At 44.7% G+C, this 71,218-nt stretch overlaps 2 protein-coding genes across 3 annotated transcripts; both read left to right on the top strand.

Annotated features, from left to right (window-relative positions):
- The first annotated feature begins 19,668 nt into the window (after positions 1-19,668).
- LOC110312473 (cytochrome P450 4F4-like) lies at positions 19,669-37,318 on the top strand. The gene is made up of 13 exons (XM_029471054.2): positions 19,669-19,778; positions 20,162-20,360; positions 22,763-22,907; positions 27,976-28,029; positions 28,115-28,242; positions 30,021-30,142; positions 30,917-31,187; positions 34,019-34,085; positions 34,639-34,768; positions 35,947-36,080; positions 36,163-36,227; positions 36,355-36,437; positions 36,754-37,318. Exons 2-13 carry the CDS (start codon positions 20,163-20,165, stop codon positions 36,929-36,931), a joined length of 1,575 nt encoding a protein of 524 aa, XP_029326914.1. The 5' UTR covers positions 19,669-19,778; position 20,162; the 3' UTR covers positions 36,932-37,318.
- Positions 37,319-46,189: 8,871 nt separating this feature from the next.
- LOC110312471 (cytochrome P450 4F4) lies at positions 46,190-68,071 on the top strand. Of its 2 annotated transcripts, XM_021186084.3 has the most exons (13): positions 46,190-46,379; positions 46,666-46,864; positions 49,159-49,303; positions 57,495-57,548; positions 57,638-57,765; positions 60,260-60,381; positions 62,526-62,796; positions 64,671-64,737; positions 64,945-65,074; positions 66,612-66,745; positions 66,834-66,898; positions 67,039-67,121; positions 67,508-68,071. In XM_021186084.3, exons 1-13 carry the CDS (start codon positions 46,366-46,368, stop codon positions 67,677-67,679), a joined length of 1,584 nt encoding a protein of 527 aa, XP_021041743.1. In that variant the 5' UTR covers positions 46,190-46,365; the 3' UTR covers positions 67,680-68,071. The 2 variants fall into 2 exon arrangements, with proteins under 2 accessions (XP_021041743.1, XP_021041744.1); XM_021186085.3 differs by lacking the exons at positions 57,495-57,548; positions 57,638-57,765; positions 60,260-60,381 and adding an exon at positions 62,128-62,221.
- Positions 68,072-71,218: the final 3,147 nt, after the last annotated feature.

Here is a 71,218-nt window from a genome sequence, read left to right as displayed (position 1 = left end):
GGGCTGCCCTTGCTGTGGAGCCTAACTTCTGGAGTTTCATCCTCGGGACAGTTGTGTGGAATTCTGCTCAGAATTGCAACACCTCTTCTGGTGAGGTAAACAGATGACCGCCTGTAGGCTTAAAGGGGAGAACAGGAATTTGGAAGGTTCTGCTATCCAGCAGGGTTTTTTTGTTTTGTTTTGTTTTGTTTTTGATTTTTTAAAAACATGTGGTAGAAAATTTTAATCTGAATCCAGGGTTTCTACCACACCTTTGACCATTTAGTTACCAGATAAAAGACACATACATCCTTTATATTTTCAATAAGCCTTAAGCAGGATGAGAACTGGGCAGATATATACCCTGTATGTTATCAGAATCTACGTTCCTATCGACAATCCTGAGGTATTTCGTACTATGTTTCATTTGGGATGCTTTTAACTCCAATTGGCCAGACCTTGGGGCATGTTTTCTTGACTCCTAACCCATGGTGCTCTCTCTCCTCCTTCACCTTTTCTCCCCCTCCATGGTTTTCTCTTGACCCCACAGGCCTGGGAACCCTAAAATCCACCTATGTCTCTTCTACCCAGCTATTAGCTGTCAGCATCTTTTTTTACCAATCAGAAATAATTTACCAAGGTCACATAGCCACTTGGGTCTACATGCAGAGTCTCTTGTCTTTGGGTAACCAGGTCTTGGGGACCACAGTTAGCATTATAATACACAGCAAAAGGCCAAACATAATAATAATAATAATAATGCAAATCATTGCTGGAGGCAGAGACTCTGACCAATAAAACTGCAGAAATAAAGATTTTTGGGCTGTAGCTGCATACAGTTGTATAGAGAGACCCAGGATTGTAATTTTTGGGAGCTGTCAGCTACATTGAAGAGAGCTTTCTGATGATGCCGCTGCATTTGAGCCATCCCTGTTCCTTCATTCATACTCTTGTTCAACCCCCAGTTACAAAAACTCATTGGTTCACCACATTGGACATTGGTGAGGAGAAATTGCATGGTCCTGGCTATGGGTAATAAAACATAACTGAAGGTGAATAGCTTGAGGGTGGAATATCTATGGGGGTGGGGAGTGTCATAGGCTACCTTTCCTTATGTGGTATGAAACAATGTGCCTTCTTGCTATGTCAGTGGTTACCTGGCTTCTAAAATGGGTACAGAGACATGCAACCAAGGCTGAGTACTCTCTACTCTACTCTACTCTACTCTACTCTACTCTACTCTACTCTACTCTACTCTACTCTACTTCTATGTTACTGCTAGTGTGGCCCCTACAGGGGTGCTGAGAGATGCAATGAAGGCTGAATCATCTATAAAGAGGAAGAGTTTGGGTCTGGAGACTGTGGGGGGAATCATGTGAGGCACTCTTCCTCTATGTAGTATGAGGATGCATGACTACATGATGGGTGGGGGCCTGTGTGTGAGTGTGTAGATGTCCTAAGGATATTTTTTAAAATTCTGTTGTATGTCGGAGTAACAGGTAAAGAGTGAGAGTGTCAACAGGGTACCAGGGAGGTTGTGTGGCCACTGCTCTAGATAGCAAAACAGGCTTTATGCTAAGATGGCTGCTCAGTGGGAAATGGCTTTTATAAGAGAGGATGCAATAGAGATCTTGGTGTCTTGCTGTTCCTTACAGTTGGCAGGATACAAGAAAAAATTCACAAGTTAGATCTATGCTGAAGAGCCCCTTCCAGGAATTCAAACCTTGGAACCCAAAGAAAGAGTCAGATACATAAAAACATGACATCTCAGCTCTTGGGGGTTTCCAGGAGTATCAAAGACAATAAGCACCATTTGGTAAACAAGATATAAACAGGTTGAAAGGATTGAGCTTGACAGAGGAGTAGGTAGCTATCTTCCTAACTAAATTATACACGTTTACCTCCTGGGTGCATTTCAATTGTTCACCCAATAAAGGAGGTGGGTGCAGGCATAGCCTAGGAGGTGGGTGAACGTTTCTCCATTAAGTCCCAGGCTAAACCAAACAGCTCCATTGTTTGTTCATTGGAGGTGAGGGAAATGCATGGAGACTTTATGAAATGCCACAGAATGAGACAGACAGATAATACAAGTGAGCAAAATCATTTTATGTTGTATTTGTCCTTATCAACAGTTCACCTTAGTATTGTCTTAGTTGTGAACTTGTCACCTGACACTTGCTCAGAACACAAGGCTCTCAGAGTGCTTCATTAGGTTGTCTCCATAACCACTATTCATTATGGGATGGTGGTTTGGGGCTTTGAATTGTTGTTTTGCCCATCTGTAGAAAAAAGTTTCATTTTATATAGATTGCACAATGCTAACTTTTGTCTTGCCAGTTTAGAGACCCCTTTGAGAAACTCCCAAGCAAGGATGAGAAATCCATTGACAAGGAGTAAGTTGGGTGTCTTACGGTTTTATTGCTGTGAACAGACACCATGACCAAGGTAACTGTTATAAAAATAACATTTAGTTGGGGCTGGCTTACAGGTTCAGAGATTCAGTCCAGTATCCTCAAGGCAGAAGCATGGCAGCATCTAGGCAGGCATGGTGCCCAGCCTGCTTGAACAAGAGCTCAGGAGATGATCAGGGACCAGGTTGGCCAGATTCTCATCTCCTAGCTTTCAGATTCCCAACTCACCCTTTTACTTAGAATACCATGTCCTTGGATGGAACAGGGGTGCTGGAAACACATTACTTGGAGTGACCTAAGTTCCACTGGAAAGGATCCAAACTCAAGCACATGCTGGGTAAGCCTTCCCTGTTTCCTCTCTGTGCCAGGCTAGCTCTGCCTCAATCTTGGCCACTTTCCTAGTCATGGAAAGAGCATCAAGAGCTTGGCATGAATTGAGTCAGCCAAATCCAGCCTTTTACAGACAGCGTCCTTCAAGTCAGGAATCAGTGATAAAAGAATTCCAGAGGAAGAGGGGGAAAGTTATACTGGATTGTTACTCTTGAGAGAAAGTGCCAGCCTAGAGGTGGTAGGACTGGCCCATCCTAGTCTAGACATGTGAGGAAGCCAGCTGACCAGGCATGGCAGCAGCAGGGAACCAGGCAACCACTGGGACAAATGTTTTTGAATAACTGAACTCCTAGTAACTTCTATGTAATTTAGGGAGGTCTTGATTCTGACCAGTCATTCCTTCCTCTTCCCTCCTCTCCCCCATTTAGTGTTTATCTCATCTTAGTGCTCCTCCTCCTCCTCTTCCTCCTCCTGCTGCCTCTTCACCTGAGTTTCATTATGTCTCCTTCTTACTCCTTGGTCTGCTTCCAGGCTTCACAAGCTTCACTGTTTAGAGTCTCTGGAGGTCCTTATCTACTTCTTTGGCTTAGGATCTCATGCTCTGTGTATCTTCCCAGCAAGATGCCACAGCAGAGCTGGAACTGGGGCCTAAGGTGGCATACCAGCACAGTTTCTGATGCTGGTTGGGGCTCACATTCTGATCCAGGTCTATGCTGCCTATGGGAATTATCCTCACATCCCCAAATGGAACTGGCTTATGGGCCATGTGGGCATGGTAAGTATGGTGTCCAAATGGGTGAGAGTGTCAAGGTGGATGGTTTTTTAAGGGGCAGAAATGAAGCTCAGAATGATGGAGTGGGTTAGTTGATGATCTTGGGGGTGCCTTTTGTTTTCACCTCCCTCTGCTCCCCACCCCTAGTTTGTGATGGCATTTACAACTATCTTCTTGACACTGGAAGACACCGAGATGTTCTCAGGGTAGGATATACATAGTGAAGACCCCTGGCAGTTCCTCAGTATCTGCTGACTTCAGGCTTCCTGACAGGAAGTCCAGGACCTTTTTTATTTTTTATTTTATCTTCTATTATTCTAATGTAAGCCGGTCTCTGATCTTCTACTATTTTGATTCTTCTACTAGTATTGATCTTTGATCTCTGCACATAGACGGGGCTCAGCTGGGTTACAGCAGAGCTGCAGGCTGACTTCCCACTGCCCCTTTCTCCTTGTCATGCTTTCCTTCCCTAAGATAGATGGTGAATCCTGCCTTGCTACCTGGATAAAAGCTGTCCACTCACCCTCCCATGACCCCACCCTTTGGACTTTGATTTACATTTGCCTTCCCACTTAGATGGCTTAGCCATTTGCAAATGGATCTGTGTGGGCTGTGTCCAGAGGTTCAGGATGCTCTGTCTGAGGGTGGTGGGCAGCCAGTGCTAGTGGGTGGGAGCTGCCACCCTAATAGAGATGTAGAGGTCACTTCTACTCCCCTGGAACCTGCCAAGGCTGAAAGATCCCTGGTGTGTGGTCCTTTGCCCAAGGGAAGAACTGGAGGTTCCTGGTATGAACCTGGCAGAGTGTTGTAGGAAGTCAGAATAACTTATCTACTGGGCCTGGATAAACATGCAGAACTCATACAAGAATAAGGGGAGGCTGTGATTCCTTTCACCCTTGCAAAATCCAGACACAGGTTCACTTCAGAGGCTGTGTCATTTCTAGAGCCTGCAGGACAGATCTTCTGGTGCCCCCTAAGACACTATCTTAGGGTTTTCCAGAGGAAAGAACCAATGATTTACACACACACACACACACACACACACACACACACACACACACACACGCTCTTGCGTGCACTACCACTTTGTCTCAATTGCATATGCATACACATATACACATGCTCTCTCACATACACACATGCACATACCTGAGCACACATGCACACTTACACACACTCACATGGAGCCATACATCAAATAGTGATAAGGACACATTCTGAGAAATTTATCTAGAGGTAATCTTATCATTGTGCTGACATCAGAGTCTACTGACACACAAACCTACATGGCAAAGCTTAATGCAGACTTAAGATGTGTCTTACCTAACTGTTGTTCCCACTACATCATGGTATGTTCTCATACATTTATGTACATTTAGAAGAGCATAGTAAATATAATAGAAAACAGGAATTCTCTGGCTCCATAGCAACCTGGTGATCAAGGTCATTTGTACAGTCTGCTTTTGATGAAAACATCAACATAAAATGATTGTGTACATAGAGTCATGTACACATACTCATACATATCTATGCACATAATATAGAATGGAGAAGAGGAGAGGCAGAATGGTACATTATATTGTATCATGGGAGCTGGCTTATGTACTTATGTAGACTGAGGGGTCCCTAGGTGTACAATCTGTGAGGAATCTTGGATGTGATCAATTCCGTCTCGGAAGGAGTGAGAATCCAGGGATGCATGAAGGATCACATTTAAGTGTTGGATTCCAGTGCCTCAAGGACCTGAAGTTATGGTGTTTGATGGCAGGAGAAGATAGATGTCTCAGCTCAGGAAGTCAGAGCAAAATTTCCCTCCCTCTATCTATTATTCTATGGGGATTCTCAGTGGGTTGGATGGTGCCACCCACACCGTGAAGGGTGGGACATCTTGACTCTGTCTACTGATGCAAATGCTTCGGGAGCACAGATACCCAAAAACCATGTTGTCTTAGCTTCCTGAGCATCTCTTTGCTCACCCAAGTTGATTCATTAAGTGAACCTGGAGGTAACTGGTTTTTCTTCCAAGTTCCTCAGAGGAGGGCACGAAGGATGTCACTAAGCTGGTAGGGAAACTATCCCTGGGGCTTTATGCTATGAATGATCCCATTGGTTTCTATTCTCAAACCATGCCACCCTGGCATTGCCAAATCTGTAGCTACCCATACAAGCTGATGGTGTGACTGTGGCATGGGAATCCCACCCCCGTGTTTCTGTGAGCCCCCCCCATAGTAGTCCAGTCCTTTTCCTCCTCTGTCTCTCTGTCTCTCTGTCTCTCTGTCTCTGTCTCTCTGTCTCTCTGTCTCTCTGTCTCTCTGTCTCTGTCTCTGTCTCTGTCTCTGTCTCTGTCTCTCTCTCTCTCTCTCTCTCTCTCTCTCTCTCTCTCTCGGCTTCCTCTCCTTCTCTCCATGATGTTACCAGCTCCCATGTTACTCTCTTCCTCTACTGTCATGCTGTTCCCACCTGGATCTTCAGTTCTTTTGGACCCTGGTGGTTCTTAGCCCTTTCCTTGGCCTCGGAAGCTCACACACAGCACATTTTCCTTCACAGCTGAGCTGAGAAGTACATTCTCTGCTAGGATGTGTTTAGTGGGTTCTTGTAGGAAGAGGTGCTTGAGCCATGTGCAGGAATGTTGAAGGCAGGGGAAGATAGCTCATGGACATCAGAAGCAGCTGAGACCCAGGCCTGACATCAGCAGAGCCATCCTCAGGACCACAGGAATGAGAAGGCTTGTGGCTAGTAAAAGATCTGGACTGCTATTTCAATGCCACCCAATTCTGCTGGGTTGATTTTTCTGTTCTTCTATAATTTGGTAATCTTATGTTCATTGCTGTCCTGCTCAGGAATCTCTTCCAAGACATCACAGTGTGGCAGGCTCCCTTTCTCCTGCTGTTTCATTTTCTGTCTTGGGAAGGGATAGTGTCCTCAAAAGACCATGGCTCTGACACCTGCAAAGGCAGGTCCCCAGCCCTCTTTGGATGCCAAATTCTTTTTCAGTTGTAAATGGTAGAAACTCAACTTCATGTGGTCTAGAGACAAAAGGGGAATCTCTTGACTGTAGAAAGTGTGGAGATCCATCTACAGGCACAACTGGATCCATCTCTCAAACCATATTGCCAGGATCAATTTTCTTTCACTTTTACCTTCCTCTGCATCACTGTTCATTCAAGGTGTGTCTTTCTTTGTACTGAAATGAGTCCCAGAAGTTGAACTCTATGGGAGAACTCCCCACCCCCTTCCCCAAGTTTCTGTGATTCCGTTGATTGTTCTGGCCTGATTCACAAGACAAATTCCTCGTTTAGTTTCTGTGACTTCGACTGCCCAGTCTTCTCAAGAGCAATCTTCTTAGTGCTATTCCTCGGGGATACAAAACAGTTGGAAGGAGAACTCAGGCCATGGATTTCCTAGTCCCCTGCATGCCTTATGGGAAATGATGGGCAAACGTCTGCATCCTCCAGACTCCAATTCCTTTTTGGGAAGATAAGATAGAGGAGAACCCAGGTTAATATGTTGTTTTAGATTCAAGTTGGGATGACTTTTTGTTGTGGTAACTGAGACTACACTGTTGTATCGCAGGGATGCTAGGTGGGAGCTCTGGCAGGGGTCAGTATGGAACGTGAAGCGGTGCTGGATAGAATTACTAAAATTTTCTGTGGATGGGTAGGGGTTTCTGTGACATGGGTTCATTTCAGTCTTGCACACTATCTTCTCTAAACACTGCTCCAGTTCGATGCTGCACCAGCCCCTGCTTATCCACCTCTGAAGTTTTTGTGCTTCTATCTGCTCATGTGCCCCAAGAGCAGGACAGACTGGCCATGCTGGTTATGCCCCTGAATCTGTTATACCTGAACATTACCCATTTACCTCTGGTCTTGTAGCTTGTCGGGAGCATAATTCTGATGATGTCTTCTGTGTGACCACACCTGCTGAAAGGTCACATTTACTTGTATCTGTGGGTCCCTTATATACCTGGTATATGTTGTACTGGGGATGATATGGAAAAGGTCATGCCTTGGCTAAGCTGGCAGCCTTGACATCTGAGCATGTCAGGTGCTATTTGAGCAGGTGTTTGGATTGTCTTTCTTGTTTGTTATATCTGACTTCTCTTTGGGCTTGCATTATAGTGTGAGACCCAGGGTCCCTCTGAGAAGTGACAGACCTTTTCTGAGTATTGTTTAGAGAAGGATTTTAAGTAAATCCAGGTGATATCAGGGTCCAGTATGGTAATACTTGGGCTACATATAGCATATTGGTAGACATTTTTTTAAAGACAGGGCCTTGCTACTTAACCTAGGGGGAACTTAAACTCCCAATTCTCCTGTTGCAACTTCTTGATTACATATTATAGATGTGCACACTGACAATAAACTAATGAGATACTTTTCATGTCTTATCATAAGTCTGTCTCTGGGGTACACTGAGATCCCTCTGGCCATATCTGGACCATGTCATGGAATGTGGTGTCATGGCTGGGCAAGTCATGTGTGTTGAGGCTGGGTCATATCATGTGTTCACGACCTGTTTTCCACATCTATATTAGGAGATGTAAGTGATTTTTAGTGTAGTCAGAGGGGCAATAGGTCCTTGTAAAAGCCTATAGAGTGTTGTTTTTGGTTCAAGTACAGTAGACATGTTGGTCTATGTAGAAGCCATGTGAAGGCATGTTAGAGCATGATGTACCAGGTCAGGGTGTACCTTTGCCCTACTGTTGTTACCTTGTCTGGCCCCTCCCATTTAGCTCCCCCTTACTACTTCCTCAGTTCTTCGTTCCCTTCCAGCCATTTTGAGTTTGGAGGGGAAATGCAGACTCATGGCTGATGGACTTCATCCACTCTCACAGTTTGTCCCCAGACTCTCTATGTCCCACAGTGGTCTTTGTTCATGTCAGCTGCTGTGGTGCTGAAAGATGTGATCTTCTACAGTTTTCTGACTAGGTGAGTATGCCTAGGTATCCTACAGTATCCATAAGCAATGGACACCAATGGGGGTTAGGGGAAGACACTGTCCTCACACGTTTCTTTAGCTGCCTCATCAGAAGATGGTGAGTGCTGGTGACAAGTGGAGCCATCACTGTCACATGCTGATACCTGCCTTCCATTTCAACATCCTGAAGCTCTATGTGAAGATTTTCAATGACAGCACCAACACCATGCACATAAGTCCCCTACAATGTCTGTTCTCATGCAAAATAACCATTCAGGTGGTTGCCAACAGAGAATGGATGAAGAAGTTGGTTCTGTGGGGGTCCAGGTGTTTAAGAGAGAGTAGGGAATTGAGGACTAAGACCAAACATTGGCCACGCCCCTCTCTTTGGCCAGGCGAATGACCGGTCAAATGTTTGATCTCTTGAGGGTAAACCCACCTGAATATATCTGAGCATGTCATCCTCACGACCCTGGGCAACTTTCAGAAATGTATCTTCAGCTTTGACAGCAGCTGTCAAGACTTGGGCTTGGGAACCTGGGCCATGGAAGCAAAGGAGGAAGGACTGGACAGAGTGGTTAGAGAGCCTTCCTGAAGGAGGTGGATCAGAACTGTCAGTGAATCACCTAGGAGGAGGGAGGGAGGGAGGGAGGGAGGAGGGAGGGAAGGAAAGGATGGAGGGAGAGATATCTTTCTTTGAGATAGAGTTGTTTACGTACAGATACAGTATGTAGATCAGCAGAGCCTGTGGGACAGGCAGTGGGGAGCAAGCAAAGGAGCGGAGGAAGATGGACCAGCAGTGATTTGATCACAAGGACAGTGAGAGGTGGGCAAAATGGTGACTCCTGAGGTTCCTGAGGTGAAGGTGCCCGAGCTCCTGTTAGGCCTGTCTCCACAGTGTGTGTGACAACATACTTGAGATGAGAAAAGGCTTAGTGTGGCTACTGACTTTAGAGACTGCAGCCAGTGGTAGGCTGCTGTTCTGGTTTCCTTCTGTCACTGTGATGAATGCTATGACCAAAGCCAACCTTGGAGAGCTCATCATATCTTACACTTCTAGGTCACAGTTCATAATTGACAGAAGTAAGAGAAGGAACTCAGGCAGAATCACAGGGCTGTGCCTAGCTGACTTTCGTATACAGTACAGGGCCAACTGTCTAGAGATGGCTGCCCAATGGGTTAGGCCCTCCTGCATCAATTACAAATCAAGACAATCCCCTTCAGTCATGATTTAGGCAATTCTTCAATCAAGGCTGTCCTGTCAGATGACTGTAGGCTGTGTCAAGTTGACTACTAAGGCAAATAGGACAGCTGGATCCTTTGCTATTGGGCCCGTGGAAAGGCAGTATATCTTAGCTAGGTGTTGGGCCCCATTTTGGCTCTGGTTTGGGCCTTGAGGACAAACCTGAGCCTGGCTCGAGTTTTGAGACCTGTCTCAGTCACTTCCAAATTGGGGTAACTCAGCAAGACCTGTTTGGCCCTTCCTTTACCTTGCCATTGCTGATGTAGAACTTTGCCTTTGGCCCTGTCAGTCACTCTGTCACCCTTCCCTGCCTTCTGCCATCTTATCCTACCAAAAATCTCCCTCCCGATGTTCTGAACTTATATAAGTGAGTGGTTGATGCCATAAAGTTGAGTTCCTGCTTTGACAGACTCCCAGCCTGGATGTGTTTCTTTTGGACCTTCGACACTCACCATCCTATCCTGCTCAGCCCCAGAGAGTTCCCAGCGAGACCTGTACCTCTCTCCTCTTGCCTGGACCTGTTGGCAAGGAGCCAGAAGCCAGGAGCAAGTGAGAGAGGAGGCTAAGAATCTCATGGTACCTGATTGTCCTACAGATCAGTTGACACTCAATTCAGGGACATCTTGGAGGGAGCTGAGTGTTAACTTGCAGAAAGAGAATGATGTCCAACTGGGTGGGAGTTTCAGGGAAGTCTGTATCATGGGTAGTAGAGGAAGGACAGGAGTCTGCTGTCCACACTGATCTGGGTTTGCAGAAGTGGAATCAGCTCAAAGATGCAATGAAGAGGACACTATGGAGAGAGGTCTTATTCCCCATTCCATACTGCATCTATGTGACCATCTAGCTCATCTGTGTCTGAGGCATTGAGTTGCTGGCTGCCAGCTAGAGGTGGTCCTTGGGATTTACATATGTTAAATCCTTTCCTCCTCTCTAACTAAATCCTGCTGGAAGCCATCATGGAGCTTAGCATGCTAATATCTAGAAGAAACAAAGAGCCCCTGCTACACATGGACCTGCTGGGCCATCTCACCCCAGATGGGATGTGCTGCTGTAAAGCCTGCAGCATGATGCATGACCTCAATGATGCTGTCATCCCAGGAGAGGGGTCACATCCTTCCCAGGCAGGGTTTGGATGGCTTCTTTAAAGATAAGGCCAAGTCCAAGCCTTTGAATTTCATTGCTGTGCTGCTGTTGACCAAGATGGGTTTCTCAAGGGGTGGAATGAATATTGACACCAAATGTCAGGTCTAATAACTTGGTGTTGTGGAGCATGCATGTCCATGTGTTTGGACATACTAGACGCATTAGGCATAGAGAGACTTAGGCACAGAAGACAGCCAAATCTGAAACTTTGAGGAACCTGAAGGTTTTCCAAGTATATATTATTGTGCGGCAGTTATATCTATCCATGCCTATGCTGACCACTTCACTAAATCTATACTCAGAGCAATCCCCTTAGTCATGGCAGTAGGCATAGCTAAAATGAGACTATAGTGATGATTTCCCTATTGTCTACACATAATTTCCAGATAATAAAGTACTGCCTGTACATGCAGCAGAGTCTATATAGCAGGGAAAAGACCAGAATCTTTGCTTGTGGCTCATACAGAGTAACAGGTATGCCCTTATTTAGTTCCCCTCAACGAAGTAAAGAGAGACCAAAGAGGGAGGGAAGGAGCAAAGGATACAGAGATAAGAGAGGAAGAGAGTAATGGAGGGAGAGAGAGAAGACTTTGTTCTAGAGTTAAACAAGTTCTTTTCATGATAAAGGAGAAGTCTTGCAATCTTAATGACTCCAAAAACATAAGACTCCCTGGATCTAGCACATTAGAATGGGAGCAGATGTCTTTGTAACTCTTTACCTCTAACTTCTGAGGCAAATTGTCATGAATTCATCTTGCATGTCAGATCGATAACCACTTTCTTAAAAAAACAAACAAACAAACAAAAAAAAACACTACAATCAAACCAACCAAACAACCAAACAACAACAACAAAACCAAAAACTTTCTCACACAGAAACATGGAAATATTTATTCAGGAACAAATCAATAGACCAAGTAGCTACCATGAATTATGTGGAATGGGGACCTTGCTTATGGTGTCAGGGAGACGTGTAAGAGGGGCCGTTAACCACCAGCCCACAAGGATGAAAGGAACAGAGCTGATGAACAGGGTTTTCAGATGGCCTGGGAATATGGGGAGACAGGTCAATTGTATTTGGTGTAAATTAAGGCTTATATAGTTTTGGGGAAGTGGGTAGGGATAGCCAGGATAGGCAAAAGTCATTGGTTGAAGGGTAAGGTACTGAAACAAAGATCACTGGCTGAAGGCTAAGGGGCTACAGGGGCCTTGTTACTATGGGAATGTATTCTAGGAATCTCAGGTACTGGCAGAACAGGTTTCTTTTTGGCAGAAAGGAACCTGAAGCTGTAATTTCATCAAGGCTATGTATGGTGATTTAAATATGCGTGTCCCTATTAGGAGGTGTGGCCTTGTTGGATGAAGTGTGTCACTGTGGGGCTGGGGTTTCAAACCTTCCTCCTAGCTGCCTTCAGAACAAGATGCAGAACTCTCAGCTCCTTCTCCAGCACTATGTCTGCCTGGATGCTGCCATGCTTCCTGCCATGTTGTTAATGGACTGAAACTCTGAACCTGTAAGCCAGCCCCAATTAAATGTCCTTTATAAGAGTTGTCTTGGTCATGATATTTTCATAGCAATGGAAACCCTAACTAAGACACCAGGTGACATTCTGTAGGTTTGGAGGTTTTGGGCTCTCAGACAAAGTCAGAGAAGGAGAAGCCCTGCTGGTAAAAGAAGTCCACCATTTTGCTCTGAGCTCAGGGCTTCCCGGTAATGTCATACTTTGACGTTAATGAGAGTTCGGTGAACTTTGGAGTCTGGAGCCCTTGGAACTGGGGCCCTTTGGGTAGTCCTTGTGGTCTGTTCTATGGCCTTTCTCCTTGGCTCTGCTCCCCAGATGGGGAAGAGAAGTTCTTTTTGATAATTCTTCCATTATTGTTCAGTGAGCATAGGATCTGAGTTCAGAGGGAGATGCTCAGCCTGACCTGCAAGGGAAAGGCTATGAGAGAAAGATCTGTGCTGCTGAGAGAACTGCAACCATGTCTGCACTTGCTCGGAGAGTGCACTCTTCCTACCCTTTTCCTGGCAGCACGTTTTCCTTTCCTGAGTGCTTGCTCTTCTCATGCATCTTAGTTCTTACTCTACCACCAGTTCTAGGGATTCGCAGGGACACATGGGTGGTGATCTTTGTGCTGTCCGTTCCCCTGGGTCATCCATTCACCATCCATCCATCCATCCATCCATCCATCCATCCATCCATCCATCCATCCATCCATTCAAACCTTGTCAACTGTCTTCCTTCCTCAGTTTTGTGTCAGAGCCCCATCTGGGCTCCAGAGATCTGAGATGGGCTCAGGCCAGGACTGCCTTCCAGAAACTCTCAAACAGGTGGGAGACACTCATTCAGGACACTTTTACAATCCTTCACTTTTCTAGATTCATGTATTTTATATGTAATAGTGTTTACCTGCATATATGTATATCATGTGCATGTCTTGTATTTAGAGAGATCAGAAGACAATGTCAAATACCCTGGAACTGTAGCTATTGATAGTTTTGAGCCATTGTGTGGGTTCTGGTAGTCAAACCTGGGTCTGCTTTAAGAGCAGCAGGTGCTCTTAACTGTTGAGCCATCCTGAAGCCCCCCACCCTTCTCTGCTTTTCTAATTCTTACATTGTTGATACTTCTGACCCCTGAGTTTGCTGATCTACATGGGCTGGCAGCCTCTGTTTTGCTCCTGGACAATTGTGTGGTGTGTTCCTTAAGGATGACATGAGCCAGCTGCCCTTCCTGACCATGTGCTTCAATCAGAGTTTGTGGTTGCATCCCCCAGACTTATTAATCTCCCACTACTGCATTTAGGATGTTGTGCTGCCAGATGGCTGGATCATCCCCAAAGGTGCCCATAGGACAGGAAATGACTTGGGAGGAAACCGGTTGGTGCCAAGGACACCTTACAGTTTTTGGCTGGCCACAAGTCTCCAGGAGGGTGGTGACTTCTCCTCCATCCAAGCTGTACTTATTCTCTGGGCTATAAGAAACCAGAGGGAGGTGTCTTAGCAGGATAGGGGCTGGGATGAAGGACAAGGTTGAGGCTCTGATTCTTGGAGGCAAATCCTTAGCTGCACTGTGTTTCTACCTTTGACCTTTCATTTTAATTTCATAAAATTCTTCTCTCATCTTGATGAGGATGGATGTGGAGTTATTGGGCCCTTTGTACATTCTTGGTAGGAATAAAGAATGGTGTAGTTGTGTGGAAGGCAGTTTACCAGTTCCTATGAGAAGCAGACCCACATTTTTGCATGATCTTACAGGCTCATGGGGTATGTGTTCACCACCATGAAAATGGATGCCTGAGCATAGATGTACAAAGGAATGTTCACTGGAGCTCTGTATCGATTTGGTTTCACATGGTTGCTACCAAACACCTGACAAGTGTTTGAAGGACTCCCTTGACATGATTGCAGTCTATCATTGTGGAGAAGGCATGAAATGGGAACAAGAGGTATATAATTAATATAGTCTGCATGGAAGTTGAGACCTGCTCTGGAAGCGAAATCAAGCATAGTCTCTGAAGGCTGGTGATTTGTTACCTACGGTTACCAACCAGATCCCATGTACTAACAGATCCATTGTCTTCAATACAGTACCAAAAGCTGAACACCAAGTGTTCAAATCATGAGCCTATTGGGCATTTCAGATTCAAAATATAACACTGGTGCTATGAGTCCCGGTGTGACTGCAGGCTCTTTATTGCAGTACATAGGACTTTGTACCAGTTCGGAGTCAGTCAAAGATCTATGCTACACTTTCCCTGTCTAACCCCAGGCTACTGTCACACCTTGAAACGTTGTGTCATGCATACCCATGAGAGCTACTTGCTTTGGCTACTCAATCATAAAATCAGCACTAATTGTCTCTAGGACTAAATCTGGTGCAGCACCTAAATCAGCCCAGTCTAATGTGAGGGAGCACCAAACATGGGGCCAAGTGTTCACTTGATGCAAAAGTACCAGAATCTTACCTCAAAAGGTAAGAACATACTAAACAGCTGGTACACTGAGAACTAAGAGAAAGAAAAAGCAGACACAAAGCATGTACACAAACATGTCTGTGTACGTGCTAGTTGGTTAGCACCCCAGTGTAGACATGCCTGACCAAATCTCCTGCAACCCCTTCCTTCCCCTCTATCTTCTTTTTCTAGTCTTGACACAGCTGGTAGCTTGACACAGCTAATCAGAACGTATGTAGCCATATATGTAGCTATATATAGGAGTAAAAAATGAAAATATATAAATATATAAAGTATATATACATATATAAACATATCCACCCTACTACATTTGAGACTCTAGCTGTCTGTCAGAAGCCTGCTGACCTAATAAACTTCTTCCTGGTAAAAGAAGCTTAGGGGTCCTTTTTCTTGGATTGGAAATCCTGCTATACAATGATTCCCAGGGTATGATCCAGAACCACAGCATGATCTAGAGCAGGAGCCAGAATGAGAGTCAGATCCAGATGGAGACTTGGAGCAAGAGTCAGCCCCAGACACTAGTTCAGAATATCCTCAGGAGCAGAGAAAGCATGCTCACTGGACAGCAACTCTAAACCTTATAGAAGCTGGGGAAAGATCTTGAAAGATACCAAGGGGAACCTAGCTATCTGGGAGCCTGCTATTTCAGTGAGTGGTTCCTGTTCATTGGTTGTCTGGGGATAAAGATTTGCACCCTTATACAACAGCCTCAAAGGACCACAGCTATTAATCTGACTAATATACCTAGCAAAAATATCTGCCATGACTAAGAGAAATAGAAAAACCCTCTGAGCTAAAGTCAGGGTGACAGATTTATTTAATTTTTTTTTAAAGCTGGGAGTGGTGGCACAATTCTAAAGCCCTGCACTTGAAATGTAGAGGCCCATTAGACATGTAGGTGGTATAGATGGAGCAAGTTGGAAGGAATAGGTGGAGGGGGTTGGAAGAGGTAGACATGATCATGTTTTATTAGACACATATATGAATGTCTCCAGAATAAAGGAAAACTTAAATAAGAAATAAATTACATGTAAAATGTTTGTTGTTTGTTTTTTAAGATGAGGAGTTGGAGCAAACTTTTTTTGGGTAATCAAAAAGAAAACATGAATCTTGAGAGGGAAATCTATGTAAATGCACCGTAATGGCTCACCACCTCCTAGCACAAGGCACGTCTAACCTTTGAGCTCTCTGGCCCACATCCACATCAGTAGTGCTCTATTTCTGAATAAATTATCTGTATTTTCTGCCTTACCATCCATCTGTCCCAGGTCCAATTCTTTGTTCTGGGAAATAAGAACCCAGAAATCTGAGCAGGTGGTTTTTAGTCTCTAATCTGAACGTGTAATACTTCAGTCCTCTGGGGGTTACTAGGTGAGGTCCTTGGCAAAGCTTCCAATCCACAATTTCTACAGGTAAGTTTTGTACACTGTTAGTAAACAGTTGCCTATGGACTAGAATGTCTACCAATCACACACACACACACACACACACACACACAAAGAACCCTTCCTTGGCCTCTCTTAAAAACAAAGCATGTTCTCTTTATTGTTTGAGAATTTAATATGTACATACATATGTATTTTCAAAAAGCCACCCACATTCTCTTCCCTCCAATGTCTCCCCTATACCTCCCCCAGTTTCTCCTCTCATATAGTTTTCTTTAAACCCACTGAGCCTGCTTAATTTTGGTTGTAAATGCAGAGGTGTAGAGCCATCTACTATGGTACATGGGTAGACTTTTAGGACCACATTCATGAAGAAAATTGACTTTCTCTTTCATAGTGGTCTTCAACTGCCAATAGCTTCTTGGCTAAGGGATGGGAGTCTGTAGGTCCCTCCCCCATCTGTTAAGATTATTGATCTTGTGCACGAGGTCATGGTTGCTGTGAAGTCATATGTACAACAGTAGTTCTGTAAACAAAGTTGGTTGCCCTGTTAATCCCACCAGGCGAGAATAAGAAACTACCACAATTTTGAGCCAAATTTAAAGCAAGTTTGGTTTTATTGGGGTGCACCCAAGAGCAAGATACTTTGTAGAGTAATGGATTTTTGAGGGTTCTGAATGTTCCTTTTCCTGTCCTGAGCAGATTTCGAAATTGGGATGATGCTTAGAATTGGGGTGATGAATGTACAGAGAGTAGAGAAATATGGACCGGTGGGTCCCTGAAGCTGTGATACAGCTGCCTGAGTAATTTTTCAAACAAGCCCAGGTCTGCTTGTCACTATCTGCTGTGGGACATGTTGGTCTGTGGGTGGAAAGGAGGTTCCATTTTTCTGGAGAGGATTGGGAATAACAATAATACTAATATAAGGAAATAACACAGTGCCTTAATTATATTAATAATATATAAGAAAATAGTATTTCCTTAAGAACTCTTATTAGGGGCTGGTGAGATGGCTCAGTGGGTAGGAGCACCCGACTGCTCTTCCGAAGGTCCAGAGTTCAAATCCCAGCAACCACATGGTGGCTCACAACCATCCATAACGAGGTCTGGCGCCCTCTTCTGGAGTGTCTGAAGACAGCTACAGTGTACTTACATATAATAAATAAATCTTTAAAAAAAAAAGAACTCTTATTAGTAGTTCAATGTGAAAGACTATATGTGTTTGTATGTATGAGTATATGTTGAGTGTGTGTATTTGTGTGGATATGTGTGTTATATGTGCATGAGGGGAGGTAATTGTGTATAGCTTTGGGGAGATTTTATGTGTGTTGTGTGTGTGTGCTATGTATGTGTGTGCGTGTGTGGACTAGAATTGTCCACACAGGGCTGTGTGTATCACTGGAGCTGCTGTTGGAGCCCTCTGGCCTTGTTCCCAGTCCAGGTTTCTGCAGTGCAAGCTCCACATTCCACATGAACACTATCTTTGGAGTAGTTCATGTTAGTGGCTTTTTAAAAAGTGTGTTACCATTTTCCGCTTACCCAGCTAGCTCCCAAAGAACTGAGACTGGACTATTGCAATTATTTATTAAACTTTAAGGGCAGAACAACTGAGCAGTATCACTCTATTTAAATCCTCTAAGCTACTCTGGCTACTTCCTAGCCCACATCCCTGAGATGCTCGCATCTTATGGCTTTCTCTGCTCCAGCTGTTTTCTCATGGTCTCTCCTGGATTCTTTCCCTGTGACTAATTCTCATTTTTCTCTCTCCTGCCCCATTTCCTGGAAGGAAGGGAAGGAAGTCCTGCCCTATTCTCTCCCCTGACCAGTTATTGATCAGCTTTTATTGACAAATCAGGGAATAATTCAGGAGCAATGTTTATACAACATTGAGACAGGAGATACTTAGAATACAGACTGCAACCAGATACGGGGGCATAGAAATCAAGATTGAATTACACAGCGCACAGTAACATGCCTACACATACCAAATTCTAAGGGGTAGGTGTGGGCAGATAAACGTCCATGTTCCTTTGGTCTGGGTGGGATGCCTAAGAAGCATGCTCAGTACTGTGTCTCCAAGAGCCCCATCTTCCATCAAGCTGAGCCCCAACGATTATGGTGCACACCTCCTTCAGCAAGCAGCTTTTGACTCTTGTCTCCTCTTCCCATTCCATTTCTTCACAGTGCTGCTGTTGTTTCTTGGGATTGACTTCCAAAGAGATGCATGGCAGTTGAGACTATGTCTTAGGGTCACCTTCAAAAGAAGAGTTTGACCTCTGAGGAACACAAAATAAAACACATGTCAGCAAACTCCAGCATCCTCATCTCGTCATGGCCACATTGTTGAGGAGTGTGAAGCCCAGATGGTCAGCTCAGTTGCTCAAGGTCATAGAACTGGTGAGTGGCAGAGCCTCACTTTGTCTGGGGCTCTCTGATGCCAAGCCTGAGCTTTCATTAAAGGCTGGTGAGGGTTAGGGAATGCACAAGGAATGGTTGAAGTTAGCATATTCCCTGATGTGTAGCAAAGGAACTAAGACTCTTACCCATGTCTGGTTATGTCTTCATTCTTTCATGAAAATAATGGAAAGCACAGTCTAAGTGCTGGCCACAGCTGGTCAAATATGAAAGGCATGGTCTGCATGCGCATCTTCATACTAAAGTACATTGATGTCTCACAAGCAGACATGTGGACTTTTACTAGGCACCAAGGTTGGTGATATACAGCTTTTAAAAAAATATATAATAACCAATGTACAGAATAGTAAACATTATTTCAAATGCTGTCCATTTTTCACAGAAGAACAAGAAGGGCCCTGACCTGTTCTGCCTGGATCCCATCTGCTGCTAGCCCATCTTAGCCTTGCTCTCACACACCTTCCCTCCTCACTCCATATCCTAGCCCAACCCAGCACAGCCCAGCCCAGCACAGCCCAGCACAGCCCAGCACAGCCCAGCCCAGCCCAGCCCAGCTCAGCCCAGCTCAGCCCTAGCTGTGTTCTTCTAGCTGGGCTATTGATCCCTGGAATCTGACCTGGGAAATCACTTGTTGAACAGCTTCTTAAAGAAACATGTCTACTAAGACCCAGTGTTGCATGGAGGTAGGGTTTGACTGCTGCCTGACTGCAGCTAGACAGAAATTCAAGAGTCTCCCAGTTCTGCACCAAGAAATCCTACAGGCCTTCCTCCCATACAAACTTGCATAGAAGCTCTGGAGAAATTCAGGGATGTGCCTGGCCTTGGTCTCCTGGAACCTGAAGTCCCAAGTTAATGATTTTTAAAAACACAATATATCTTGTCTTTGGAAGGGCAGGAGGGGCAATAAAGATGGGGTTTAATGTCGCCTTTGGCCATACCAGTCTTATCTCTTCCATCCTGTGGGAGGAGTTAAGTCCTCTTTTCAATGCTCAGTGTGACCCTGACTTGGTTTCACTGTGCAGCTGGCTGACTAAACCTCCTTTCTTGGACTCATGCCCAGGCCGGGAAGAAACTGTCAGGTCTGGGAAGGATTGGCTGGCACACATGAGCCCAGCCTTCCATTGCTTCCTTTAGGCCCTTGTCCAAAGAGGCCCCGGAAGAAAGAGATTGGGGAGCTGCAGAAGAGTCGCCACTCCTGAGAGAAGGTGCCAGGCTAGGGAAAGTGGAGCTCCAGGGTACTATCCTGGTTTGAGAGAGCCCTGATCATGTCTGGTGTGGTGTTGGGGAGCCAGATGATTAAAGCAGGATGATCACAGTGATCAAGCTTGTCCCAGAGATACTGTGGTTTCTGGGTAACAACTCCAGGAAAGCTTGGTCTCATGCATGCAATTTGGGGCACTCTTCAGACTCTTATTTCTGTCATCTACCTCTTGTTCTGCTCTTTATACCTCATCTCCCTGCCCCTCTCCTACATTGGGTTTCCACTACCACCTGATTTGACATCGGGATCCAAGCTGTCCATTGTTACAGGGTGCCCTTGTCAATTCCCTGAGGTTCAGGAACTCACATTCTACCATCTATCTCATAGGATGCAATATCTGGACCTATCCTGGCTAGGACTGGGGCCCATGTCAGCCTCACCGTGGCTACTCTTTTTCTTGGTTGGGATTTCCTGGTTCTTGGCCCGGTTCCTCATGCAGCTATACACTTTGTATGCAAAGTGTCAACGTCTCTGTGGTTTCCCTCAGCCACCCAAGAAGAATTGGTTTTGGGGTCACCTGGGCATGGTGAGTATGTTAACAGGATGGGTCTGGATTATGAGGGTGCAGGGACCTCCCAGTGGTCAAGGAGTTTGTTAGAAGGATGTCCTGGGATGTGGGTATGAGGTATATGGACAGAAAGTCAGGGATTAGGTGGGCTAGGGGCTGGGGTGTGAGGGTGCAGAGATCCTCATGGATATGGGAATTGAGGATAGAATGGGTTAGGATCTTTGGGTGCTACATTTCAAACTCTTTTCAGATTCCTGTTTTTCTATTCCCAGTCTACTCTAGATTGATTTCTAGCCTATTTTCCTGTTTCTGGTACACACTGAAGGGCTCCCAGAATGGGATCCAAGACCCCTCACATTCATTCTGCTGCTTAGGCCTCCTAAAGGGTTCTGGTTTAGAGTCAGCTTCCTGTCTGGTCCATTTCTTTCTGCTAGTCTATCTTTGGGTTTTTGCTTTATTGCAGAAGGGATTTTTATGCCCCTCTCATACACCTCCAGCACACCTGTGCCACTGGCGAGTTCTTTTCTGACTCCTTGCTTCACTTTCCTGAATCATATATCTTCCTTAGACTGCTCTTTTCTACTAAGATTAATCACTGAGGTCTGCTGCACAACCTGGATTAGACTAGAAGCCTCATCCTTTGGTGATCTTCCTTGATCCTAACAATTACACAGCATTTGGACTGTAACATAGGACTGTTCTCTCCTTTGGTTAACTTGGTCTTCATTGCTTCATTCACAGTTCTCAGATCTCACAGCATGCACACAAGTCCTTGAAACCACGCACAGGATCCTTTACCTGTGGGTAGTGGTTGCTTGTTGGGGAGCAGCCACTTTTATGGAGCCTTAGGGTTCCCCTTTGCTGTCTTGTGTTTGAACCCTTCTGCCTAGTTGGAATTGGAGACTTTTGGTGTATGCAGTCAGAAGAGCATGTGCGAGAAATCTTAGGGACAAACCTTGAGCCTGCAGTGCAGTCCACACATTTCCCTGTCAGGACCTTGCCTTGAGGCTTTTTCTGGGGCTGAAATTGAGTCCACCTGAGAAATTAATTTTCTTAAGACAAAGGGGCCTTCTCTGAGGTGGACAGTGTGACAATATAGCTTGTCTATTGACCATGAGTTACAGGCTTGATACCAGGACATGACTGATAAAGACAAAGCAAGAAGAAGCAGGGATTTGCTCCTATGTCTTGCAACATCCAGACACATGTTCACTACAAAGGCTTCAGGAGAAACCTATCACAGGCGCTGAGGAAGTATATTAGTGATCTCCGGAGCACAAGAATCAAAGCATGAACACACATGTGCACACAAACAGTAAAATAAACATACCCCAACACAACTGCACACACACACATGCATATACACATTTACATATGCACACAGATACATCATTTTGCACTAGTTAGTGATAGGGACAAATTTTTAAAATTCATTGCTGGATGATTTCATCATTTGGCTATCGCTATAGAGTACATTGAATCAAACCATCTTGGCAGAGCCTACTGCATATCTAGGTTATGAGAGACCACTTATTGGTCCCAGCATACAAACCTGTACCTCATGGTACTATTGAGAAGATTTCAGAGAGTTTTTAGATAAAGGTATTTATTTAGCCAAATGTACACTAAACGTAAGAATAATAGTAAAAATTGAAAGACATAGATAATCTTCAGGTGTGTTATAGTTTTATGTGACCAAAGTTGTATATGCAGACAATCAAAGAAGTGGATGGAGGATGGGGAAAGAATTGTGGGAGAGGGTTACCAGGAAGGGGCTAGTGAGCAGGTTGTAAAATGAATAAGTAAAAAAATTAAATTTAATTTAAAAATCATTATGTATCACAATTCTATACATAGTTATGCAGATATGCAAATGAACACAATATACATATAACATATACAGGTATGCAAATGAGAAAGAGAAGAAGGTAGGAATCGATAGGTAGGTAGATAGATATGTAGATAAAGTTTGGACTTAAGTAATAAAGGAGGTTGAGAAATCCCACAATGCCACACACAAATTTGGAGGACCAGGAAGCTGGTGGTGTAGCAAGTTAGTGTTAGAACAAAGGCCCAGTGTAAAGTAGAGTCAAACATGAATGCTGGAGTCCAAAGACCAAGTACCAGGATTTTGCTATTTGAGGGCTTGAGAAGCTGAGTGTCCCAGCTTGGGCAGGAAGAGTGGAGTTCCCCTTCCTCTGTCTCTTGTTTCATTTGGATCCTCACTGGGTTGGATGGTACCACCCACGCTGTGAAGGGAGGGACATCCTGACTCAGTCTACTGCTGTGAATACTGTGTTCTGAGAATATCTCAGATGCAACAAGAAGTCATATTGCATCAGCTTATGTGGGCATCCAGCCGATTTGATCCCTGAAAAGAGCCATGTCAAGAGGGATTGCACTTATCTTTATTTCCCCAGTCCCCTCCTACGGAAGAAGGCATGAAGCAGATGACTGAGCTGGTGACCACCTACCCCCAGGGCTTCATGACCTGGTTAGGCCCTATAGTTCCTCTCATCACTCTGTGCCACCCTGATGTCATCCGATCTGTCCTCAGCGCCTCAGGTACCCATGGGGCTGTTGGTGGTATGTCTGTGGGAACCTGTGAACTTCTAGTCCTGACTTCCATTCTTCTGTGTGTGCCCCTGAAGCAACCCAATCTTCCATTCCCTTATCTCTCTCAGGCTTTCTGCTTTTTCATGTACTTACCATCCCATATCAGTGTCTTCTTCCTCTACTGCAGTCATTGCCTCCCTTCCCACCCTAGCATTCTTGGTACTCCTGAGATGACAGGAGATCATGAGCAAGGCTCTGTCCTAGTGGAACCCAATCTGGAAGAGATGTATCTTGACAAAGACACTCCAAGCCCCTGTGATCAGGAATGACTCTAAGGAAGGTAGATGATGACTGAATGGAGAAGTGAGATCTCTGCTAGTACACATAGGGAGACATCCTAGAGGAAGAATCATAACCAGAGCAGGCATGACCAAACGCTAGATCAGTGAAGGTCTAAGAGAGACAAAGCTAGGTATCTGGAATGAAGACAAATCTACCCGGATAATAGGAATGTTTAAAGTAGGGGCAGGCTGTGCAGGGCCTATGTAGGGCTGTAGCCCATCCCATCTCCAGGCACAGAAGTAAGCCAGTGTATATTAATGTGGTATCTAGCTGCTATTTCTATATTTTTTTCTCTTTCTTTGGTTTCCATCATATGTTTATTGCTTACTGAGTAGGCCCAGAATCATTCTTAGGAAGTTCCACTCCAGTCTGGCCCACTTACCCTGCCCTCTGACATTACCATACTTGCCTGGGCCATGGTTGAGAGAAAGTGGAGGTGGGGGTTAGAGGGAGTGTTCCCTAGTGACCATGGTGTGCGGCCGTGGGTGTGGGGGAAAGAGGGGAGAGAACCTGCATCCCACCAGAGTTCCCATGCTCTGGGCGGGCAGACTCAGGAGGACTGGGGCACACTTTCCACGCAGCCCCGGGTGGGTGTCTGGCTGTGGGAAGCCACGGAATTCCAGCTGGGCAGGGGGTGGACAAGGGGTAGCCAGGTTCTCGGCCTTGGGCATCCCACGCTGGATACTACAGAAGAGTTGAGAACAAAATGGGGCCCCGGGGGCGGGTCAGTCAGCCATGGGGCTGAAGGGAGAAAAGGGTAGGGGGAGAGGGCACTTGATGGTTCCCAAGCAGGCGAGAGTCCTTGGTCCGGTCCATGGCTGCAGTGCAGGAGGTTAGACGAGGCTCATTAGGAGAAAGCCTATCCCATCATTCAAGCACGGTGGGCCTTAGTGAGCAGAGACAGTCTATGGTTTTAGAGCTTTATTGTAGAAAGGCAGGGGGAAAGAGAGAAGGTAAAAAAGAGGAAAAGAGAGGCCAGCCATGGCCATGTGGAGAGAGGGGGAAAGGGAACGAGAGAAGGAGGGCTAGAGAGGAGAGTAAGAAAGGTGGGAGCTTAAAGAGTGAGGATGGGCCAAACAGCCCCTCCTATAGTGGGATGGGCTATCGGGTAACTGTGGGGAGGAGCATACCTGGCTATTGTCAGGTAACTGTGGGGGTGGAGTCTAGCCAGAAAGCCAGAAGCTTGGGACATTGTGTGACTGATAGTCACAGAATTATGGAGTTGGGGGCTCTTTGGTGTCAGGCACCTGGCTCTGTGGCTCACTTTTCTGTCCCTTGTAGAGTTCTCTACTGGGTCACTGGAACAAGCCCCATTCAACCAAAATAACATGTTCCCAGAGCCAGGTGCCTGACTATAGCCAGGTATGCGCCTCTCTTCCGCCCCAGGGCCCCTATTCTGTTCTCAGCTCTTCTGTGGTATCCAGTGTGGGATGCTCAAGGCTGAGAACCTGGTACCTAGGGTTTCCCCTTGTCCACCCCCTGCCGAGCTGGAATTCTGTGGCTTCCCACAGCCAGACACACACCCAGGGCCCGTATGGAAAGCGTCCATCAGTCTTTCCTCATCTGCCCACCCAGAGCACCAGAACTCTGGCAGGAGGCAGGTTTACTCCCACTCTTCCCCACCCCCCCCACGGCCCCACACCATGGCTCTGACATCTGCCAGGAAGGCTGTCTGCTCTCTGTGCATGGCTAGGTCTTTGTTGGGTGTGAGTGCTATCCACCTGGTTTAGTTCAAAGAAATAAAGGGAATCTGTAGACTGTAAAGGCCTGCCCGGGAGAATTGTCTTCAGGTCTGTTTTACCTTCCCAGTCTTCACTTTTCCTTTCAGACAAGCATTTTCAACAAGGTCTAAGTGATGAGTCTCAGACCACGAGACAGCCTGTCTCACTCATGGAGTTCCCAGAAGTTCTGGGCTTGTAACAAATTTTAATTTGCTGCCCTGAACCACAAGACAGAGAGTCCTTATTAAGTCACTGTCTTTACATGATCTTGGGAAGACCTGGGAAACACAAAGCAGATAGATGCACTGGTAAGAATCCAGGGTATTGATGTAAAGTCTCAGGATCCGGCCTCAGATACTTCACTTACTATGTGGGAGACTGAGCTCAATGGACTTGAATGCCTGGGTTTCAGTCTGGAGAATGGTAGGGAAGAGAACCCAGGTGTTTGAGATCGTAAGAGTGAATGTGTCTTTCTGTCCCTCTAACTGAGGGTTGAGGATTGCTATGTATAGAAGATGTCTGGAGGAACCTCAGGCAGGGATGGAGAAAGGGTTGGATAGAATTCCCAAGGCTCCATCTACCTCCTGCACAACTAATCCATCTCTCTGGCAGCCTAGAGAAGCAATCTCCAGGCTCTCTTTCTTTCCTCTAATTCAGAAGTAGAAAGAAGGTATATTGTACAACCATCCTGGTGTGTGCTGTGGGGAAGCAGACTGATGATGGTAGGGGCCCTGGCTGGTGGCCATCTGTATAGTTTTCCTACTTTTGTGAAGCCCCTCTTTTCTGCTCCAGGTGGGCACTGCACCAGCCCCAGCTTGCCCACTGCTGAGGTATCTGTGTGTACCCATGTCTGATGTTAAATTGCATCTGCTACACATCTGAGATTCTAATGTAACTATTCTTTTTAATCTATGTACAAGTATATGTATGTTTGGGGGGATTGCACTTGCATTTGTGTGCCTAGTGTAAGAGTGGAGGTAAGAGGCCAACATGGGATGCCACTCCTCATGAACCATACACCTTGTTTTGGGGAACAGAGTCTCACTGTGACTTAGGGATCACTGACCAGGCTATGATAGATACCCAGAATCTACTTGGATTCTGCCTCCTCAGAACTGCGATTAAAAGTGCATGTCACCACCGTCAACTCTTTATGTGGATGCTGTGGACAGGACTCAGCTCTCTCTGCTTGCATGGCAAGCATTTTCCCAGATGAATAGTCTCCCTCCACCCTACAGTGACAATTTTAAGATAACTTCTAGTACACACTGAGAATCACCATACCTTTTCTAATATGTGTTTGAATAAAAATGGCCCACATAAGCCCATAGAAAGTGGCACTATTAAGAGATGTAGCAAAGCCAGGCGTGGTGGCACACGCCTTTGATCCCAGCACTTGGGAGGCAGAGGCAGGCAGATTTCTGAGTTCGAGGCCAGACTGGTCTACAGAGTGAGTTCCAGGACAGCCAGGGCTACACAGAGAAACCCTGTCTTGAAGAAAAGAGAGAGAGAGAGAGAGAGAGAGAGAGAGAGAGAGAGAGAGAGAGAGAGAGAGAGCGCGAGCAGATATGGCCTTGTTGGAGAAAGTATGTCACTAGGAGGTGGGCTTTGAAGTCTCAGATGCTCAAGTCATACCCAGTGTGGTAGTCTTTTCCTGTTGCTTGTGGATCAAGATGTAGAACTCCAGCATCATGTCTGCCTACATGCTGTCATGCTTCCTGCAATAACAATAATGGACTGAATCTCTGAACTGTAAGCCAACCCCAATTAAATATTTTCCTTTATAAGAGTTGCTGTGGTCATGGTGTCAGTTCACAGCACTATGCTGCATTAGGTAGAGCCATGTCAAGGAAGACCACATGTGTTTAGCTACGTTAGCACATGTTATGTGTTAGGATGCTATATTGGCTGGCTTTGTGCATGAACTTGACACAAGATAGAGTCATTAGAGAGAAAGGAGACTTAGTTGAGAAAATGCCTCCATGACATCCAGCTATAAGTCTTTTTCTTAACTAGTGATCAATCGGGGAGGGCCCAGTCCATTGTGGGTGGTGCCATCCCTGGGCAGGTGGTCCTGAGTTCTATAAGAAAGCAGGTTGAAAAGGCTATGAGCAAGCAAGCCAATAAGTAGCATTCTCCCATAGCTTCTGCTTCAGTTCCTGCCTCTGGGTTTCAGCCCTTCTTAAGATCCTATCCTGACTTCCTTCAATAATTAACAGCTGTATGGAAGTGTAAGCCAAACAAGCCCTTTCCTCCGCAACTTGCTTTTTTGGTCATTGACAGCAACAGAAACAAAACAGCAAAAGAGAGTACACACGTAGTGTGCATCTGTGTCACCTGTATATGTCAGGGGGTGGCAAAAAGTGCTGGATGAATAGCTATGCTAGGTCTATGTAAAGGTCTCAGAGTATTGTCCTGTGTTGACATGTTAGGCCACGTAGGAGCCATGTGAACACACACTTGGGTGTTGTCTTAGTTAGGGTTTTACTGCTGTGAATGGACACCGTGACCAAGGCAACTCTTATAAAGAGCAATATTTCATTCAGTCTGGCTCATAGGTTCAGAGGTTTAGTCCATTATCATCAAGGCAGGATCATGGCAGCATTTGGGCAGGCATGGTGCAGAAGGAGCTGAGAGTTCTACATCTTCATTTGAAGGTTACTAGCAGAATACTGACTTCCAGGTAGGGTAAGGATGTTAAGCACACACCCACAGTGACACACCCACTCCAACAAGGACACACCACTTAATACTACCACTCCCTGGGCCAAGCATATACAAACCATCACAGGTATGTTATGCAATGTCAGGCCACACGTTTGTCCTGCTCCCTCCTATGCCTTAGTCTGGCTCCTGCTCACCTCTGCCCTACTCCCTGCCGCCTCTGTCCTTCTCCACAATCTTGCCATTCTGGCTTGAGGGAGACATGCACACCTCTGATGAGGGCACCAAATTCTTCCCAAGTTCATCCTCTGCATTTTCCATTGGTCCCTGATGATTCTTTTTCATGTCAGCTGCGGTTGCCCCAAAGGACGACATCTTCTACAGCTTCTTGAAACCCTGGCTCGGTGAGTCCTTGCCAGGTGAGATGGTTGGGAACAACCCTGGGGGAAAGGTGTCACATTTGCCCACTGCCAATGGTCATCCTCATAGGGGATGGGCTCTTGGTGAGTGCTGGTGACAAGTGGAGCCGCCACCGTCGCATGCTGACACCTGCCTTCCATTTCAACATCCTGAAACCCTATGTGAAGATTTTCAATGACAGCACCAACATCATGCATGTGAGTCCCCAGAACCCATGTGCCCAGCTAGAGTCTGGGGAGGGGTGGGTAAGGGACTTCAGACAGATCTAGTCCACAGTACTGGCTCTGAAGGATCATGGTGGCCCATTGCAGTTTTCCCCCAGACTTGATTCCCCATATGTGATTTAGTATTAAAACATTACTCTGTGTTCATGATGATACCATGGAGTCGTGGCCCCTTACTTGGAGGGTGCTCAGGTGTTCCTTTTTGATGGCCTAAAAAATGAACACAGACATGACTTGGCAGTTCCAAACACTGGTTGTTTCTTCTGGACAAAGTCTAGGTCATTGATATTTTATGATCAGTGTGGATCAGGTGTGGGCAGCTTGGCTGATTCTGGCTCAGTTCTCTCATGTTTGAAGCTTGCAAACATCAAGATAATTTAGACTGGATTTGGCAGGAACACTCAGCAAGCGTTCTCATGGTTCTTTTCCCTTCTGAGGCACCCAAGGCTTGTGGCACAGAGTTCCACTAGAAAGAAAGAAGCAGGATACGACGTAAAGCTTAGATTTAATTGAGATGGTATCTTCATCATCTCATCAGGTTTTGTAAGTTAAATCATATGCCAAACACAAAATTAAAAGTGGGTCAAAATCTAACTGACATTGCTGGAAAATCACACTGTACTAGATGTACCTGAATAAGAACTGGGATGAGGGTCCCAGTATGACTCCTTACTTGTAAACTGATATGTTAGCTTGTTTATTGGTTATGGATTCTTCTAGAACATACCAGATCCTTGAGTCAGATGGAAAAGCCAGACATTTACTCAATGGGCAGCAAGCAGCATGTCCATCACTCCAGCTGTTATCCTTTCTTCAAGGTACCCACAGTCTGTGAGAGCAGTATGAGTGGGCTGGAGTAGGGGCACCTCATGGCCTAATCATAATGTAATAATATGACTGAGTCGTAGGGAATCTGCTTCTATAACAAGCAGAATTTAGTCTTATTTTCACTCATGGAGTCATCACGGTATCCATAGTTTTCTGCCATAATATCTGAGATAAGCCCAAGTTAAGACCATCATGATAGTTCATTGTTGGCATGTCTAACAAAGTTTCTCAAGGAACAATGCAAGTCTAACATCCTCAGCAAAAGGAGGGTCTTGAAATCAATTTACAGAAGTGATAATGAGAAGGACACTGTGTGTTCAGTGCTTGTCATAGGCTAGACCTGATGTGAAGTCCTGGTTCAATAATCTATGCTGACCAATTTCCTTATGCCCGTGAGGTACAGTGATTACCTTTTCCTCATTAGTGATAAATCTGAGGGTCAAATATATCAGAGACCTTGTTCACATTATCCTGCAGGAAGTGAGCTAAAAATGGTGCACATGGGGTTCCTCTGAGTTTGGCAGACTAAGATCAGACCAACTTCCTAAAGGTATGACAGGCAAGAACTAGAAGAAGGCAAATAACTGACTGAGGGAACACAGAACATGGAAATCAGGACGTCTGACCCAGTCTCAGGTCTTCATCTGCTATGGAAGCTGCTTCCAGTTTGGGTAATCCCTGAGGTCAGTTATCTAGGGCTGAGATCCAGAAGGCTGGTTTGAGGTTGTCCATTTGAGTGGTTGGGATTGGGCAGAGCCTCAGGGAGTCAAGATTCAAAACCTCTCTCTCTCTCTCTCTCTCCCTCTCCCTCTCCCTCTCCCTCTCCCTCTCCCTCTCCCTCTCCCTCTCCCTCTCCCTCTCCCTCTCCCTCTCCCTCTCCCTCTCCCTCTCCCTCTCCCTCTCCCTCTCTCTCTCTCTCAAAGACCAAGTGGCTGCGCCTGGCCTCAGGGGGTAGCACCCGTCTGGACATGTTTGAGAACATTAGCCTCATGACCTTGGACACTTTGCAGAAATGCGTCTTCAGCTTCAACAGCAACTGTCAGGAGTAAGTTTCACCCTCAGGTCTTGGATGAGTTCTGGTCCACAGACTCAAGGCAAGAGGTAGAAGAGGGAAGGCTGGCCAGATCAAGCAGAAGAGACTCATGGAAGAAGTGGGTCAGAACTGACACTGAACCAACCCCATGGGGGACAGAGTAGCCCCTTCTATAAGGTGGAATTATTCAGAAGAAGGCACAGAGATTCAGGTGGTCATGAGCACCTGGCAGGAAGCCTTTGGAAGGAGGTTGGGAGAACAGACAGTAACTAAAGCATGCAGACATTAAAGTCAAGAAAAGTGTGGAGCTTCATTCTGTGAATTAAGGTCATAGTTTCTAGGAAACTATGAGAGATCTTCATTATCTATCACTATAACAAAATATCTAAGATTATAAAATAGAGGAAATATTTATTTCAGCTTATGGTTTCAGTGTAATTTGGGTCTGTGCCCAAATTTGTATTATGGTGGAGACCATGTGTTTGAGGAAACACAGGCAGCCAAGAAGGAGAGAGAGAGAGAGAGAGAGAGAGAGAGAGAGAGAGAGAGAGAGAGAGAGAGAGAGAGAGAGAGAATGCCAAGGTTTTTGGCTTGAGATAGCTTTTTGGAGACGTGTCTTACCATGTCACCATCAAGGCCCATGCCTATCACATGTGACCGTTGTTTCTAGATGAGTTAGGCTACTTGATATCCTGTTAGAAAATAGTTCCCTCCTTCTGCTGAGAGATGCCCCTCAGGTTTTAGGTCTGTAGCATTCCTGCTTCTCTTCGTGTTCTCATTGTGCAGGAAGCCTAGTCAGTATATTGCTGCCATCTTGGAGCTCAGTACCCTAGTTGTGAAGAGAAATGAGCAACTGCTTCAGCATGTGGACCTGCTCTACCGCCTCACACCCGATGGAATGCGCTTCTATAAGGCCTGCCGCCTGGTACATGACTTCACTGATGCCGTCATCCAGGAGCGACGTCGCACTCTGCTGAAGCATGGTGGTGATGATGTCATCAAGGCCAAAGCCAAGTCCAAGACTTTGGACTTCATTGATGTACTGCTGCTAACCAAGGTCGGCTTCTTAAGAGGTGCAATGGAGCTTTTTAAAATGAATTAGATGAAGTTTTTGTTTTATTTCCTTCTTTTAGACAGAGTCTCACTGTAGACCAGGCTGGCCTCAACCTCATGATCCTCCTACCTCAGCTTTCTCAGTGCTAGGATTACATATTCATGTCAACCCTTTGGGGTTTGGTAGCTGTCTTGTGATGTGTCTTACTATGTTGCCAGGCTCATCTTCAGGGCTGGGTACATATCTCACTGCCCCAATTTCTGGCACTACATGTTTATACCACTCCTCATGACTTTAAAAACTAATTCATTTATTTTTGTTTTGTGTGTATGAGTGTTTGCATGCAAGTTTGTATGTGCATCACACGCATGCTTGGTGACTGCAGAGGCCAAAAGAAAGAACAGAATTTCCTAGAACTAAAGTTATAGGTGAGGCACCATATGATCATTGAGCTATCTCTCCAGCTCCAACTCTTTATGATTTTATAAAAATTAGAGTGAATGCTTGTACTGAATGTGAGATGATATGATTTTTTTTTATATTTCAGTAATGACTTGGGCTTGATGTAGAGAACACCTAGAATCCATAGAATGCATTTGAGGTAAAGAGAGACAAGTCAGAGAAAAACACATTGTAGAGAGCAGACTGGGGCCAATACAGCCTTTCTAGGTGGACCTGAAGGGCCTTACTTGGTAAGTTAGTGGATCACAGTATCTGTATTTGGGAGACGCTGCACATAACTTCATAGTCAGTGTGGATCACACATTATAGCAGTCATGCTATGAAGGTAGCAGTCACTCCCCATCCCTAGATCTTTCCTTCCCAGGTGATTTTATTATTTTACCTGACAAATATGTGTACAAAAATGTCACTGTGAAATGCATTATTTTATAGTTAAAAACCAATCTTAGACTTGATGTGCCAGGGTTGGGAGATACTCAATGGGACTCCCGCTTGCTCAGAGGAGAAAGGGAAGGAGATGGGGGAAGGATTGTTGGAGAGGGTGACTGATGACAGGTATCTTAGTTACTGTTCTACTGCTCTGAAGAGACAAATGACTAAAGCAACTCTTGTAAAAGAAAGCATGTAACTGGGGGCTTGTTTACAGTTTCAGAGGATTAATCCATGATCATCATAGTGGGAAGCAGACAGGCTGGAGCTGGAGTGATAGCTGAGAACTTTACATCCTGATTCATAGGCAGCAAGCAGAGAAGGAGAGAGAGAGAGAGAGAGAGAGAGAGAGAGAGAGAGAGAGAGAGAGAGAGAGAGAGAGAGAGACCTGGCCTGGAATGGGTTTTTGAAACTTCAAAGCCCAATGGTGGGGCTGGTGAGATGGCTCAGTGGGTAAGAGCACCCGACTGCTCTTCCGAAGGTCAGGAGTTCAAATCCCAGCAACCACATGGTGGCTCACAACCATCCGCAACGAGATCTGGCGCCCTCTTCTGGAATGTCTGAAGACAGCTACAGTGTACTTACATATAATAAATAAATAAATCTTTAAAAAAAGAAATAAAATCACATGGAACTATCAAAAAAAAAAAAAAGCCCAATGGTGGTACACTTCCTCCAACAAGGTCACACCTCCTAACCCAAGCCGTTCATCAACTGAGGACTAAGCATGCAAATGTGTGGGTCCAGGGGACAATTCTCATTCAAACAGGATTCACACAACAGGAGAAAGACCCATATATTATGAGTCGTGGAGGCTTATAGGACAGCACATCTATGTCTTCTTGGTTTCAGAGAAAGCAATGGGATAAACAGAGGAAGGGGGAAGAGAACAGGAGAGGTAAAGTAAACGAAGGGTAAACAGATAATAGAGGAAACAGGAGAACAGGCAAGGAATAGAAGATCAATTTTTAACTATAAAATAATGCATCTCACAGTGACATTTTCGTGCACATAAATCACCCTGCATTTCTCTCAAATTTTCTCAAGCAAAGAGGGGACTTTATTTTTGAATATAAACAACTTTAACCAAGTGCCAAGGTAAGTTTTATAGGTTTGTAAACCTGATAGCTTCTAAAGGAAATAAGATAAATTCTCTATATTTAGACCCATTCGTGGGACAGGAGAGTAGGGAAGGAATCAGAGAGTAAGATGAGAGAAGCCAGAGAGGGGACACATTTGAAAACTAGCAAGTGAGAAAGAGAGGAGAAGGGGAAGCCAGCCCACTTACCAACCACACACACTATGACATCATCTGAACTCACAAAGTTACGTACTGCTCCTATTTCTCCCATCAGTCTAAATCTTCCCACCCTGCAGACACAACCTTTGTGACAAATCAAGTAGCAAAAAAGGAAGAATGGTACAAAGGAAGCCCACTCTTCCCACCTAGTGAGCAAAGTTAAAGATTTAGAGCAGTGGTTCTCAACCTTCCTAATGCTGTGAGCCTGTAATACAGTTCCCTATGTTGTGCTGACCCTGAACTATAAAATGATTTTTGTTGCTGCTTCATACCTATAATTTTGCTACAGGTATGAATTGTAATGTAAATATTTTTGGACATAGTGGTTTGCTATGTATTGAGGAACACTGACTTAGAGCAATGTTTAGTCTCTAATTTTCAAGACAAGTTGTCCTACAATGATTCTATTTGAAGGTGGCTAGTCACTCATCATACAGGAGTAGAAAATATCCACAAGTCTTTGATTCCCTCAACTAGGAAAACACAGGAAGCCAAGAAAATGCCTGTGTGTTGGTGACCAAGAGAAATGCAGGAATATGAAGGTCTTGTGTGCATGGTCAGAAAAGGATCTTTAGATGTTATTTTATGTTAGACATGGGAGCCATCAGAAGTTGTGTGATCTAAGAACTCGCCTTGTGTCCAGGATGAAGATGGAAAGGAGCTGTCAGATGAGGACATCCGAGCTGAAGCTGACACCTTCATGTTTAGGGGTGAGGGCATCAGCGTGAGACCAGAGAAGGGGTAGGACTCTCTCCTCCTCAGGAATCTGGGTCTCTCCATTCCTTATGTTCTATCTTTTCCCAATCCCTTCTTAAAACTTCATGCCGGGGCCTAGCAAACACAGAAGTGGATGCTCACAGTCAACTATTGGAAGGATCACAGGGCTCCCAATGGAGGAGCTAGAGAAAGTACCCAAGGAGCTAAAGGGATCTGCAACCCTATAGGTGGAACAACATTATGAACTAACCAGTACCCCGGAGCTCTTGACTCTAGCTGCATATGTATCACTGGAAAGAGAGGCCCATTGGACATGCAAACTTTATATGCCCCAGTACAGGGGAACTCCAGGGCCAAAAAGTGGGAGTGGATGGGTAGGGGAGTCGGGGGGAGGGTATAGGGGACTTTTGGCATAGCATTGGAAATGTAAATGAGGAAAATACCTAATAAAAATATTTAAAAACAAAAAACAAAAAAACTTCACTGCTGTCCACACAGTGGTGCTGAAACAGCCCAGATTCCCAAGTCTATCTGTCTGTCCCTCAGGCCATGACACCACAGCCAGTGGGCTCTCCTGGATCCTGTACAACCTGGCGAGGCACCCTGAGCACCAGGAACGCTGCCGGCAAGAGGTGCAGGAGCTGCTGAGGGATCGTGAACTTAAGGAAATTGAATGGTGAGCATAAGTCATGGTAGACTGTCCCTGAGTCCCTCTCCCACTTTTGTCCCCCAGGTGGGGAAGGGAATTCTTTAAATGACTCTTCTGCTATTGGCTGGTGAGTAAGGCATCTGCTTCATCAGCAAGGAAAGAAAGATGTGGACTTCAAAGAAAATTATTGACAAGATAACACTATGTGAAGGCAGATGATGTTACTTTGCATGCATTGAATAAGTGAACTTCCTGTCCTCTCCTGGACTTCTGTCCTACTTAACATTTCCCATGTTTTCCTTCTTGATAGATTTTTCTTCTGTTCTCTAATTACTTCCTTACTGTTCTGTCTGGGGATCCATAGGAAACATCTGGGAATAAAAGTCATATGTATGTTTTCTTGAACCTTTGAATCATCCATCACCTAGTCTTCACTTATCAAACCCTCCCACCCTGCCTTTCCATTCCAATTTGGTGCCCAACTTAGTCTGTGCTAAAGACTTAGCTCAGAGAACGGCCTTCCTCGGCTCTCAGCTTGGTGTGAGAGCAGTCTAAGGTTAAGACAGCCCTGGGACCCATGAGAAGACATTGGATTGAGAGTGTAAGAGAAACAAGTGTAGGGGGAAAGGGTGTGTTTGCTTGGGAAAGTCACTGAGTATCTGTGAGGGACTGGGGAGTAGAGTGGTCTAAGGATGGTGTTGGCTGATGGAGGAGGAAGTCAGTAAGATGACAGGTAGCAGGGGGTATAAAAAAGAGGAGAAGTGTAAGAGGAATGTAGATGGGGAGCTGGAGGATAAAGAAGGGGTAAGGTGATGGAAGAACCTGAGACAGGAGAAAGAACTCTGAGAGAAGATGAGGAGGGAAAGGGTAGATGGGGTATGTGAGGGAGAGACACAGAAGAGCAGACAAATTAGATCCATTTACTCTTTTTCTTTGCATTTTGCTTTTTTTTTTGCCATAAGAAATACTCATTTTAATGTAAATTTGTTGAGTTTTTAAAATGGTCAGCGTTTGAACAATTCATTGTCTCAGGAAAACAAACAAAAACTTCTCTAAAGATTCCTGGCTAGATTACCTCTAGCGCTTTCCTAACTTTCTGCTCTTCTCGAGATTATTTTACCGCTGTGAGGAAAGATTAAGTGGGCAACACAGAGGCTGGCAGCCTCTGGTTTTGCTCCTGAATAATTGTGTTGTCTGCTCCTCAGGGATGACCTGGCCCAGCTGCCCTTCCTGACCATGTGCATCAAGGAGAGTCTGCGGCTGCATCCCCCAGTCACAATGGTCTCCCGATGCTGCACCCAGGACGTTTCCCTCCCAGATGGAAGGATCATCCCTAAAGGTGGCCACAAAATTTAGGGAAGGGTACACAGCAAAGTTCATCAGGCAGCTTACCCTGCTTGCCCCTCCTCTCTTCCCCACAGGTGTCATCTGCATCATCAATATTTTTGGAACCCATCACAACCCAACTGTGTGGCGGGACCCTGAGGTGCGCTGTGTCTGCGTTCTCCGTCTCCCCCAATGGCCCCAGGATATCAGATTCCTAGCACATTCAAGACTCTGTGTCTGGCTGTGCTGCTAGATGCCACCCATTTACCATGGCTAGTCTCTTGCAGGTCTATGACCCCTTCCGTTTTGATCCAGAGAACATCCAGGCTAGATCACCTCTGTCATTTATTCCCTTCTCGGCGGGACCAAGGTGAGGCCAGCAAGTTCAAGGTCGTGAAGCAGGGTCTGGGCCTGGTAGTGAGGAAAGCTGAATTGAGATGGTAGAGGTTTCATCAAGGTTTGGAGAATCTATTTGGGAAGTTCCAAGAGCGGCCAGGGATGGCAATGGCAGTGGGGCTCCCTCCCGTCGGTTGTATTGAGGCCTAAACTCGAATGAAGTATTAGTGGTGTGCTAGGTGTATTAGCATCTCTCAACGTGACCGGTACTGGGTCATGTTGGGTCTGAGAATGCCTGTCTGGGTCCCTGCAAAGGGCACAGCCACAGTCCCTACCCCATCCTCCCACAGGAACTGCATTGGACAGACTTTCGCTATGAGCGAGATGAAGGTGGCGCTGGCGCTGACGCTGCTGCGCTTCCGCATCCTGCCAGATGACAAGGAGCCGCGCCGGAAGCCCGAGTTGATCCTGCGCGCAGAGGGCGGGCTGTGGCTGCGGGTGGAGCCGCTGAGCACCCAAGCACAATAACCGATCTAATTTGCCCTGGCTTTCTTAGTAAGTAAATAGGCGTGACTCTGCCCTTGTAGATTGCAAAGCACAAGCAGTGCTGTCACCGGGCAAGCAGGGGCTGCTAAGGATCCTCCCAGTGGTCAGAGGTATGGAGTCCAGCTGGTTGATTTGAACCAAAGATCCCTGACTTCTCTGGATGATCACAGGCCCAACAGCTCCTAATTTATGGCACATGGTTCCTTCAAGCTCTTTGTCACCAAAGCTACCCCACACTAAATCACGTGGCATTTCCCACCACCCCCTGAAAATATGCAGACGTCAGATATTTTCCTTTGTTCAGATTTTTCTGAATGCTCATTCCTGGGGCTCCCCTTCCATCATGTTTATGGTGGCCATCTCTCTTACTTTTACTATAGCCTATACCTCAGAATAAAATTGTTCTTGTTTTAAAGTGAAGCCTGTCTTTCCTTTAAGGACACCAACATGTTGTCTCTGATGTACTTACTGGTTTTCATGCTTTCTTACCTCAAGACCTGATCATTGCTCCCAAAGTTTTGATGCCCCTTTCCCTAATAAAGTTAGTTTTTGAAGGGTAATTTTGTTTGCTTCAGCTCCTTTCCTGAACCAACCACTCCCTTTTCTAAGTAAGTACCAAGTGTTTGGCAAATAAGCCTGTGTGGGCAGCTCACATACAAGTTATATTATGCCCTACTCAGAGTTGCAAAATTGTGGAAACAATACAAGCGCCCACTTTCAAATGAATGAATGGACATAGCATTGTAGTCAAACAATAAGACATTTCTCAACCGTAACAGGAACAATCCTGACAAGTTATGACATGGCTGAGTCTTCACACTGCACAAGTCACAAAAGCCACACATCAAAATCACACATTATGATTTCTTTTATGGGACGTTTAGAGTAGATAAACCCATAGCGACCAAGAGCCTGTAGGTGATCGATAAGGTTGTGGAGGGGGGGAGGGACTGCTTAATGGGGGCGGGGACTGCTTAATGGGGGCGGGGACTGCTTAATGGGGGCGGGGACTGCTTAATGGGATATGATCCCCTCATGGGCTTTGAAATGTCTTGGAAATAGACTGTGGAGAAAGTTCCATATCATTGAACACTTTATGTTCATGTTATGTGACTTCTACCTCAAAAATATTTTTATTATACATGTTTTTTGTTGATTTGAGTTATTTATGCAAAATGCTGTGACTATCTTGTCATGAGAGTAAATTGTTTTATGAATCTTCACTAGTCATTAGTTATTTTTAACTTCATCGATTTTTGTTTGGGGCTATCCTTGGTATTAGTGCATTTATGTAAAGATTTCTTTTTAAAATTATGTGTGTGTTAGTTACTTTTCTAGTGTGTCATAAAACATTGTAATCAAGTAACTTATAAAAGAAAGCACTTGATTAGGGCTTATGGTTTCTGAGGATACAGGCCATGCTGGCAGAGCAAAGGTATGAAAGTAGGAACAGCTGAGAGCTTATTCCTTGATCCACAAGTTGCACACACAGAGGTGGGGGGGGAGGGAGAGGGAGAGAGGGAGAGGGAGAGAAGGAAAGGGGGAGGGGAGGGGAGGGGAGGGGGGAGGGAAGGGGGAGAGGGAGAGGGAGAGGGAGAGGGAGAGGGAGAGGGAGAGGGAGAGGGAGAGGGAGAGGGAGAGGGAGAGGGAGAGGGAGAGGGAGAGGGAGAGGGAGAGGGAGAGGGAGAGGGAGAGGGAGAGGGAGAGGGAGAGGGAGAGGGAGAGGGAGAGGGAGAGGGAGAGGGAGAGGGAGAGGGAGAGGGAGAGGGAGAGGGAGAGGGAGAGAATGCTACCTTTTGAAACCTCAAAGTCACTCCAAGTGGCATGCCTCTTCCAACAAGGCTGTGTTTTCTGATCCTCTTCTTCAGGTATACCTACTGAGGGACCAAAGATTCAAATATATGAGCCTATTGGGGCCTGTTTTATTTAAACCACCATATTCCACTCCCTAGCCTCCATAGGTTCACAGCCATATAATAATTCAAAATACATTTAGTTCATCTTTGAAAGTGTCCATAGTCTTTCACAGTCTCAAATCCAGTTTCAGTCTCTTCCAAGACTCAGGGCAATCTCTTAATAGCAACCTATTGGAAAATTCAAAGACAAACTATATACTTCCAGAACACAAGGGTGCAGAATGCACATGACCATTCCAAAAAGAAAGAATAGTGGCATAGTGAGGAAATACTGGACCAGAGGAAGATGAAAGTCCAGTAGACGAAACCCCAAATCCTGTAGCTGTATGACCAGCGACTGCAAACACTTTTCTATGTTGAGCTGGTTATACTTTCAGTCTGTAGCTTTTCTTGGCCGGTAACCCATGGCACTGGCATCTCCAATATCTTGGAGTCTTCACCATAATCCAGGTTTCACTGTCAGAGCTTCACACAATGGCATCTTAGGGCTTCCATGCAGGCCATTCCCTGCCCCATGCCTGGCCTCAGTGCCCGTCCTTAACCATGGAGGAGGATTCCACAACCCCTTTAATCCTGCATCCTTCTAGACTCTAAATCCAGAACAAAGTTCTTCTGCTTGCTTGGGGTGAAACTTGGCCCCTTTCTTGAGTCACCTTTGTATAACCTTTGAGTTCTTGTCACTTTTTACTGGAGATGATCCCTTGGGTCTTTTTCTTCTACAAGTTGCAGGATTAGCTGTGTAGAGTTTTGCCTCCAGGATATAACTTCCTTTATTCCTTTTAGCATCAGACCTTTCTTTAAACGTCCTATCTCTTTGAGCACAAAACTTGGTTCCAGTATATTTTCTGGAGCTCCTTTCCTCCTCAATTTTGAATTTTCTTGCCCAGCTTGTGTGTTTTTCATTATAGACCTATATAAGAGTAATTACTAACAACAAAATGACTTAGCCAATATTAGGCTATCTTGAATGTTTCTCTGCCAATAAAATTAGCCCAACCCTTTTTAATTTAGCTTCAGTCAGATCCTTAGACAAGGACAGAAGGCAGCCACGTTCTTTGCCCAAACAGCCTAAGAATGGTCTTTAGGCCAGTTCCTAATACTGCTCCCCTCTGAAACCTCTTTGTCCACATTGCCCTCACCACTACTTTCTTCTTTGTTCCTTCTGTGATGGCCCATTAAGCTTTAAGCTCTGCTAAAAGCATTCAACCAATTTTCTAATTCAAAGTCCAAAAGGCTTCCACATTTCTCAAAAAACAAGCATGTTCAGGCATATCACAGAAATACACCATTTCCTGATACCAACTTCTGTCTTAGCTACTTATCAGTTGTGAAGGGACACCATCACCAAGACAACTTAGAGAAGAGTTCATTGGGATTTATAGTTTCAAAGAGTTAGTTCATGTTCATCTTGGAGGGGAGCATGGCAGCAGGCAGGCATGGCACCAGAACAATAGCTGAGAGCTTACATTTGATCCACTGATATTCAAGCCACTCCTCCTAGCATTTGTCAACTATTCTGTTCTAATTAGAGAAGTTCACCTACTCAGCTATGGTGTGTTGGTCAGAGTTCTCTAAGGGAACAGAACTGATAAAATACATATTAATATATATTTGTATGTATACTTAAAGGGGAGTTTATTCAGGTGGCCTGATGGTGGTCTGGGTAGTCCAACAATGGCCATCTATAGTTGCTGCTCAGTTCACGAGGCTGTATGTCTCAGCTGTGTTACTCTAGTCATGGGTCCTGAAGGATTGGTTCCTAGAGAACTGCTTCAGGCTCTATTCAGTCTGCACTGGAATCCTGGGAAAAAAAGTTCTCAGACCAAAGAAGGAGTGCTTAGCAACAAGACAGATGAGCTTGCCAGTACGAGTGGGAGCAAGCAGGCAAAAAGCAAAAGCTTCCGTCTTCCGTGACCTTTCACGTGGGATGACAGCAGGAGATGGGGCTCAGACTTAGGATGGGTTCTGACCTCAGGTGACTCAGTCGAGGAAATCCCTCATAGACTGCCCAGCTGCTTGGGTTTAGTTGATTCCATATATAGTCAAGTTGGCAACCAACATTTAGCCGTCACATATGGAGAAACTGCTTTGAAGTCATCCACACTTTTGTGCACAGCCTCTCATTCATGCTCTGTAAGTAAGCCCAATAAACTCACTGTTCCTTCGGGTGAGCTTTAGCGGAACTATATTTTATGTTGTTGGAGCTTTGTAAGTTCATAATTGCTCAAGTTTACACATCCTCGGGCAACAAGTAGAGTGCCACAATTAAAAAAGAAAAGAAAAGAAAGAAGAGAAAAGAAAAGAAAAGAAAAGAAAAGAAAAGACCTTCCCATTTTCTCTCTCACCAGCTAATCTATTCTTTGCAAACCTGCTTCATGCCATAATTGATATTTGGAGTCCTGAATGTCTTACTTCTTGCTAGGAACAAACTTTAAGATCAGAAAGGATGAAAAATGAACGAGCCTGTGGATCTAAGAATGGAAGAAGTTCCCTCTGCTGGCCAGTTTGAGAACATCAGGCTCTTAGGTCATTAATTCAACGTGTGAGAAACTGAATGTTTGATGGTTAAGTCTGTGTGCACTTGTGCAAATGTATTTATAATGTGTGCTGTGTATGTACATGTGGAGGAAAATGTGTAGAGTGTGGAGGAGGTTTTTATGTGTGCTTCCATACTGTGCTGGTTTTTAAGTGTGTGTGTGTGTGTGTGTTGCAATCACTGGGGCTTCTCTTAGAGCTCCCTGGCCCTGTTCTTAGACCTAACCTTTTCAGTACAGGCCACACACCCCACACAAACATAGCCCTTGGGAGCAATCTTCAGTCCTGAAGGATGGTCACGGGTGGGCAACTATCCCATCTCCAGAGATAACTCCAGGCATGTACATCGTACTGTTTGTCTCCCAGAGACCCACAGCATGTCTTAGCACCGGTGGACACTGTACAAACTTCAACACATGCCTTTAACGTCCCCTTCCCATCACTCCCACTGTGTTGCTGGTTCCCAGGGGTCCTCTTTTAGCACCTGGTAGTTAAAATCTTGTCTAAGGGTCACCTCCAAAGAATAGAATTTGAGCTTCACTTTTTTTTTTTTACAGCCTGCTTCTAGAGAACCTAAAATAGGACAAACATGGTGACTGGCTCATGCACAGGCATACATTATATCATGCCCTTAGCAATTTGAGGCTCAGAGAAAGTAACTTACTTGCTCAAGGCCACACAGCTGGTGAAAGATCGAAGCCAGCTCTTTTTTAAAAAAAGCAAAACAAAACAAAACAGGGTTACTGGATCCCAAGCCAGAACTTCACAGTTTTTTCCAAAAGCCTGCTAAGGCCGGAGGATGCTCAATGAATGTTTATAGCTACCAAGTTCCCTGATGGGTGTGTGAAAGGGACCCAAGAATCCTAGCTAGAAGCCATGTCCTCGTTCTATCCCAAAGGTAAGAATGGAAAGCCCAGTCTTGGTGCTGGCTGCACACTAGGGAGTATTGCTTTAATTCCTTGATCAATATTAGGTATCTAATCTCCACATCAGTACTACTATTTCCTCTGGAGAATATGAGAAAACTGTAGTGCCCTGAGTTGAGGAAAAGTGTCCCATGTCACAGCTGGAGCTGACAGGTGCCATCTGTTCCCACACGTGATACTGATTCTCGAAAGTCACACATATGGAGTTCTGCTGCGTGTTAAGCATGACACGTAACAGTTCCCTGTAGCCATTCTTTGGCTACTTTGTGAGTTCTTCTTTCTTCCACCACTCTCCACCCCTTTTCACACACCCTATCAAGCCCCTAACACTAGATAAGGGAGGAGAGAAGACGGAGAGGAAAGGATAGGTCAGGGGTTGGAAGACGGATGGTGCCATCCTTCGACTACTTCCTGCTGAATGGGGGTGTGGAGTTCTCAGGGGCAAGTTTGACCTTCTGAGTCAGGATATCTAATTTCTTTTTGCTGTTTATTCTTTGCCCATGCATACTTAACAAACAATGACCAACAACAACCCACCAACCAGCATACCTCTCAGGGTTCTAGCATTGATATTCCCTCTAAAAAGCCCCCAGAATTCCAAGTATCACACCATCACAGAAATGATATGCAGCTGGCAAAATCACATCCCTGCAAAAGCAGGTGGTCAGCTACTGTGGACAATCTAAAGCAACCTTATATCCCATACTTGGCATTAAGATGAAAACATAGTCTTATATGTCAGTGTTTTTTTTTTTAAACAAAATTCCAAAATTGTCACTAGTATCCTTTTTAAAATATTAATGATATTTTAAAATATAAATGATGGTCCCATAGAGTAGTAAATGTTGTGCAAACTGCTACCTACACTTCATATAAGAAAAGAGGGCTGTGGAGATAGCTAGGTGGGTGACTGAGATCTAGTTGTAGGTGGAGACATGCCCTTGTCTTCATGTTAATCCAACAGGATGGTTCAGGGCTCTAGCTAGACACCCAGCTATAGGAAGGGAGGCTCACCTTAAGATAATGCACTCTTTCTTCCCAGACCCTGGTGCAATGCCCAGGAGCCAACATGGGGTTGATCTGGTCTGCTTGCCTTTCTGAGTCAGTAGTTTTCCCTTTTTCTTTCTTTTTCTTTTGGACACCTGCAAGAGTCTAGCTATGCTTATAAACTCCTTAACACTCTCAACTTCCTTACATCTTTTCTAAAGTTCTTTTCTTCATCAAGTGACTACCTGTGACTATGTGGTTGACCTTCATGCTGGCTTGGCTTTTCCAATCTCCTCCTCAACACAGCTTTGAGAATGACAGCTAGTGGGCCCTGGGAATTTCCTTTGAAACTCTAATAAGTTATCCTTAATCTGCTTGAGTCTGTTATTGTCCTTGAGTTTCTTTTTATTAGTCACTTTTCTGTTGCTGCGATAAAGCAGCTTGGCCAAGGCAACTCGTGAAAGAGTTTACTTTGGGTTATGGCTCCAGAGGGACGGAATCCATAATGGCAGGTGGGCGTGGGTGCGGACGTGCTTCTTCCAGCCAGGCCACACCTCCTAACCCTCCCCAAACAAGCCACCAAGGGAGGACAAATTGTTGTTGTTAACAGAATCTCAATTATTTGATTTTGCTAATGAACACTCAGGAGCCAGAGGCAGAAGAAGCAGAGAAAGTACCCAGCTGACCTTTCTCAGGCAGCCTCCCAAAAGCAAATCTCCCTCACCATCTCAGAAAACCTCCTCCAAACTGAAGCTCCCTCCCTTCTACTTCCTATGCATCTTTCTATCCATCTTCCTGACTTTCTGTTACTCTCTATGGCTTTTTTCTTAATAATCCTATGTTCACTTCCTGTCAACTGGTTGTTTGCTCTGCCTCTTGACCTAAGATGGACTTTATTTAATCCTGTTTACAGTATTCAAGCACAAAGCTCTTGGATTAAAGGTGAGTGCTAAGGTGGAGCCAAGTCACAACTATAAACAGGTTTTTCCAGAAAATACACTATCTCAAGGTTCACAGTGTTATCAAATATCCTGCAACAACAAAGTCATCAGATGCCTTAGACTATGGGAGATGTAGCTCACTCAAACGACACTTTAATTATTGAAACCAAAAAAAAAAAAATGGGGAAGCAATTCTTTTATTAACATATGATGAGTCTTCAGGAACTCCCCAAGATCCCCAGTAACATTTCTTCCCTGCGTTTTAAACCTTTAATTAAACAAACAAGCAAACAAATGCAAAAGAACTGTTCCTGCAACCCAAGAGGGTATTACACTTGTGCAAGCATAACAGCCTAGGGTCAAATCCCCAGAACCCATAGAAAGTCAGGCAAAATAGCTCACATGCACAACCTTAGTGCTTTTGTAGAAAAGGGGGTGGAAGTGGGGGAACCCCTGGAAGCCAGTGATTCATTGAGCTTGGATTACACTGCTGCAAAATCAACAAGTGGCCCTCAAAAAAGGTGGCCTGTACAGACTGACCCTCAAGGCTGTCGTGTGGCCAGTGCTGTGTTCTGCTTGGATCTGTCTGCTCAGGGCTGCTCTCCACCTCAACATCACGTGTCTCCTCCCTCTCACCATGCCTCAGTTCACATATAGGTCAACCTAAGTTATGTTCGCCCAGCTGAGCTGCTGACTCCTGGCATCTGACCTGGGGACTCAGTCATTGGGCTGTACTCCTTTTTCCTGCTCCAGAGAGTAGTGACTCTATCCAGACCCTGAGCTGCTTCAGAGCAGCATTTGAATTTTGCTAGACTGTGTAGCTGGTAGGCAGAGGCATCCTGGAGCCTCCCAGTTTTGTGCCATGAAAGGCTACATGCAGGTCTCAGACCTCAGGAGAGAAGTTTCTTTGTGCAGTGAGCAGAACTTGAGTGTAAGTGAAACTATACCACGTCCACATGGGCCCCACAAGATTCAAGGATCTTTGTGGAAGTTGGAGCGAAATGACCATAAGAGCCAGAAGTCTAGAAGAATAGGACCAAACAATGCCTTCTGGGTATGGCAGGACCTCTGCTCTAGTGAGCTCACAGACGCTGCAGTGAACCCAAGATAACGCCAAGCTCAAGATAACCAACATTCCAGCCCTGGGGAGGGATGGTGAGCCCTAGCCCCTAGTTGAGGAGTTATTGGCAGCTGATGGTGGTGGGAGAGTCAGTTTTCTCTGAGGGTCTGATCACTGGTAAGCCTTTTGTCCCTGATAGGCACTACACCTATTTGAATCAGTAAGTTATTTAAAAAAAAAGAAAAAAAGGAGGGGTGTGGGTAAGGAGTCAATCTGGAAGGAATTAAGCGGGAGAGTAGGAGGCAAATCTGATCAAAACACATTTTATGCATAAAATTCTCAACAACAAATTAATAAAATATTGTGTGTGTGTGTTTTTAAAGGTACATGCTGTGAGTGCAGTCCAGTGCAGAGGACTGTGGGAGATGGTCTGTGACCAGGCCTGGCCTGGTTGCATTCTCCTAGCAGGAGAATTCCTGTTAATGATTTTACTAGATACACCGTAGTCTCTGACGAGTCTCTGACGCGCAGGGATACCCCTACTTGGCTGTGGATGTTAGGCTCAGACTTACCTCTTGCTAACCTCAGAGTTTTGCTCCCAAATCTATGCTGCCCTCAACCTCCATTCCTATCCCCATCCCCATCCCCACCCCACCCCCACCCCTCACCCCCACCCCACCACCCGTGATGTGACAGGGAACAAGTTCTAAGGATCTGGTGTTCATGCTGTGACCCTGAATTGATTTCACTCTGTACCCTGCCGACCCAACCCCCTCCTTTTGGCCTTCTGCCCCAGAGGGGAGGAGGCAGATGGGCCTGTGAAGGATTGGCTGACACAACTGAGCTCAGCCTCCTTCAGAGCAGAAGCCAGGAACAAAGAAACTCTAAAGGAAGGAGAACCGTGGGAAACTCACTGTTCCTGAGAGAAGGTGCCTGGCTAAGAGCACTCATACTAGGTTAAAGAGAACTCTAAGCCTGAGCCTGGCTGCTTATTTCTAGATAACTAGCTATCTGAAGCCAAAAAGTCAGAGTGGTCCTATTGGCTTCAGACATGGGGTTTTTCAGGTAACAGCTCCTGGCAGTCTCATTCAGGCATTTTGCGTCTCTCCTTCTCTCCCTCTCCATCTCCCTCTCCCTTCCCCTCTTCCTCCTCCTCCTCCTCCTCCTCCTCCTCCTCCTCCTCCTCCTCCTCCTCCTCCTCCTCCTCCTCCTCCATTACTCCCTCTCTCCACCCCATAGATCTCTCCTCCTACAAACAGCCTTCATTATTCATATCCCTGGTCCATTATGCCTGATGGCCCCAACCCTCTTCCAACCTCCCAGTCTCACTGTCTGTCCATTCGCCCCACAGGATGCCACAGTTGGATCTGTCTTGGCTGGGACTGAGGCTCGAGGCATCCTCACCATGGCTGCTTTTGCTCCTGATCGGAGCTTCCTGGCTCTTGGCCCGTGTCCTGACTCAGACCTATATCTTCTACAGAACATATCATCATCTTTGTGATTTCCCTCAACCCCCCAAATGGAATTGGTTCTTGGGTCACCTAGGCATGGTGAGTGCAGCAATATATTGTGGGTCTTGTATTTTGGAGAGAATGGACCAGGAATGGACCTCAGGGGATGGGTCTGGAGTCCTCCAGCATCCTTCACTAGCTTTTCTCATGTCCCTGCCTCCACCTCTACTTTGCTCTGGATTCATTTCTAGTCCATCTTTCTTACACTGGTGGACACTTCCAGGGTAGACCATACAGAGTGAGGACCCCTGGGGTTCCCTCATTGTCTGCTGGACTTGAGGCCTCTTGGGAAGCTCTGTCCAACGTCAATGCCATTTTTCTGTCAATCCATATCAGGGTTTCCATGTTTGCCTGGGGGTAATCTCTGGTATTCCTCTCCTACCACCCATGGAGTAGGAGAGTCATGGACTGTCTTCCTGCCTCTTGTCCCTGAAGCACTTTTTATTTAAAAGCTGGCAGTTCTTCCCTAAGATGGACCATTGAGTCCTGTTGCCCAACTGGGATAAGAGTTGTCTATTCACCCTCCCGTAAGCTTTCCTTGACCCCGTGCCTTGGATTGTGACCAAGTCTGTTCTTGCCTTTGGGTGACTTGGTCTTGGTTGCTTCACTTGCAAATACCAAAGCTCACAACATCTGTACACATCAGGGACATCATACTCAGGGTGATGTTTGGTGAGAGCATGGGGGCTCATAGGTAGGAGTTTCTGCCTTCCTAGAGACACCAGTCTAATGATGGCACCCAGTGTGTGTGTGCGTATATATATACATATATATACATATATATATGTATATTTAGAGAGAGAGAAATACATGATACATTTATAAATTCTATATATTGCACACATATATATAAGAGTGAGGGCAGTCAGCACTCGGGAGGCAGAGGCAGGCGGATTTCTGAGTTCGAGGCCAGCCTGGTCTACAAAGTGAGTTCCAGGACAGCCAGGGCTACACAGAGAAACCCTGTCTCAAAAAACCAAAAAAAAAAAAAAGAGTGAGGGCAGAGAGAGGGGGTGCATTGTGTTATGGTCATTGGCTTATATATTGTGGGTTCTAAGCATGCTGCAACATGCCATCTGCAAAGTGGAAGCCAGCCTGCAAATAATTCTGAGGCCAAAGGGTTGGCATCCTGTGCATGGGGAGATCCTTAGGGGAGGGAGGAGTCGGTGGGATAGGGTTGAATCTGTAAATGTAACTTTTATTCACATGAGGAATTGTTGTCTCTGATACTTACTGCCTCCACCAGCTAACCTAGGCCTACTCCCGGTCTCTGTATAATCTTACCTAGGCCTAGAAGTTTTCAGCCTCCGAGATTTCCTGCTGAATAAGCTCACCCTTGTTTGTTTTCTCTGAACTCTGACTGGCTGCTTTAACCCAGCTCTTCTGGCTCAAACTCCTCTGACTGATTTAATCTGCGCTCTCTCTCTCTCTCTCTCTCTCTCTCTCTCTCTCTCTCTCTCTCTCTCTCTCTCTCTCTCCTTTTTCTTCTTTTTCACTGTTCTCTTATGAAGCTTCCCCTTCCTCTTTCTTCTCCTGAGAGTTGGGCATATCCTATCCTCTTTCTCTGATTCACCACATTGTCTGCCACTCAATTAGACACCAGTCTAATGATGGCACCCAGTCAAACATGGGTGCTTCTTTCTACAAACTAACTTTGCCTTTATTGTTTAGAATTAAACACACACTAAGGGTGTGTCTCTATTCCAATCAGAGGTATCAAAGGTGAGTGTGAAGGGCTGAGCCACAACACAACTAGAGACATCTTTTTCTAGTAGACAACACTAACTTGGGGTTCACAGTGTGATGGAATATCCTGCAGCAAGAGTCCAAAAGTCAAGAACCTGCATTGTGATGTCTGTGGGCAGAAGATGGCTATTGCAGTCAGAAAATGAGATTGAGATTTCTTCATCTAATTGCTCTATATTACCAGTTCTCAACATAGGGGTCTCCACACACAGGTTGATATGTGGGTTGCACATTAAATATTACATATTTATATTATGATTCATACGGTAGCAAAATTACAGTTATGAAGTAGCAACAAAATAATTTTATGGTTGGGGGTTCACCACAGCATGAGGGACTGTATTAAAGGGTCGCAATACTAGGAAGATTGACATCTTCAGTGGGTTGGATGGTGCTGCCCCACAGTGTAGAGGGTGGGTCATTCTGACTGAGACTACTGATGCAAACACTAATGCCTTGTGCAAACACCATCCTAGAGATACCCAGAAGTCATGCTGTATCAGCTACTTTCTGACCATCTCATAGCCTCATGTGCTTGACTCCTGACAAACCAACTCAGGAGGTGATCGTTCCTCTCTTGCTTGCAGATCACACCCACTGAGCATGGTCTGAAGGAGGTGACTAACCTGGTGGCCACCTACCCCCAGGGCTTCATGACATGGCTGGGTCCTATCATTCCTATCATCACCCTGTGCCACCCTGACATCATTCGATCTGTTCTCAGTGCCTCAGGTACTTAGGGGAAGCTGCTGCTGATGTGGTTGTGGGTTTCCCACTCATGCTTCTGTGCGATTTCTGAAGTAGCCCAGTCCTTCTTTCTCTTGATTTTCTCCACTTTTTGCTGAAGATGTCAGAAGGAAGCCCAAGTGGGGCTCAGCCCAGAGCATGGTGGAATCTTCAGGGCTTACTCTGGCCCCCTGCCTTAATAGTCCTTTGCTTGTAAAGCCTAGGGATCCTGGGATTCCTTTCTACTCACCTCCATTCAGAGCTGAGAGGAAGATGTCCTGTGCACTTATGGTATGGTGTACACCTCTGGGGGGTGTATGCTACCAGTCGATGGAGACCTGGCAAGTGGTTATCTACACCTTCCACCCACATCAAAGAGACTTCTGTTTTCTGATCCAGGTGGACATTGGACTAGCCTGTTTGCCTACTTGCCTACTGCCAAGGTCTCTGTGCTGTCTCCAGCAGGTGACCAGCGTGCAGGCAGATGGGACTGTTGTAGTGATGCCCTTGCCTCTGCCTTACCTTCACTATGCAACTAGATTGGTGTGGCCAGCTCCAAATCACACCTGCTGTATTAGCTCTTTTTGTTGCTACTACTAACACAACTTCATTGAGCAAAGATTGATTTTTACTTGTGATTCAGGATTCATAGTGATAAAAGAGAGACAGACAGGTAACTGGCTAGAAGAGGGGAGGAAAGGAAGAGGAGGGAAAATCAGTTCAAGATATTTCAAAGGGATTACTCTACTGTCCTACTTTCTCTAGCCAAGCTCCACTTCCTAAGATTTCTAGAATCTTCCAAAATAAAGGCAGCATCTGACTACTAAATCTTTCAAAACACAAGATGGTTGAGAGCATTTTGTATTCACAATATAACAACTGATACATGTTGTCCTAGGTGTGAACCAAGTATAATCAAATGAATATGGCCCTATCTGGGGCTCACACTTTATGTGAACCCCAGATAGGAGCACATCTGTTTCTTGCCTGAGCGGTTGCTTGAAATTATATTTTTCTCTTAATGAAAACACTGGACATTTGAGAGTATTCTGACATTTGTCACTTAGAGTCCCACTGAAATAGGAACATGGCTGAGATTTCTTATTTTTTTTTCCACGTATTCATTTACTTTTATTTTTTTTTTGATTTTTAATATTTTTATTACATATTTTCCTCAATTACATTTCCAATGCTATCCCAAAAGTCCCCCATAGCGCCCCCCACTTCCCTACCCACCCATTCCCATTCTTTTGGCCCTGGCATTCCCCTATATTGGGGCATATAAAGTTTGCAAGTCCAATGGGCCTCTCTTTCCATTGATGGCCGACTAGGCCATCTTTCGATACATATGCAGCTAGAGACAAGAGCTCCGGGGTTCTGGTTAGTACATCATGTTGTTCCAACAATAGGGTTGCAGATCCCTTTAGCTCCTTGGGTACTTTCTCTAGCTTCTCCATTGGGAGCCCTGTGATACATCCAATAGCTGACTGTGAACATCCACTCCTGTGTTTGCTAGGCCCCGGCATCGTCTCACAAGAGACAGCTATATTTGGGTCCTTTCAGCAAAATCTTGCTAGTGTATGCAATGGTGTCAGCGTTTAAAAGCTGATTATGGGATGGATCCCTGGATACGGCAGTCTCTAAATGGTCCATCCTTTCATCACAGCTACGAACTTTGTCTCTGTAACTCCTTCCCTGGCTGTTTTGTTCCCAATTCTAAGAAGGGGCACAGTGTCCACACTTTGGTCTTCATTCTTCTTGAGTTTCATGCGTTTATCAAATTGTATCTTATATCTTGGGTATCCTAAGTTTTGGGCTAATATCCACTTATCAGTGAATACATATTGTGTGAGTTCTTTTGTGATTGTGTTATTTCACTCAAGATGATGCCCTCCAGGTCCATCCATTTGGCTAGGAATTTCATAAATTCATTCTTTTTAATAGCTGAGTAGTACTCCATTGTGTAAATGTACCATAATTTCTGTATCCATTCCTCTGTTGAGGGACATCTGGGTTCTTTCCAGCTTCTGGCTATTATAAATAGGGCTGCTATGAACATAGTGGAGCATGTGTCCTTTTTACCGGTTGGGACATCTTCTGGATATATACCCAGGAGAGGTATTGCTGGATCCTCCGGTAGTACTATGTCCAATTTTCTGAGGAACCGCCAGACTGATTTCCAGAGTGGTTGTACAAGCTTGCAATCCCACCAACAATGGAGGAGTGTTCCTCTTTCTCCACATCCTCGCCAGCATCTGCTGTCACCTGAATTTTTGATCTTAGCCATTCTGACTGGTGTGAGGTGGAATCTCAGGGTTGTTTTGATTTGCATTTCCCTGATGATTAAGGATGTTGAACATTTTTTTCAGGTGTTTCTCTGCCATTCGGTATTCCTCAGGTGAGAATTCTTTGTTCAGTTCTGAGCCCCATTTTTTAATGGGGTTATTTGACTTTCTGGAGTCCACCTTCTTGAGTTCTTTATATATATTGGATATTAGTCCCTTATCTGATTTAGGATAGGTGAAGATCCTTTCCCAATCTGTTGGTGGTTTTTTTGTCTTATTGATGGTGTCTTTAGCCTTGCAGAAGCTTTGTAGTTTCATGAGGTCCCACTTGTCAATTCTCGATCTTACAGCACAAGCCATTACTGTTCTATTCAGGAATTTTTTCCCCTGTGCCCATATCTTCAAGGCTTTTCCCCACTTTCTCCTCTATAAGTTTCAGTGTCTCTGGTTTTATGTGAAGTTCCTTGATCCACTTAGACTTGACCTTAGTACAAGGAGATAGGAATGGATCAATTCGCATTCTTCTACATGTTAACAACCAGTTGTGCCAGCACCATTTGTTGAAAATGCTGTCTTTCTTCCACTGGATGTTTTTAGCTCCCTTGTCGAAGATCAAGTGACCGTAGGTGTGTGGGTTCATTTCTGGGTCTTCAATTCTATTCCATTGGTCTATTTGTCTGTCACTATACCAGTACCATGCAGTTTTTATCACAATTGCTCTGTAGTAGAGCTTTAGGTCCGGCATGGTGATTCCACCAGAGGTTCTTTTATCCTTGAGAAGAGTTTTTGCTATCCTAGGTTTTTTGTTATTCCAGATGAATTTGCAGATTGCACTTTCTAATTCGTTGAAGAATTGATTTGGAATTTTGATGGGGATTGCATTGAATCTGTAGATTGCTTTTGGCAAGATAGCCATTTTTACAATGTTGATCCTGCCAATCCATGAGCATGGGAGATCTTTCCATCTTCTGAGATCTTCTATAATTTCTTTCTTCAGAGACTTGAAGTTTTTATTATACAGATCTTTCACTTCCTTAGTTAGAGTCACGCCAAGATATTTTATATTATTTGTGACTATTGAGAAGGGTGTTGTTTCCCTAATTTCTTTCTCAGCCTGTTTATTCTTTGTGTAGAGAAAGGCCATTGATTTGTTTGAGTTAATTTTATATCCAGCTACTTCACCGAAGCTGTTTATCAGGCTTAGGAGTTCTCTGGTGGAATTTATAGGGTCACTTATATATACTATCATATCATCTGCAAAGAGTGATATTTTGACTTCATCTTTTCCAATTTGTATCCCTTTGATCTCCTTTTGTTGTCCAATTGCTTTGGCTAGGACTTCAAGTACAATGTTGAATAGGTATGGAGAAAGTGGACAGCCTTGTCTAGTCCCTGATTTTAGTGGGATTGCTTCAAGCTTCTCACCATTTACTTTGATGTTGGCTACTGGTTTGCTGTAGATTGCTTTTATCATGTTTAGGTATGGGCCTTGAATTCCTGATCTTTCCAAGACTTTTATCATGAATGGGTGTTGGATCTTGTCAAATGCTTTTTCCGCATCTAACGAGATGACCATGTGGTTTTTGTCTTTGAGTTTGTTTATATACTGGATTACGTTGATGGATTTCCGTATATTGAACCATCCCTGCATCCCTGGGATGAAACCTACTTGGTCAGGATGGATGATTGTTTTGATGTGTTCTTGGATTCGGTTAGCAAGAACTTTATTGAGGATTTTTGCATCAATATTTATAAGGGATATTGGTCTGAAGTTTTCTATCTTTGTTGGGTCTTTTTGTGCTTTAGGTATCAGAGTAATTGTGGCTTCATAGAATGAGTTGGGTAGAGTACCTTCTGTTTCTATTTTGTGGAATAGTTTGTGAAGAACTGGGATTAGATCTTCTTTGAAGGTCTGATAGAACTCTGCACTAAACCCATCTGGTCCTGGGCTTTTTTTAGTTGGGAGACTATTAATGACTGCTTCTATTTCTTTGGGGGATATAGGGCTGTTTAGATCATTAACCTGATCTTGATTCAACTTTGGTACCTGGTATCTGTCTAGGAACTTCTCCATTTCATCCAGGTTCTCCAGTTTTGTTGAGTATAGCCTTTGGTAGAAGGATCTGATGGTGTTTTGGATGTCTTCAGGATCTGTTGTTATGTCTCCTTTTTCATTTCTGATTTTGTTAATTAGGATGCTTTCCCTGTGCCCTCTAGTGAGTCTGGCTAAGGGTTTATCTATCTTGTTGATTTTCTCAAAGAACCAGCTCCTTGATTGGTTGATTCTTTGAATAGTTTTTCTTGTTTCCACTTGGTTGATTTCACCCCTGAGTTTGATTATTTCCTGCCGTCTCCTCCTCTTGGGTGAATTTGCTTCCTTTTGTTCTAGTGCTTTTAGGTGTGTTGTCAAGCTGCTAATGTGTGCTCTCTCTAGTTTCCTTTTGGAGGCACTCAGAGCTATGAGTTTTCCTCTTAGAAATGCTTTCATTGCGTCCCATAAGTTTGGTATGTTGTGGCTTCATTTTCATTGAACTCTAAAAAGTCCTTAATTTCTTTCTTTATTCCTTCCTTGACCAAGGTATCATTGAGAAGAGTGTTGTTCAGTTTCCACGTGAAGGTTGGCTTTCTATTATTTATTTTGTTATTGAAGATCAGCCTTAGTCCATGGTGATCTGATAGGATGCATGGGACAATTTCATTATTTTTGTATCTGTTGAGGCCTGCTTTGTGACCAATTATGTGGTCAATTTTGGAGAAGGTACCATGAGGTGCTGAGAAGAAGGTATATCCTTTTGTTTTAGGATAGAATGTTCTATAGATATCTGTCAGATCCATTTGATTCATAATTTCTGTTAGTTTCACTGTGTCCCTGTTTAGTTTCTGTTTCCATGATCTGTCCATTGGTGAAAGTGGTGTGTTGAAGTCTCCCACTATTATTGTATGAGGTGCAATGTGTGCTTTGAGATTTACTAAAGTTTCTTTAATGAATGTGGCTGCCTTTGTATTTGGAGCATAGATATTCAGGATTGATAGTTCCTCTTGGAGGATTTTACCTTTGATGAGTATGAAGTGTCCCTCCCTGTCTTTTTTAATGACTTTGGGTTGGAAGTCAATCTTATCAGATATTAGAATGGCTACTCCAGCTTGTTTCTTCATGCCATTTGCTTGGAAAATTGTTTTCCAGCCTTTCATTCTGAGGTAGTGTCTATCCTTTTCTCTGAGATGAGTTTCCTGTAAGCAGCAAAATGTTGGGTCTTGTTTGTGTAGCCAGTTTGTTAGTCTATGTCTTTTTATCGGGGAGTTGAGTCCATTGATATTAAGAGAGATTAAGGAAAAGTAATTGTTGTTTCCTGTTATTTTTGTTGTTAAAGTTGGCATTCTGTTCTTGTGGCTGTCTTCTTTTAGGTTTGTTGAGGGATTACCTTCTTGTTGTTTCTAGGGCGTGGTTCCTGTCCTTGTATTGGTTTTTTTCTGTTATTATCCTTTGAAGGGCTGGATTCGTGGAGAGATAATGTGTGAATTTGGTTTTGTCGTGGAATACTTTGGTTTCTCCATCTATGTTAATTGAGAGTTTGGCTGGGTATAGTAGCCTGGGCTGGAATTTGTGTTCTTTTAGTGTCTGTATAACATCCGTCCAGGATCTTCTGGCTTTCATAGTCTCTGGTGAAAAATCTGGTGTAATTCTGATAGGCTTGCCTTTATATGTTACTTGGCCTTTTTCTCTTACTGCTTTTAGTATTCTATCTTTATTTAGAGCATTTGTTGTTCTGATTATTATGTGTCGGGAGGTATTTCTTTTCTGGTCCAGTCTATTTGGAGTTCTGTAGGCTTCTTGTATGTTCATGGGCATCTCTTTTTTTAGATTTGGGAAGTTTTCTTCTATAATTTTGTTGAAGATGTTTGCTGGTCCTTTGAGTTGAAAATCTTCATTCTCATCCACTCCTATTATCCGTAGGTTTGGTCTTCTCATTGTGTCCTGTATTTCTTGGATGTTTTGAGTTAGGATCTTTTTGCATTTTACATTTTCCTTGATTGTTGTGCCGATGTTCTCTATGGAATCTTCTGCACCTGAGATTCTCTCTTCCATCTCTTGTATTCTGTTGCTGATGCTCATATCTATGGTTCCAGATTTCTTTCCTAGGGTTTCTATCTCCAGTGTTGCCTCATTTTGGGTTTTCTTTATTGTGTCTACTTCCCTTTTTAGGTCTAGTATGGTTTTGTTCATTTCCATCATCTGTTTGGATGTGTTTTCCTGTTTTTCTGTAAGGACCTCTACCTGTTTGATTATGTTATCCTGTTTTTCTTTAAGGATTTGTAACTCTTTAGCAGTGTTCTCCTGCAATTCTTTAAGGGATTTTTGTGCTTCCTCTTTAGTGTCTTCTGCCTGTTTAGCATTGTTCTCCTGTATTTCTTTAAGTGTGTTATTAAAGTCCTTCTTGAACTCCTCTACCATCATCAGGAGATATGCTTTTAGATCCGTGTCTAGCTTTTCCGGTGTGTTGGGGTGCCCTGGACTGGGCGAAGTGGGGGTGCTGGGTTCTGATGATGGTGAGTGGTCTTGGTTTCTGTTAGTAAGATTATTACGTTTACCTTTCGCCATCTGGTAATCTCTGGGGTTAGTTGTTATCGTTGTCACTGTTTAAAGATTGGAGCAGAAGCTGTGTTCCACTCACCAGCAGTCTCAAAATCCTGCGGCGGGGGTCGTGGGTAGCTGACGGTACCCCGGTGCTGGTCCAGCCGGAAGAGGCCTGTGGTCCTACTCAGGCCGGTTTCTGCTTCCCTAACTAATGCAGTCTCAGGTCCCGCACGCAATTGGATTGGAGCAGAAGTTGTGTTCCACTCTCCAGAAGTCTTAAGATCCTGTGGCGGGTGTTGTGGGTAGCTGGCGAGTGTCAGCCGACCCTGTGCCCCAGCTGCCCCGGTGCTTTTCTGACCAGAAGAGGCTTGTGGCCCTATGTAGGCCGGATTTCTCTCTCCCCAACCAGAGCAGTCTCAGGTCCCGCGTGATTGGACTGGAGCAGAAGCTGTGTTCCACTCACCAGCAGTCCCAAAATCCTGTGGCGGGGGTCGTGGGTAGCTGGCGGGTGTCAGGCAACCCTGCGCTCCAGCTACCCCGGCGCTGATCCGGCCGGATGAGGCCTGTGGCCCTACTCAGGCCAGTTTCTGCTTCCCTAACTAATGCAGTCTCAGGTCCCGCGCGCAATTGGATTGGAGCAGAAGCTGTGTTCCACTCTCCAGAAGTCTTAAGATCCTGTGGCGGGTGTTGTGGGTAGCTGGCGAGTGTCAGCCGACCCTGCGCCCCAGCTGCCCTGGTGCTTTTCTGACCGGAAGAGGCTTGTCGGCTGAGATTTCTTATTTGAGGGAGGTCTGATATCTAATTGGACCACATCAATGCTGTATCTGTGAGCTTATTGTAACTATTTTTAAATGGCATCTGGGGCCTACCTACGGGGCACATTGAGATATATCAGATCATCTATTTCCATTTTAAAGCAGATGGTGTCATTTAGTGTAGGTTATATGTGTTTTCAGCCATGTTAGCCCATGTTACCCCTATATATCCATAACACATATCTATATCAGGAGATGTCAGAGCATGCTGGGATGGTCAGGTATGCTAGGCCTGTAGAATGTCACGCTACACTTGAAGGGCAGACATGGTAGACTATGTTGTAGCCAAGTGAAGGGATAGTGAGGTGAGTTGCTTCTATCTGTATCCTGTTTCCTCATCATCCTCTTCCTCCTCCTCCTCCTCTTCTCCTCTTCCTCTGCATCCTATGTTCCTTTCTCTAACACTGTCATGCTGAATTTGGGGCAGACATGCATGCACCTCGCTGAGCCCTGCCCCCACACTCTCTGTAAGTTAATTTCCTAGCCTCTTCATGGACCCTGACCATCCTTGTTCATGTCAGCTTCAGTTGCCCTAAAGGAAGTAATCTTCTACAGTTTCCTGAAACCTTGGCTGGGTGAGTACTACAAACGAAGGGCTCAGGAAAATCCCCCAGGGGGTGAATGGGAACATGATACCATGCTCACTGTCATAATGCCCTACCAGGGGATGGACTCTTGCTGAGTGATGGTGACAAGTGGAGCAGGCACCGTCGCATGTTGACACCTGCTTTCCATTTCAACATCCTAAAACCCTATGTGAAGATTTTCAATGACAGCACCAACATAATGCATGTGAGTCTCTGAAACCCAGGTTCTCAGCTGGCATCTGAGGCAAAGAAACTTTAGATAGGTCTGATCTGTTCTCTAAATGGGTGTGTTAGTTCCATTGCTATGAAGAGACACCATGGCCAAGGCAACTTTTATAAGGGACAATATTTAATTGGGGCTGGCTTACAGTTTCAGAGGGTCAGTTTATTAACATCATGGCAGCAAGCATGTCACTGTCCAGGCAGGCAAGTGCTGAAGGAGCTGAAAATTCTGCATGCATTGTGATCCGACTGCAGTTAGGAGCGGCCGTCTTATAGGCAGCTAGGATGAGGGTCTCAAAGCCCATCCCCACAGTGACATACTTCGTCTAACAAGGCCATGCCTCCTAATAGTGACACTCCATGGGCCAAGAATATTCAAACCACCACTGGGGCAATTGTTTTATTTCATTTTTTTTCTCTCCATTTTGTATCCAAGATAATAGCAAAGAGCCATTGAGTGCTCATGCACGGTGAGTGCTTACAAAGAGTTAGGTTCTAATTTCTCAGGATGTTGCCCAGAAAACTAAATGCAAACTTGATGACTACCTAGAAACTTTCAACAATGCGCAAGGCACTTCTACACACACTGATTTTGAAACAATGAGGTCTGATGTTGCTAACAGGGGTATGGGTCAGGGGGTTGGCCCTTCTAGACAGAGTTTGGGTCACTCGTGGGCGACATATGATCAGTCAGCTTGCTCGATATCAGCATAATTCCTTGATGCTTGGGATTTTACCAACTTCAAGCTAATTTATCATAGTTTCAGCATCCTGGACTTGTTCCTATGGCACAGAGTTCCATAGGAAAGAACCTGGAAGTCACCTGAAGCTTAGGATTCGTTGAAGTTATAGCCTCTTCCTTTTTTCAGAGTATATTAGTGAAAGTCATCAGTCTAACACCAAAGCAAAGGGCAGTAGAGTAGGCTCAGCATTGCAAGCTAGACTGGGCAGGTGTTGAGCTATTCTAACTTACATCTCAGCCACATGTCCCTTGTTATTTGCTATTTCTCCTGGCCAAATGCTCACAGTCCCTCTCCTATCATGGAGGCTCCTTCCTCCCTTTGGCTCTTCCTTTTTCCTCCCCTGGTCTCTCCAGAGACCCCTCACTTATTCTCAAGTCCTGCCTTTTATTGATCAATTTATTCAGGGAGCAAGGTTTGTACAACAAAAGCTGGTGTACCTGAGAATTCGACTGTCTTGGGGAAACCAGATCTTAGGATACAGAATTTAACATTTGAATCCATAGCAGCACCAAACCAACCCCAACGCTTGTGGATTCTGCCAGACCATACAAGATTCCTTATTCAGATATGGAAGGTAGTCAGGTACTCCTGGTGCACTCTTGGCTTCTGTCCTTTCTCGAAAGCATATAAATTCCATGGGGTATTAAAAATGTCCTTCAGAGGATGGCAACATATGCCCTATATTCTGTAACTTAGTTTTAGGGACTCTGCTTTTGTAACAAGCTGAAATAAGCCTTATATTTGCCCATAGAAGACCATCACTGCATCTCTCAAGGCTTTCTGAAATATCTGTGTCCAGGTGAAGAACACTGGGATGATTTTTTTCTTGAAACACTTAGAAAGGGTGCTTAGAAAACAATGGATAACTGCCATACCTGTCATAGAGATAGCTTTAAGTCCAACTTATGGCACCCAAGATAAGGAATAATGCCATTTACTGAATTCTTAACATGTTGGGGAACTGATGGTCATGACCCAATTCCATAAATTATGCTGCAAATTTAATTTTAACCAACCTGGGAGATACAAGTTATTTTTTCCTCATTAAGAATGAACCTGAAGGGGGCGGTATGGGGGACTTTTGGGATAGCATTGGAAATGTAATTGAGGAAAATATGTAATAAAAAATATTAAAAATTAAAAAAGAAAAAAAAAAAAAGAATGAACCTGAGGAGTCGGGCAGTAGTGGTGCACGCCTTTAATCCCAGCACTTGGGAGGCAGAGGCAGGAGGATTTCTGAGTTAGAGGCCAGCCTGGTCTACAAAGTGAGTTCCAGGACAGCCAGGGCTATACAGAGAAACCCTGTCTCGAAACCTCCCTCCCCCCAAAAAAGAATTAACCTGAGGTTTGGAAGCATAAAGGAGCTTGCCAGAGAGTAAGTGATCCAGAAATAGTGGCACACAGGCTCCCTCATGGTTTATCAGATGCGGTCAGATCACCTTGATGCTGAAGACATATCAAGTGAGACAGAGGACAATAAATGAGCTGACTGATGGTGCACAGAGCATGGCAGTCAGAGCTGAGGCTTAACCACACAGGGCTTCTGGTCTCCATTTTTGGGTCTTCTGTCCGACACAACAGTTTCACTCCCACTCATGACTGGTAAACTCTGGGGTCAAGTGTCAACCCTGGTCAACCCTGGAAATATGGGAGGCTGATTTTGGGTATCAGTTCTTGTAGTTGTGGCTGGGAAATATCTCAAGAAGTTATGATACCCCTTCTTTCTCTGTAAAGGCCAAGTGGCAGCGCCTGGCCTCAGGTGGCAGCGCCCGTCTGGATGTGTTTGCGAACATCAGCCTCATGACCTTGGACAGCCTGCAGAAATGTGTCTTCAGTTTTGATAGCAACTGCCAGGAGTGAGTGGCTCCCTTAGGTCTGAGAACCTGGACTATGGATTTGGGAGGTAGTATAGTAGGGATGGGTAGCTAGTAAGAAAAAGGGGGAGTTCTCGGAGGAGGAGATTCAGAGCAAGGACCAGGAATGCAGGTGAGTAGATCACACTCATCTGGTATAGAGGAGACACTTTGGAAATGGGATTGGCAGGCTGACACTGAATTAGATACTTTTCTCAATGCTGCAACAAAATAATTGATAAAAGCAATTTAAGGGAGGGTTTATTTTAACTCACAGTTTGAGGAAAACCCCCTCATGGGCATGAAAGGAAAGGCAGCATTGTGTCTGCAGTCAGGAAGCAAAGAGTAATGAAAGTGCGTAGGTCCATCTAGCTTTCTCCTTTTTGCATACTCTGAAATGCACTTCTCATTTTAAATAAAACAGTGTGCAGAGAGTAGGAATTATCCCATAGCCTGAATATTTATGCTATCTTGAAATTTCCTTCACTCAAGGTCTATTACCTTTTCTTTCATTTTGCTTTTTGTTTTGTTGGTTTGTTTTGAAACAAGGTTTCTCTGTATAGCCCTGGTTATCCTGGAACTTACTCTGTGGACCAGGCTGACCTAGAACTCAGAGATCCACCTGTCTCTGCCTCCTGAGTGCTAATATTAAGGGCATGCACCACCATCACTTGGTGATCTATCACCTTTTAATTCAGCCTCACACGTGTTCTCAGGACCTAGGTAGAATGCTGCCAAATTAATTTGCATAAAAATAGCAAGAATGAATTCTAGTCTAGCTCTTGATTGGTGCCTTCCCCCCAAAACGCCATATGATCCAGCTCTCCACTATCTGCATTTCTCTTTGATATTCTGGTCTTCCAACTTCCAATCATAATTTCCTTTCAAAGCTTCCCTTACAGAATTTAACGGTGTTTCTGGATTAGCATTTTAAATTCTATGTTTCTACTACAAACAGGTTTCAAAGGCCTAAGAACCACATGGTAAGAATTATTACAGCAATGACCCCACTTCTGGTACCAATTTCATGTACTACCTGTGTTTCTTGTTGATACAACGAGAATCAACTTAAAAGAGGGAAGAATTTGCTTTGGGTTAAAGTTGAGGGGAAGTCCATCAAGTTAAGGGAGTCACTATGGTAGGAATGTGAGACTGGTGGTCACATTGCATACACAGCAAGGAAGCAGAGAGCAATGAATGGTTATGCTCAACTAGCTTTCTCCTTTTTGTGTGTCTGAAACACCCAGCCATGGAATAGTGTTGCTCTTATTAAGGTGAGTATTCTCACCTTAATTAAGCCAGTCTTGAGAATCCAGGTGTGCTCAGAAATTTGTCTACAAGATGATTCTAGATCTTGTTCAGTTGACAATCAGTATACAGCAACATAGTGTCAGGACACATAGTATCAGGACATTGAAAGCCAGCCAAAGGTGGGAATGTTCTGCTGTAATTTCTACCAAGGGTGTTTATGTTTATAGTCATTTCTGTTGCTGTCACAAAGTTTCTGAGTGTATTGAGTTAAAAAGGGGGGGGGTTGTCACAGTTTTGGAGTCTTTTGTTGATGGTTCTTTGACTCTATTATTTTGGTGGGGACATGTATTAAGGAAAATGTTTTCCTCATGTCAGTTAGGAAGTAAAGAGAGTCAGGGGAGGGTCAGGGTTCTAATATTCTCTCTAAGGCATGCTTATAATGGCCTAGCCACCCTCGATTAAGCCCTACCTGTTAATGGTTTTGACACTTTCTAACAGAGCTAAAGATGGACTTTGGGAGCCAGCTCCAAACCACAGGAAACAGACATGATCATATCAGCTCTGTAGATACTGATTGTCTTGTAGATAAAAGGTACGACTGTCACTAAATGCAGGGACCATATACTGGATAGAAAAAGAGTTCCTAGCTGAGTGGGGTGCTGGAAAGCAGGTGGGTGAGAGCTAGATCTGGGGACGAAGGGAGGAAAGGAAGGCACTACTGTTCATGGGTGTTCGTGAGGATGGGGAGGTGAGCGAGACTTCACGGTCAAATGTCACCACTAATGCCTCTCATAGATTGTGTGGCCATCTGTTTCTGACTACTGAGTATCCTGTTGGGAAATACTGAGCTTCAGTTGTGTTGAATTCTTGCTTCCCTTCATGCTGTACTCATGCAGGAATCCCAGTGAGTATATTTCTGCCATCTTGGAGCTCAGCGCCTTAGTGGCCAAACGGTACCAGCAGCTGCTTCTACACATAGACTCACTCTATCAGCTCACCTGTAGTGGGCGGCGCTTCCATAAGGCCTGCCACCTGGTGCACAGCTTCACAGATGCTGTCATCCAGGATCGACGATGTACTCTCCCCAGTAAGCATGAGGATGATGTCCTCAAGGCCAAGGCTAAGTCCAAAACTCTGGATTTCATTGATGTGCTGCTGCTGAGCAAGGTGGGTTCTCAGGAGGTGAAATGGTGCTGCTTAAACTTAATTTGTTGAGTGTGATAATGGACACCTTTAATCCCAGTATTCTACAGGGAGCAGTAGGAAGATCATTGTGAGTTTGAGGCCAGCCTGGTCTACATATTAAGCTCCAGGTTAGTCAAGGCTACACAGTGAAATTCCATCTCAAAAAAATTTAATCAATTCATTAAATAGCTCCTTTTGTGTTTGCAAGGGAATTAAAAAAAAAAAAGATAGAATCTCACTAGAGAACCCTAACTGACTTCAATCTCATGCTCTTCCTGCTCTCACCTTGAACATGCTGGAATTACAGATGTGTGCCAGATAAAGTTAGCATTTTGAGATTAGTCTCGATGTGTTGTCAGTTAATGGATCCTGCTGTCCCAACTTCCCAAGTTGAGGACCACATGGTTGTGCCACAAGCTCGACTTTAATGACAAAAAATATAGGATCAAAAGATAGTTCAGATTTATGACTTGATGTAAAGGATACCTCAGGGCCATGGAAGTCATTTGAGGAAAGGAAGGACAGGCCAAAAAGAAAAATTATAGAGATAACACTAGAATCCGCTCAGCACGTCTCTGCTAGTTCTGAAACTGAAGGACCTCAGATTTTACTCTATTTCTAACTTAATGTGCTGTTGAGAAATCATATCTGTATCTGTATGTGTGCCTAGAACTATGTAGCTGCAAGATGAGGGCAGCCCATCCATTATCCCCAACAATAATAGCAGCCGGACTAGGGTTGTAAGATGGCTTCCCGTTCCCAGCTCCTCCTTCCTCAGGTGATGTGAGAACTTTATCTGTGTGTCAGCAGGTCTTAAAGATCAATACATTGTGAATTTCACAGGTTTCACAGCAGAGCTGACACATCTGTGTCTTCTTTGTTTCAGGGAGTACGAATAGATCAAAATGAGGAAGAGTTAGAAAGCAGGAGACACAAGAGGAGAGGGATGTGGAAATAAGGAGACAAGATGGGGGTGTAGGGAGGAAGTAATGTTGGGAGAGGAAGAGAATAAGAGACAAGAGAGCTGAAGAGGAAATTTTTAAATTAATTTTTGAGTGTGCGAACTAATGCATTTCATTATGGCATATTCATGCACATATACTATTGTGTGTTGAGAGAGCTTTATTCTGGAATGTAAGCAAGTTTTCTCCTATCACAGGTGAATTCTATAGGTATGAAAGCCTAATAGACTCCAAAGGACATAAGATATATTCTCTGTATGTAGCACCCATGAATCGAACAAGAGAACACAATAGGAATTGGGGTGCAGGATAAAACAGTCACGGGAGGAAATAAATGAAAATAGTTAAAAGTGAAAAAGAAAGAGAAGGAGAACTTTAGTTGCTGGTCATATGTAAGGTGACATCGCACATTGTCATATTGTCAGTAGTTCTCCTGCCAGTCTAACCCTTTCTGTCCCCAAGTGAGCAACATTTCCCTTGCTGACAAGAGAGCAGGTAGACACCATTCTCACCACACAGTTATGGAACAACTGTCAGAAAGTGTCCCACTCCTTCCTAAAGAGGACATCCTTGTAATGAGTAATGTTTAAGCTCCAAATGCAAAGGAATATCACCATGAAATCATCCTATATGCAATGCTACTTGCTCCTCTTTTTCCTAGAAATCTCTCATCATACAGAAACTGGAAAATATTCAGAGGTCACTGATTCCTTCAACAAGTAAAAACAAATGAGCAAACAAACAGGAGGCAGGACAGTTAAGAACGATATCTGGAGGCAGAGACCTCTAATGATGATCAAGAGAGATGCAGAGGTGCAGTGGACTTGAGATCTAAGAGTTGCCTCAAGTTAGACATAGCCCCAGAACTGGTGTGATCTAGTCTCTTGTCTCCAGGATGAAGATGGAAAGGAGCTGTCAGATGAGGACATTAGAGCAGAGGCTGACACCTTCATGTTTGAGGGTGAGGCTCCCAGTATGGGACTACAGAGTAAACAGGAAACCTTCATTCTGGGCACATATTGAATGAACCTTATCCATTCAACTGTTATCCCCCTATCATTCATTGTCCCCTTTCCCCATCTTTCCTGGGCTTCTCCCCGCCTGGCTGCTACCCACTTTGTGGTGCTGAAGTAGCTTTGAGACCTAAGCCCACCTATCTGCCCCACAGGCCATGACACCACAGCCAGTGGGCTCTCCTGGATCCTGTACAATCTGGCGAGGCACCCGGAATACCAGGAGCGCTGCCGGCAGGAGGTGCAGGAACTGCTGAGGGATCGAAAGTCTACAGAAATTGAGTGGTGAGCATAGGTCTTGGTGTCTTACTAGGACCCTCTCTTGGCTCTGCTCCTCAGGTAGAGAAGGGGTCTCTTTTTTTATGATTCTTCCATTACTACTTGATGGGAATAGTATCTGCCTCATTAACAAGAGGAAATTTTATGCATTGGGACAGACTGACAATAAAATAATGTGGAGGGCAAATGATGTCACTTTGCAGATTATATATATATATATATATATATATAATTATTTTATATATAATATACATAATTAATATATAATTACATATATAATATATATATGGATTCTCATAACAATTTTATGAGCAGTCTATCCTGTGCTAAGGATGCAGCTGAAAGAACTGTTGTCAGGAGCTCCAAGCTTGATGGAAGAACAGTCCTGCATCAGGACACGTACCAGAACACACTGGCAGGTGTGAGGATTAAAGTAAGAAAAGCAAGGCTGGAGCACAGGATATGTTTCAACTTAGGACCCTGAATGAGTATCGGGAGACATGTGGTTGGGACTAAGGTACAGGGAAGAGGAGGTGGCAGAAAATGATAGAGATAAGAAGAGAGGTGTTTTGTGACTTTTCTTGGAGAAATGTGAGCCAATACCTACTTGCCCTCATGGATTACAGACTGAAGGAATGATTCCATCAAACTCATTGGCAAAACAATGAGTTTATTAGGGTTATTCACATGAGTAATGGTAAAGGGCTGATTATAGCTGTATCACTAAAAATCTCACCCTAATATAGATAAGGGAGTAATGATGAGGGGTTATTTATAGCCACATCACTGAAAATCTCACCCTAATATTGATAAGGACTCAAAAAAAAAAAAAGCCACGTTCTTAGAGCTCCTAGAGAATCTCTCTGTCCAGTAGAGATTACCTTTTATTTAACCTTGAGGATGGGTCTTGTGGATCTCATAGGTTTCAGGAATTTCCTAAGACTTGTGAGTTGTTCACACCTTGATCCTTACAAGTTTTATGCACACCCTGAATCTTTTGGAGCTCCCTCTGGAATGGAATGTTTTAGTTTGGACAAATGTATTGCATAGTGAAGCAGAAGGGTGTTAAAAGGAAGAGGGGGATAAGAAAGAGGAGAAAAAGTGAAGAAAAGGCATTGGAGAAAAGGAGGAGAATGTAGGAGAAAGAAGGGGAAGTGATAGATGATAGGGAGGAAGAAGAGCAGAAGAAAAAGAAATAGGAGAACGAAGGGAACGAGGAGGATCATAGGAGAAAAGAGAGGACAGAGAGTTTGTATGTGAAGGAGTAGAGTGGGAAAAAGAGAAAAATAAGACAGTGTGGAGGGAAGAGACAGAAGATAGAAGGATGGGAGGGAGGGAAGGAGTTTTTGAGTTGCTTTTTATGATGGACATTTGGATGTGTTTGCTTCAGAAAAGGCTTCTAAAGATACCTGGCTAAATTCTCTCCAGCACTTTCCTACTTCTTTCCTTGAGAATGTTTAGCACTGTGAAGAAAGATTATGTGGCCAACACAGGGACTGGTGATCTGTTTTGCTCCCGGACAATTGTGTGCTGTGTTCCTTAGGGACGACTTGGCCCAGCTACCCTTCCTGACCATGTGCATCAAGGAGAGTCTGCGGCTGCATCCCCCAGTCACGGTCATTTCCCGTCGTTGTACCCAAGACATTGTGCTCCCAGATGGCCGGGTCATACCTAAAGGTGCCCAGGGGACAGGGAAGGAAAGTCCTGGGCACACAGCAAGGTTTATTCAGCAGCAGGCTCACCCTCCTGGCCCTACTTCATACAGGTGTCATCTGCATCATCAATATTTTCGCTACCCATCACAACCCAACTGTGTGGCCTGACCCTGAGGTACCCTAGCTCCCTTCTCCCATCCTTTTTCATCGCAATGATCCTAGAGGAAGGAGCAGTTTGGGGCTGGGAAAATCAGAACTTACCGTCCTTAGCACCTACGGGATTTTGTCTCTGGCTGATGCCACTTTCTCTTTCAGGTTTATGACCCCTTCCGCTTTGACCCAGAGAATATCAAGGACAGGTCACCTCTGGCTTTTATTCCCTTCTCCGCTGGGCCCAGGTAATGCCAGGAGGCTTGAGATGGTGGGGCAAACGTTTAGGCAAGATGGAAAGGGTGGAAACTTGGGACAATAAGGATCAAGATCTCGTTCCTGCATCTTGACATGTTAAGTAAAGAGGTACAGAGCAAGGCTTGGGGAAGTCCAAGAACCACAACCCTGAGCTCATATGCTCATGTGAGTTGAGCTCTGAGGTCTGACCGAGGTTCACTGGATCCAGAATGTGACGCAGGCGAGGGTTCCCAAATAAGTTAGTTCCCCCTGGGTGCCCTCCTGCTGGCGGGCCAATGGGGAAGGTACCTAGGCCAGACTGAAATCACAGAAGTGCTAGGTGGGTCCCGAATGGGATTCCTATCACAGTCAGAGTCCCCACTCTGTCAACCCGCAGGAACTGCATAGGACAGACTTTCGCTATGAACGAGATGAAGGTGGCGCTGGCGCTGACGCTGCTGCGCTTCCGTGTGCTGCCAGATGACAAGGAGCCGCTCCGGAAGCCCGAGTTGATCCTGCGCGCAGAGGGCGGGCTGTGGCTGCGGGTGGAGCCGCTGAGCACACAGTGACTCCCTGTACCTGGACGGGTCCCACCCACCCGCTTACCTCTGCGGATGTCACCTGTGCCAGAGGCTCGCAGAATACCAGTAGGGGGCGCTGGAGGACAACAGGGAACCAGCAGTTGTGGGCGGGAGCTGGGGTTGATGTCCTTTGGCCCAGATCCCTGACTTCATTGGCCTCCACATTGTCCTAGTTGGTCTTACTCTATTGGGCAATAGAGAGATAAAGGGAAGTGTCTAGGCAGGATGGAGGCCAGGCTCGAGCTCAGAGAACCTTATAAGTTGAGGTAAACTTCCATCGCCTTGACCTCCATTCTAATCTCAAAACTCCAATTCTAGGATTCTTCAGTGTTTCTGTGAAAACTAAAGTTTTAGGTTTATTAAACCTAACAAGCCTGCCATTTGTTGCTGGGTTTTATTTTGTTTGTTTTGTTTTGTTTTTGAATAGGGGGTCTCACTACACTGCCCTGGGTGGTCTCAAATTCCCCCAATTGTTAATGCTTCATTTTATTTTTTTTTCTTTCATTCCTTTGGTTTTTTTCTTTTATCTTTTGTAGATTTTTTTTTAATACAATGTATTCTGATTGCAGTTTTCCTTACCCTATTCCTTCCCACCTTTCCTCCCCCCATCCAAACTCAAGCCCTTTATCTCTCATTATAAAACAAAGAGGTATATAATACAATACAATTAAACACAATACAATTAAATAAAATCAAACAAATCAGAATAGGACAAAACAACCAAATAAGAAAAAGAGTCCAGTCAGCTATTGGATAAATCACAGGGCCCTTAATGGAGGAGCTAGAGAAAGTACCCAAGGAGCTAAAGGGGTCTGCAACCCTATAGGTGGAACAACAATATGAACTAACCCTTCCCCCCTCCCCCGGAGCAGGTGTCTCTAGATGCATATGTATCAGAAGATGGCCTAGTTGGCCATCTGTGGAAAGAGAGGCCCATTGGTCTTGCAAACTTTATATGCCTCAGTACAGGGGAACGCCAGGGCCAAGAAGTGGGAGTGGGTGGGTAGCGGAGTGGGGGGGGGAGGGTATGGGGGACTTTTGAGATAGCATTGGAAATGTAAATGAAGAAAATACCTAATTAAAATAAAATTTAAAAAAGAAAGATAAAGAGCGAAAGAAATAGCACAAGAAACACAGACACACACAAACACCACACACACTTGCTGTAATGCCATGAAAAACATGAAACTGGAAGCCATAATGTATGTACAAATTACTTGTAAGGAAAGAAAAACAATGCTCTGACTTAACATTATGAGACAAAGAACCTTCAAAGATGCTGTAGAGGTCCTTTTATGTTGGAAAAATTATGAGACAAAGAATATCCAAAGATTCTACTGAGTTCCTTTGGTGTCGGCTATCTACTGCTGGGCTTGAGGCCTGCTCATAAGAGTGGTTTGTTCCCCCAGTGAGTCTAAACTTTTACTCTTAAAGGGACCTCTGTCCCAGCATTCCACAAAGCTGGAGCTAAAGCCTGTGGGGCACTGTACTGGGCTAGCCTTCACTGCTATGCGTCACTGAGGACATGGGAGTCGGGAGTGATGGGTGATTTTCTGAGAACTGAACAATCATCTACTCTCCCTGGTAGAGAAACAAGGACAGACCAAAGGATCTGCCCAAGCCTGGCATAGAAAACTAGTGAGATTGTTGACCCTACTTACAAGAGATAGAGACAGGGCCACTTACAGAAGCATAGAGGACACAAAGGCAGCTATTTCACAGAAATACCTACCCTGCTTCTGACTGCTTGTGAGAGCAGCATCTTTGGTGTTCTGTATAAAGTTGTTTTTTTTTTTTCTCTATCTAGCATTCCTTACTACTTATATAACATTGGGAATCTTGCAACTTTCAGGGGTTTCCTGACATTTGTGAAGTGTTTGTTGGGGTCAAACCAGACTAATACTGATTTCAGTTAAGAAAAAAATAGATTATTGAACACACACCTTAATACTACCTTAATACTGGATGTCCAGGACCACTAAAAAAAGACTGAGGACCCCAACTGCAGTTCTAGACTTCTGTATTAGTCAGGATTCTCTAGAGTCACAGAACTTACAGGTAGTCTCTACATAGTAAGGGAATTTGTTGATGACTTACAGTCTGCAGTCCAACTCCCAACAGTGGTCAATAGCAGCTGTGAATGGAAGTCTAAGGATCTAGCAGTTGCTCAGTCCCACAAGGCAAGCAGGTGGAGAGTGAATCTTCCTTCTTCCAATGTCCTTATGTAGGTCTCCAGCAGAAGGTGTGGCCCAGATTAAAGGTGCGCACCACCACGCCTTTAATCCCAGATGACCTTGAACTCAGAGATCTCCCTGTCTTAATCTTCTGGAATTCATAGCCACTATGACTCAAGCTCTCCATGCCAAGATCCAGGCCAGAAACTTGTATCTCCTAGACTCCAGATTAGGATCACAGGTGAGCCTTCCAATTCTGGATTGTAGTTCATTCCAGATATAGTCAAGTTGACAACCAGAATACCCACTACATCTGCTCTCAGGTAGGCTTTTTATTTAAAAAACAACAAAAAAAAAAGTTTCAAAAGTTTAAAGTGCAAGGAGGGGAGCTGTTGGCTTACTAGGCAAAGTATTGTCAGCTAGCCTTTAAGCTGTTTGGTCCTGAGTAAAGTAAGTTGGGTGGTAGATGTGTGCTGAACAGGGGAATTTCAGAACATTTAGATAACAGAGCATGAGTATTATAATCACAACTCTTTGGCTGATTAGTAACATTCTTCAGTGTCAGCCACAAAAATCACAGCGAGTTCCTATGTTCAGGAAGGGCTGCCCAGTGGTCAGCTCTGACTCAAGATCTTTAGATATAACAGCTCATATTGACCTTTGATTTGATGGGTCCTACATGAAATTATATGGAATTCTTAAGATTAGCAAACCTCATACAGAACAAAACAGGGTATGTAGTCAGCATGTCCTTGAGCCAAGTCATTTCTCTGTGTCAGTGACTGGCAGGCATGTTACAGCAACAATATGAAATAGCTGGCAGGCATGGGATAACGTGGCTGCAGCTACTCTGGATAGGTGGGGGTCAGACTATAACAGTGTTTACTTTATGAGCCTTTTTGAGTTTTGTTTACTTAAGTCTTAAAGCCTCTCTCTTGGTTTGGAGGAAATTGCTGTACTACCAAGGTCCAGCCTTGGCTCGGTCAGTGTGCTCTGAGAATGGGGTGGCTGGGAGCAGTAAAAAAAAAAAAAAACAACTTGAAGTCAAATCAAGGGTTACAAACTGATAGCTTGTCTTCTATTCAAGACAGCTTTCCAGATACCTCTCTCTGTGTGTTCTTCTCAAGAAAGCTTTCTCTTACTGTTGTGAACCTCTCTGGATAGCTCATGTCTTGCAGATCAAAAGCCCAGCCTTTTATTTACATATCAATTCAGTCATTAACCCAGGTTTCCTTTTGATTAACCTATGAATCAGGATCCCAGGACCCCAGCCTCTTGATTCTTACAAGGAGACAACAAGCACATTTTTTTTTAATTGCAAAAGAATTCAGAGATCTGCCTGCCTTTGTTAAA

The sequence above is a fragment of the Mus caroli genome, unplaced genomic scaffold (genome assembly GCF_978045245.1).
Source record: "Mus caroli unplaced genomic scaffold, Mus_caroli_1 scaffold_18, whole genome shotgun sequence".
Classification (NCBI taxonomy): domain Eukaryota; kingdom Metazoa; phylum Chordata; class Mammalia; order Rodentia; family Muridae; genus Mus; species Mus caroli.
The sequence above is the reverse complement of the archived record's forward strand: the minus strand, read 5'-3'. Positions and strand labels throughout refer to the sequence as shown.

What these genes read in the sequence shown, in the direction of transcription:
- LOC110312471 (XM_021186084.3), top strand. An exon ending in ATCTGTTCTCAGTGCCTCAG is followed by an intron (nt 49,304 to 57,494) that starts GTACTTAGGGGA and finishes TGTTCATGTCAG; the next exon opens with CTTCAGTTGCCCTAAAGGAA. An exon ending in CCCTTCTCCGCTGGGCCCAG is followed by an intron (nt 67,122 to 67,507) that starts GTAATGCCAGGA and finishes GTCAACCCGCAG; the next exon opens with GAACTGCATAGGACAGACTT.
- LOC110312473 (XM_029471054.2), top strand. Translation starts at nt 20,163, where the DNA reads ATGCAATATCTGGACCTATCCTGGCTAGGACTGGGGCCCATGTCAGCC. An exon ending in ATCTGTCCTCAGCGCCTCAG is followed by an intron (nt 22,908 to 27,975) that starts GTACCCATGGGG and finishes TTTTCATGTCAG; the next exon opens with CTGCGGTTGCCCCAAAGGAC. An exon ending in TGACACCTTCATGTTTAGGG is followed by an intron (nt 34,086 to 34,638) that starts GTGAGGGCATCA and finishes TCTGTCCCTCAG; the next exon opens with GCCATGACACCACAGCCAGT.